The 72,089-nt window shown below is 47.8% G+C and overlaps 1 pseudogene; it reads right to left on the bottom strand.

Annotated features, from left to right (window-relative positions):
* Nucleotides 1–38,838: 38,838 nt before the first annotated feature.
* LOC114907558 lies at nucleotides 38,839–58,428 on the bottom strand (annotated as a pseudogene).
* Nucleotides 58,429–72,089: the final 13,661 nt, after the last annotated feature.

Genomic DNA, 72,089 nt, shown 5'->3' on the forward strand with positions numbered 1-72,089 from the left:
CCTGGAGCAGTGGCTTCCCCCTCTCTGACCTTTAGCTTGCGCTGATGAATTGGCAGCAACTGTGTGACATCAGGGAGACATTTTCTTCTCTGTGAGCTCAGAGCTTCCATTTAAAAATTCTTCAGTCACAAGACGGAGGCTGCAGAAGCCCAGGCACACTTGTGGGGGGCAGCAGGTGATGTGCACTTGCTCCAAATCTTCCAGAAGTCTGCGTAATCCCAGGGATTCCGGGCGGCCTTGGGGATGGCCATGTAAGGTGCAATGGCTGGCCTTATTTATCCCGTCATGCTGCCAGCTCTTAGGAGCCCTGCGGGGATGAGATTACAGGGGCTGGCCACCCCAGGCAGGCGTCCGGGAGCCACTGGCCTCCGGCGGTTTCTTCTGTGTGGCCAATCTCTTCTTGTTCTTACCCCTACTGAAAACTAGCACTGGGTTAAAATTAGGTGAGCTCAAGTGTTATCCAAACACGTTTTTTCTTGACTCTTGTGTGTGAGACAGGGTGTGCGTGCTGAGGGGGAGGGGAGTAATCTAACATCTAAACTTAGAGTGATAGAGGGAACCATTATTTTGATACAGCGAAGATTGGAGTTGAAGGGAACTCAGAAAATCGAAATACTGCAAGCCCCCCTTTTACAGAGGAGGAAACTGCAGGCTCAGAGAGAGAAAGTGACTTGCCCAGGGCTTCACAGCACATTAGTGGCAGAGGCAGGACTAGAACAGTGTCCTTGGGCAAGTTAGTCTTTCTCTCTGGGCCTCAGTTCCCTCACTGATAAAACGACACTGTGGGATTTTTTTTTTTTTTTTTGCGGTACGCGGGCCTCTCACTGTCGTGGCCTCTCCCGTTGTGGAGCACAGGATCCGGACGCGCAGGCCATGGCTCACGGGCCCACCCGCTCCGCCGCATGTGGGATCTTCCCGGACCGGGGCACGAACCCATGTCCCCTGCATCGGCAGGTGGACCCTCAACCACTGCGCCACCAGGGAAGCCCGACACTGTGGGATTTAACGACGTTCAAGATTTTCCTCCAGATCTTAAAATAAAACCGTAATTGGGTGACGCTCCCCGGCTCCCTGGGGGCTCCTAGTGGATCTAGTGGAGCAGGGCTCTGAACAAGGCAGGATCATGGCTAGGAAGGTGTGGGTGGTCAAATGCACAGATAACCTATCCTGGACTTTGGGATAGATGATTGCATCACCTCCAATAGCCACCTCTCACTTCAGTCCCTCCCCTTGCCCTTGCCTTTGGAGACCAACATTCATCCTAGAGCAGCCATCCTCCCTTTCCCTCTCCCTTCCCAACTCACAGACATACATATTCCCTAATTTCTGCTTATTTACTGGACCACTGTTATTCCAGTTTATGTATCTGTAGCTTTCCACTACTTTTTATTGAGGAATCACTCACTGCACAGAGGACTCCCTATTTTATGTTATCACATTTAATCCTCCTTCTTCCATCCTCTGATTTAGGTTATCTCATTATGTTGATGATGAAACCAAGGCTCAGAGATTTACATACTTGCATATTCCAATAGCTAGTAAGTGGTGAATTCCTACAGTGACTCAACCTGACTGGAGACCAAGCTTCATTTCTTACATTACCTCTTGCGCGTTGTCCCCCTGCATTACCCCCTTCAGCAGCCCTGAAGCTCTGGCTGTGGCCCATAAATTCACTTGGATGTAACGGGTGCTAATAAGACTAAGGTCAATTGGCTTTATTCCTGTGAGGACCCAATATCTTTGTCCTATTTCAAGACCACAGACTGTATGTACCCTTGAATTTGACCCCTTATCTCACAATGAATACTCGGGATTGGGACTCAGCGTAGGCAGAAGAACCAGGATTCTTTGTGTCTTTCATGACTACTGGACAAAAAATTCCAAGTAATCAGTTATCATTTTGTTCCTCAAAATGGAACAAAATGGAGCTAAAGAGCATGTAAGCCCACCAAGTCGTTCTTACTGATAACCTATGTTATATGGATTGATTTGCAGACATTTCCTAGAGTGGCGGCTTGGGCACTAGTCTATAACTGAATTCTGTAGTTTGGGTACTAAACTATCTTCTGGCCTCGCTGAGTCATGTTCCTTGTGGCATCTCCAGCTGGCCAGTAGGTCAAACAAGGTGGGGTGGAGGCAGCAGCTGAAAATGCAATAATACCCTGTTAGGCTCCAGGGATCTTCCAGGAGTGGTGATTCTTCTCAAACAGGTGTTGGCAAGAGTCTGAGGGTTGAGAGGCTAGGTGGGTGGGATTGGGTGTGAAGCCATGCAGGTACCCTCAGGGACAAGCCATTCCTTTGTACATTCTTTGTTCATTCCTTCCATAAACACTTACTGAGCACCCGTATGGGTGGGTTAGATCTGGGACCGCATTGGACCCTGAGAATTCCAAAGCTGATAATCAAGAAGTTAACATTCTAACTGGAGGCCAACATATACGCAAGCATTATTATACAATGTGAGAAATGTCATCGTAGAGCTGTGGTCCCTTAATGGAGGGAGGAATTAGTTCTGCTGGGCTAGGGGGTGGGGGTCGGGCCTGATGTGGGGAGGCCACACTGGGAAGGTGTCCTCTAAGGAGTCTTGAGATATGAGGAGAGGAGAGTACATTCCAGACCCAGAGAGGAGCTGGAGCAAAGGTACAAAGGCATGAGTGAGCACAGCCAGATCAGGGGGCTTGGAGCATGTTCCACAGAGAGCAAGGTCATCTGTTTATGCAAAGAACAGCTTTTGCAGGTGTCAGCCTATCTCATCACCATCATCAAAGCTAACACATATAGAACTGACTATGTGCCAGGCAGTCTGCTAAGTGCTTTCCTCACATCTCCTTTTTAAATACAAGAACCCTAAGAGATAGGTGTTATTAAATTAACACAATTTTCCTGGTGAGGAAACTGAGGTTTAGAGAGAAGTTAGGATACTAGCCCAGATTAGGAAGCATCTGTGTTCTTAATCAGGGCACTCCATTCCCAGCTTGTTCTTTTCCCTTTTTTTTTTTTTGTAAAATTTTTTTTTGCAGTAGTGCGCTTTTTTGTCAAGTGTATGTCCGTATGTGCACGTCCAGACCCCCTCCTGTCCAAGGGGGGCACTCTTGGTGTTAGCGCAAGTTTGTGTGCCCAGAGCACAGTGAGGCCAAACAAACCAAGACGTCAGCCATTTGGAGCAGAGAAAGGTTTGTCGCAGGGCCATGCAAAGAGACAGGTGGCTCATGCCCTAAAAAGCCCCGGAGCTCCCTGAAAAAATGCTTTTGGCAAAGCATTTTCAAAAGCCAGGTGAGAGGGAGGGGTGTCGCAGGGTGTGTGATCAGCTCGTGCACAATTCTCTGATTGGCTGATGGTGAGGTAACTGGGTGGTGTCACAGGGGTTAACACTATCAGTCCTTAGGCTCCAGGAGGCCTGGGGCTATGTGCTCATGGTCATCAAGTAGTTAACATGTTCCGTTTGGTGGGGGGTTTTCACATCTGTAAAACAACTCAGGAAATGTGCATCAAATACTGTTATCTAGGTACTTCAGAGAGGAGCTAAAGCAGAAGATATGAGGGAAGGCCTGTCCCTGGGAAGGCCCCATAGGGTCCTGCTCGGTTACATTGGGAGGTCACCCATTTGGCCTTGACCTTCTCTCTCTCCCCATAGTGTTCCAGCAAGTCATTTCTGCATAAACTGAAACAAGCCTGAAATTTCGTTTGCTTTTTTTCCATGAGAAATTGAAACCCAAAGAAGAACCAAAACATACCCAGAAGAGTCTATTGTGCTCCTGCTACTGCTCAAGGCATTTGTTTTGAGACCATGTTAGCAAAGTTGGGGTTATTATTGGAAAGTGGTCTTTTAAATATGTGTTGGGGGGAGGCGCAATGAGGGGGGTGTTACAGATTGAATGTTAATTAGGTTCAGATTTTGGAGAGCTTTAAATGCCATCTAGAGAGTTTGGATTTCATTTTGTGGTGATATAAAGGAAAAGGGGAGGGAGAGGGTGCCTACCTTAACCAGGCTCTGTGCTAGCACACACCTCTTCACACCCCACCTCACTGAGCAGTGAAAGGTTTTGAGTAGAGCTTGGATACATTCTGTTTAAGAAGATGAACCTGTATTGGATGCAGAAAGAAGTGGGAGGGAAAGGGTTTAGCAGTGGAGATTCCATTGCAAAGCAATGATAAAATCTGGGGGTGAGGAGTGCGGAGTTAGTGCCTGAATTATGGTGACAGTGATGCTAACGGAAAGGGGACATTTTATAAAAACGCTAACACATGAGAAACATTTCTAGAAATAAATTCTGGTTCATCAGTTTTCCATATTTGATTTTTAAGTATTAGGGTTTTTATTTATTTATTTATTTATTTATGGCTGTATTGGGTCTTCGTTGCTGCGCACCGACTTTTCTCTAGTTGTGGCCAGTGGGGGCTGGGCTACTCTTGGTTGAGGAGCACGGGCTCTAGGCACACGGGCTTCAGTAGTTGTGGCTCACGGGCTCTAGAGCACAGGCTCAGTAGGTGTGGCACACAGGCCTAGTTGCTCCGGAGCTTGTGGGATCTTCCCGGACCAGGGCTCGAACCTGTGTCCCTTGCATTGGCAGACGGATTCTCGACCTCTGCATCACCTGGGAAATCCCTAGGGGTTTTTTGTTTGTTTTTTTATTTTACTGTGGACCCCACTTGTATCACTATAATACATTCTCTTGCAAATCTTTTTTTGAGTCCACTTGTTGCCTGTACCTGAAATTCAGACTGTATCTAAACTTAGCCCCTACCGATTTGGAGAAGAATCTAAACTTGGCAAAATGCCTCCATCTCTCTTGGAGCAGCAGTCTTAAAAAGTAGTTCTCTACCTCCCTCCCCAACCCCCCAACTAATGAACTATATCTAATAGCCTCTCTTTAGAGAGTCCTTTGAGAAAGAAATGGCGTTTGTTTTTGACCTCATTATCCATTTCAGCCTGTCCTTGATGAAAATAATCGCCCCTTAGGCAGGTACATTCCTCACATGCCACTCTCCCGCTGTCGGCTGAGACGTTGTTAACCCCGGTGACCATGGGAAAATGCTGCTGTCGGCTTCAGAGAGTCTAAAGGGAGTTGGCGCAAGATAACAAGGGGTGAAGAGGTCAGAGTGGAAGCCCCTTTCATCTTTTCAGGCTGTTTCCAACCCAGACAAAGGATCCTGTCCAGGGGTGCAAGGCCCACGCGGCTTTATTTTATGGTCTGGCCCTGAAAGGGGGTTGGGAGGGCTGTGTCGTATCTGGATATTGTTTTGTAGGCGAACGCCTGGCTCCCGGGAAGTCCTCGACTCCTGGGGAACGCTAAGTGGAAGGAAGGGCAGGCAGCCCCCGCTTCAGCGGAAGAGCCCACCCAGCTCCTCAAAGGAGAGTGTGAAGGGCTTGAATGGAATGAGCTGTCCTGCAGGATTTATCATTCAGACGGTGAGATTAAGGGTGCGAGGCTGCTTAGCCGCTTCAAATCGCGGTGGCTCTAGGATTTGCAGAAGAGAAGGGAAGGGGGGGGCAGGGTGGTGTGGGGTTGGATGGAGAGGTGAGGGCAGGTTGGAAACCTGTGTGGGGAGGCGGGGATCCAGATTTCCTCCCAGCTTGCCCACTCACTTGCTTTGTGAGTTTGAACAAGTCACTTCTCCCTTTTGTAAAATGAGGCAATTGGAAAGATACCTGACTTTGGAGTAAGGGGAGCCTACGCTGTTCCACCTCCTCCCGCATACGCTTTCTCAGCTTGCTTCATTGACTGTGTTTTGTTAAGAAGAGCAACGTAGCCACATTATCAATAACTGAAAGTCAACTACTCTCTGTCTACCAAAATCCCTGGCCCAAAACCTTGATACAAGAATGATTGCCTTTTGGGTGGATTTCCCTGTGATCTTATTTCTAATATATACATATATATACACGCACACATACATCTCTGTAGTACCCCTATAATTTTGCATCATGGTTTTTTTCCCCCCAGTAAATTCGTGGTGCTGGAGATCTTCTGTTTGCCCCTGCAGATTTTCTCACCAACTGCCTTCACCTTGCTCTGTGCCCCAGGAGGCTGCTGTGTGCTCCTTTGCCCTCCTTTGGCTTCTGGTTGGGTTTGAGGGATGTTTGCTCCCTGCCTCTCTCCCTTCCAGATCCCTGCAGACTAGCTGTGTCCCTCCATCAAAGGCAGAGCTCTTGTCTGGGGACCCTCTTTATGTTCCATTGGGCGCCACTTACCCCTTCACGCCTAGCCTGGAAGTAGAAACAGCTCCCCTCTGCTTTTCCAGTGCTGCCCACAACTTTGTAAATACCCCTTTATTCAACTCTCTTCAAGTTTCCCAATTTTGGGTGTGTCATGTTTGCTGCTGGGGCTGACTGTCAGAGAATATATATCATGAGTACCTTCCAGATTCCTACACGTAGTCTATGTAGACTATAGCCGCATAGCATTGTGTTGAGTATATATATACATATACCAGAATTCACTTAACCATTCCCTTACTTAATTTGCTTCCCGTTTCTTCAGTATCAAAGCCTCAGTGAAATACTCCCCAGACGAGAAACCGTGGTTTCTTTTATCTTTTAATTTTTAAAATAAATTTATTTATTTTCTTTATTTTTGGCTGTGTTGGGTCTTCGTTGCGGTGCACGGGCTTCTCATTGCGGTGGCTTCTTTTGTTACGGAGCACAGGCTCTAGGCACGCGGGCTTCAGTAGTTGCGGCCCACGGGCTTAGCTGCTCCACGGCATGTGGGATCTTCCTGGACCAGGGATCGAACCTGTGTCCCCTGCATTGTCAGGCGGATTCTTAACCACTGCGCCACCAGGGAAGCCTCGCCTCATAATTTTTAATGAAGAGTTGAATAGAATAGGATTGGGGAATTAATCTGAAGTATATTACTAACACTGCTTTACATTTTAAAAATACCTGACAGTTTCCAAATCATTTGAATATCCACAATCCGTTTGATCCTTTCAACCACCCTGGAAGGTAGAGCAGGCATTATTATCCCTTTTTTAATCTCCATTTTCTAGATCAAACAGCCTCAGAGAGGTCAAATGACATATCCAGGTTCAACCAGCTACTCAGTGGTAAAGCTTAGGTTCAAAGCTTAGGATCTTAGTTCCCTGACCAATCCCTGGCCCAGGCAGTGAAAGCACTAAGTCCTAATCATTGGACTTCCAGGGAATTCCCCAAAGCTTTAATTTTATTTTTTAATTGAAGTATAATTGACTTACATTAGTTTCAGGTGTACAACATAGTGATTCAATATTTTTATACATTACATACATTTTATACATTACAAAATGATCACCATGATAAGTCTAGTTACCATCTGTCACCGTTCAAAGTTATTACAGTACTATTGACTATATTTCCCATGCTGTACACTACATTCCTGTGACTTATTTATTTTATAACTGGAAGTTTGTACCTCTTAATCTCTCTCACCTATTTAACTCATCCCTCTGCCCACCTCCCCTCTGGCAACCATCAGTTGGTTTTCTGTATCTATGAGTCTGGATTCAAAGCTTTTAAATGCTCAGCAGGCATTCACAACTGTTACCTGGTATACTGTCTGCCCCCATCCCTGACATGCATACCACATTTGCCACAAAATGATTAAAAATTACCCAAGGACCTGGAGCTGGGAGCAGACTTGGGACTCAGACCTGTATTTTCCTTCTTAGCCTAGGTCATTGTCTTCTTGACTTTTACCTAAAAAGAATTCCAACAGTTGCTGCTTCTCCCTCCAGGTTGCCTATGATTTGACTCTGCCCATCCTCACTGCCGCTATCCCCGCCTGGGCTTTCCTCACCATACACTTGAATTAGTGCCACAGCATCACTCTAGGTTATTCAGAATAGAACAAACACTGATGGAGCCCTACTATGTGCCAGGCCTTGTGTCAAGTTCTGAGGGTAGGAATGACTGCATCCTGGTCCTTGCCCTCAAAGACCTTCTGGGAGATGGGAGGCCTGAAACAAGTCACTGCAACAGTGCAAGGAAAGCGCAGTGATGGGGAGATGTACGGGGACCTGAGGAGGGGCTGGGGGATGGCAGGCTGTTCCTTCCCGTTGGTCTTCTGGCCGTAGGGTTCTCTTGCCTCACAGGCACTCAGTGTTCTGTGTGTTCCCGGTCAAGATCCTTTACTAACGTCACAGTGCCGGGTGTAGATGAGAAAACCAAGGTTCAGAGAGGCTAAGTAACTTGCCCAAGTCGCACAGCTACAGCATGGCTGAATGGAACTCACCCTACCACCCAGATCAAACCCAAAGTCATCCTACTCTTGCCATCTACTCTACTGAGATGAGGAATGGAACATGGTGTACATAAGGGGTTAGTAATTCTGTCTCCTCACTCTTGCTGCTCCCACACCTGAAATGCTGTCTCCTTCAGGGATCTCAGCGTTGCACTTCCCTCAGTATAGCCCAGTGACCTTCCCTCACCTTGAATTCCCGCAGTTGTTGCTTGCTTCCTTTATACCATGTGATCATAAATTACCTAATCTTCCATTGCCTTGGAACTGTACGCTAGTGATTTCACAGAGGTGCGTCTGAGCCTGACTACAAACTACTATTCCGACTTGATAGACGGCCAACATTCATAGTAACAACTAACAATTAATGTTGCTGAGAATGGAGAGAGTCAGTCAGAACACCAGCAGAGGCATCAAGAAGGCCTCACAGGGCTTCCCTGGTGGCGCAGTGGTTAAGAGTCCGCCTGCCGATGCAGGGGACACGGGTTCGTGCCCTGGCCTGGGAAGATCCCACATGCCGCAGAGCGGCTGGGCCCGTGAGCCATGGCCGCTGAGCCTGCGCGTCCGGAGCCTGTGCTCCGCAGCGGGAGAGGCCACAACAGTGAGAGGCCCGTGTACCGCAAAAAAAAAAGAAAAAAAGAAGGCCTCACAGTGTAATTAATTAGTACAGTCATAACTCTGGGCCACAGTTTCCTCATCTGAAAAGTGCTGGGGCTCGATCTAGATGCTCTTCAGTCAAGAAATATTCACTGTATTCCCCCCATGCACCAGGCATGCCTCTAGGTACCGGGGATAAAACAGACAAAATTTCTTGCTTTCACTCTAGTAGAAGGAGACAGCAGACAATGTAAATAACGTGAAGTGTATATTATGTCAGGTGGTGATAAGTATGGTGGAGAAATAAAAAGCAGGGAAGGGGGAAAGGAAATGCCAAGGAGTGACATTATCTGACTTAACATTTTAAAAGCCTCACTTTTTAAAGCTGCTGGTGGAGAACAGACCGTAATAGGATAAGTGAGTGAGCAGGAGACCAATGAGGAGCTAATTGCAGGAATCCAGGTGAGGGCGTTGGTGTGGCTTGGACGGGGAGTTGTGGTTAGAATTGTCACATTTTGGATATATTTTGAAGGTAAAACCAGCATAATTTACTGAAGGATTATATGTGTTGCCGATTCAAGGATGTCTCTAAGGTCTTTGTCTTGGGAGGAAGGAACACCTGAAGGATGGAGCGGCCATTAGCGACGAGGGGGAAGACTATGAGAGAAGCGGGTTTTGAGGAGACCATCAAGAGGAAATAAGGAAATATGGAGTAAGGAGTGGCTATGTGAGTCTGGAGCTTAAGGGGGAGGCCCAGGCTGGAGATATGAATGTGAGAGAGTCATCAGGGATAGACGATGTATCAGACACCTCTTAGGCATGCCTTTATTATTATTTTTTAAATTAAAAAATTTTTTTTTTTGCGGTACGCGGGCCTCTCACTGTTGTGGCCTCTCCCGTTGCAGAGCACAGGCTCTAGACGCACAGGCTCAGCGGCCATGGCTCACGGGCCCAGCTGCTCCGCGGCATGTGGGATCTTCCTGGACCGGGACATGAACCCGCATCCCCTGCATCGGCAGGCGGACTCTCAACCACTGCGCCACCAGGGAAGCCCTATTATTATTTTTTAAAGTGAGGTTTTTTAAAAATATATATATTATTTTATTTTTGGCTGCGTCAGGTCTTACTTGCAGCACACGGACGCTTCGTTGCGGTGCGCAGGCTTCTCTCTAGTTGCAGCGTGCGGGATCTTAGTTCCCCTATCAGGGCTCGAACCCGTGTCCCCTGCATTGGAAGGCAGATTCTCAACCACTGGGCCACCGGGGAAGTCCCAGGCATGCCTGCAAATCCTCTTGGCCTCACCTCTTTCTCCAGCTGATGTCAAGCGGCTGATGTGGGCCAGATTTCCAATGTGTAGGAACTGACAGTGCCTCACCCCTGCCTGCTTTGTGTACCTCTTGCTTCCTGCCCAAGGGTAGCTGTAGAACAGTGTGGGAACTCACTAAGCACTGCCACATGTACAACCCAGAATTATGGGAAAGGTGATGCTCCTGGGGCCACCCTTAACCAATGGTGCATGGGAGCTGGTGGATGAATGAAGAGCCCTCTTCATCCTTGATAGACAGTTCTGAATCTCCTTACATGGTTCAATGGAGTCAAGCATCAGTCTCCCACAGTGCTGCTCAGCTCAGTAATGCAACCTTGAATTGGTTTCCCCTTCTCCTCTGTTTCTCTTACCCTGTCCCTCATTTCTGCTCTCTGGAATTTAATTCCCATATAAACTACCCGCCTGCAAACCTTTTATTAAGGTTCTGCTTCTAGGACAATCTGGGCTAAGACAAGTGGCATTTAGCACCATGAGACTGAGTGAGATCACCAATGGATTCATGAAGATCGGGAACAGATTTAGGGACTGAGCTCTAGGAACCTCCAACATTTCGAGGTGAAGGAGGTAAGGAGGTCCTAACAAAGGGGACCCTGAGGAATAATCAAGAGAATGTAGTTTCATGGAAGCCAAGGGAAAAAAGTGTTTCAAGGAAGAACGAAAGATCAGCTGATTCTTGCTGAGTGGTCAAGTAAGATGAAGACGGAATGATGACCATTGGGTTTAACCACAATGGAGGGAGCTGGTGACTTTAACAAGGTACAGTTTGGGTGGAGTTGTGATCAAAACGGGTTTGAGACAGAAGCTGGAAGGGAAGTAAAGTCAAGAGAGACTTTCTTTTTCGATGGGAGAAATTATAGCGTATTTATATATATTTATATACTGATGGCAAATGATTCAGCAAAGAGGGAAAAACAGATGATGCAGGAGAGAGGAGGGAGCATTGCTCGAGGGAGGAGGGGATGGGATCAGTGGCCAGTGCAGGTGTTTGCCTTAGATAGGAGCAAACGACAGCTTATCCCCAAACTGCAGGAGGGAAAGCGGGGGCTGTGGGCAAATGCTCACAACCCATGACTCACCGAATGCTTGAATTGCAAGAGGTCATTAAGACTTTGGGTCTGTGCCTTCCACCATCCACTTGTACATTTGGGTCTGTGCCTTCCACCATCCACTTGTACAGAGGAGACCTAGAGAGTAGAGCCCGGATACACCATTGATTAGAGGTCAAGGCTCCTCTGCCCCACCCAGCACCGTAGGGTTCTCCCCTTGGATTGAATCCTGGCCATACTCAAGTCACTCACCCGACCTGTGCTCTGGGGGGTGGACATTAGTCCAGTGGACTCCAGGAAGGACATTAGTTAGGGAAATGGAGAAATGGCAAGCTTCAGAATAGGACCAACAAGCCACAGGGTGAATTAATCTGAAGGTCTATTGATGAGTTCATGGGATTTCTCTAGATGTATTTTGGAGTCAATGTAATCAATGCAAGGAAAGCTGTAAACTGGCAAACTGGGTTGAGAAAAATCTGCCAAAATGCAGGCGGATATTACCAATCCCAGTGCAAACAGAAGGACATACATCCTTCTGGAATAGAGATGACTAGTTTCAAATATTCTGTCAAGCCTTGATTCCTAATTTGGGGTTTGGAAATATGGTCCCTCTCAACTTAGAGTTAAGTGCGGCCTGAGGAGGGGGCAGTGAGGTTACAGGAGGGGGAAGCACAATAAAGAGGCACAAACATGCTGGTCCCCTGGAAGAGCCGCACCAGCCTTTGCCTTGACTTCCAGGAAACTTGTAAAACCACTGCACTCTCTTTCCCCTAATTCCATTCATTTCACAAACACTCTCTGCACTTTTGTGCTAAGTGCTACAGGTATGTGGGGTAAGGGGGGAGGGGGGATATACAGAGCGGATGCACTGAAAGAAGGCCTACCTTCAAATGTTTACAGTCTTATAAGAATAAACTCTTCACACTTTTGGCTGTGATTTGAGTCTGGTCAGTCTCCTGTTTTCCAGTTATCTCAGTCCTGGGCAGAAGGGGTATACAGTATGGGGAGCCTGTGTCCCTAGTCACTGAAAGATAGCTCCCTGACTGTGGACTCAAAAATATAAATTATGAACTACTCTTGGGTACAAATTACTCCCATGTAAGCTTGCTGAATGTGATCCACTTATCTCTAGGGCTGATCGCTAGTTAAATCCTGCCCAAGTAGCTGAAAGCCTGTTTGTTTAACAACCAACAGGAGAAAGGGGCCCTGCTGAAATTGGGGCCTAGGATAGAACCTTAAGCCAATGCGCGAATGTGTTTGTTCAGGGAATCCTTAAGCTGGCACAGTCTGATGCTTCTCTGCCCCCTTCCCACCAAAGCAATATCTGAGGACACCCACAGGCCCCGGTTCGGACTTCCATCATGCGGGTGTGGAGGGCAAGCCGAGGGGACGAGGAGCTGGAGGTCACCACGTAATAACCCGGGACTGCCTCTCCACAGAAACGATCAGGAGCTCTTCATTTCTGTCCCCCTTTGCAGCTGTTTCAAAGCACCTGCAGTATCGGTGATTTCATGGAATCCTCACGTGCTCCCCGTGAGGGAGGTGGGGCAGGTTTTTTTTTTATCACCGTGGTGCAGCCGAAGAGACTGAGGCTCCAAGAGGCGACAGGACTCAGCCCAGGTCACACGGTTAATAAGCAGCTGAGCTGGGACTCGAGTCCAGGTCTTCTGATGGTGACTCGGACACCCTGGTGACAGGGAGCCTCCTCAGCTCCTCCCCCTGCCTTGGCGGGAGGGGTGGCCTTCCCTCCCAGGACAGGATGACCTCTTTGAGCACCAGCTCTGCCCTCAGCAGCTGTATGACCTTGGGCAAGTTGTTCAAGGGTCTCTGTGCCTCCTTCCCCATGTGGCAAATGAGCAGAACAATAATACCGGAGTCCCCATATGGTGTTTCGAAGGGGGAAATGAGATGGTACAGCGAGAGCAAAACACACCGCCTGGCCTAGTGCAAGCATCAAGGAGTGTTATAGCCCCACCCCCAAAAGTCATTTTCTCTAAGGCACAATCTAAAGACCATATTTCAGAATCCTGCAGAAGGCTTCCTGCTTTCCTTCCTCCTCTCCTGCCCTCCTTCCCTCTCTCTCTCTCTCTCTCTCTCTCTCTGATAATGTTTCCTCCCATTTGTTCAGCTCTTTTTAACTTTTCAAAGTGCTTTTCCCCACCAGCACCTCTTAAGATCCTCCTGACACCCCCGTAAGATTATAGAACCCGAAATCTTCACTCGCTTCTTACAGATAAGGGGGAACCAAGGTAAGAGAGGCGAATCGGCTGCCCTGAGGCAACGCCTCTGTTAGCTCCAGAGCTGGGACTTCCCCGCTATAGTTATCACTCTGAGTTACTGGAAATCTTTAATTGTGTGGGTTTCCTTTTCTGCTTTTGGGAGTGGCGGGAGGGAACCTAACTGAATCTCTGTGAGCTCAGGATTACCTTTCAGAAGGAAAACAGTGGAGGGGAAAGTGGTTTGCAGCCTGGAACTCCCCACCCCCAAGCCACTCATCCTCTCTGAACTTCAACACCTGGGCCTGGGGGTTGGAAGGGCAACCCAGGCTAAAGAGCAATTTCCAGCTGACTCCCCACAAATGGGTGAGAGTTGAAAAGGTCAAAGGGCGCTGCTTCCGCCTGAGATTCCAGGGTTAGCTCTGCCATGGGGTTTCTGAGAACACCCTGAATGAGTCAAGGTGCGGCTCCATTTCCTCATCTATAACAGGAACACTGGGTTTAGATAATGTCTCAGCTGCCTTTCTAAGAACCTGAAAGGGACTTGCTTGAGGACAGCAGTGAGCAATTTTTTTTTTTTGAATTGTGTTTTTTTTTATACAGCAGATTCTTATTAGTTATCTATTTTATGCATATTAGTGTATATATGTCAATCCCAATCTCCCAATTCATCCCACCACCACCACCCTCACCACCACTTTCCCCCCTTGGTGTCCATATGTTTGTTCTCTACATCTGTGTCTCTATTTCTGCCCTGCAAACAGGTTCATCTGTACCATTTTTCTAGGTTCCACATATATGCGTTAATATACGGTATTTGTTTTTCTCTTTCTGACTTACTTCACTCTGTATGACAGTCTCTAGATCCGTCCACGTCTCTACAAATGACCCAATTTCGTTCCTTTTTATGGCTGAGTAATACTCCATTGTATATATGTACCCCATCTTCCTTATCCATTCATCTGTTGATGGGCATTTAGGTTGCTTCCATGACCTGGCTATTGTAAATAGTGCTGCAATAAACGTTGGGGTACATGTGTCTTTTTGAATTATGGGTATATGCCCAGTAGTGGGATTGCTGGATCATATGGTAATTCTATTTTTAGTTTTGTAAGGAACCTCCACCGTGGCTGTATCAATTTACATTCCCACCAACAGTGCAAGAGGGTTCCCTTTTCTCCACACCCTCTCCAGCATTTGTTATTTGTAGATTTTCTGATGATGCCCATTCTAACTGGTGTGAGGTGATACCTCATTGTAGTTTTGATTTGCATTTCTCTAATAATTAGTGATGTTGAGCAGCTTTTCATGTGCTTCTTGGCCATCTGTAGGTCTTCTTTGGAGAGATGTTATTTAGGTCTTCTGCCCATTTTTGGATTGGGTTGTTTGTTTTTTTAATATTGAGCTGCATGAGCTGTTTATATATTTTGGAGATTAGTCCTTTGTCCGTTGATTCGTTTGCAAATATTTTCTCCCATTCTGAGGGTTGTCTTTTCGTCTTGTTTGTAGTTTCCTTTGCTCTGCAAAAGCTTTTAAGTTTCATTAGGTTCCATTAGTGAGCAATTTCTTAAAAACTTTTTTTATATATAAAAAAAATAAAACAAAAAACTTTTTTATTAGGAGAGTTTTAAAACAAATTCATCATCAAAACCTTATTGTGAACCCCCAGGTATCCTCTGCCAAGCTTCCACAATCATCAGTGTTCTGTCTTTCTTGTTGCCTCTCTACCTTCCACTCTTGCCCACTTGATGGTTACTTTGTAGAGTTCTTTTTTTCAGGTGAAACTTACAAACATGGAAATGCAGAAATCTTAACTGTGTAACATTGACAAATAGATCTGCCCACGTAAGCTATACCTAGAAAGTTCTCTCATGTCCATGCTGGGCAAGCGTCACATAAACATGAGTTTAGCACAGAGCGTTAGCAAACGCTCCCTTTTTGGGGGCTGGCTAGGTCAGAACCAGATCTGCTGTCTTAAACTGTTATTCTGCTTTCTGCTTCTGTCCACTCCTGTCAGCTTTGTGTCCCTGGAGGTCACGGGTTTCTTCTGCGCGCACTCTGTATCCAGTTCTCCTGTTACGAGGACTTTACCACCCTGGCTACAAATTCTTAGAAGCTCTCTTTTCTTTTTCCTACGTACTTATTCTTCTCTGGGTTTTTTTCTTTTGTTCTCTTCCATTTTTCATTCCTATAACTGCTTTCTCATACCAGCTGCTGTTTCTCTCCTTTAGAACATTCTCACTTTTTTGTGTTCAGTCCATCTTCTCTGAGCTCACTGTCCTTTGTCCTTTTGGTCTGTTCGTACCCTGGACACTTGATACTCAGCCATAATTTCAGGGTCCAGCACAAGGCACTTAGTCAACAGTGAGTGAGTCAGTGAATATGCAAAGGGCCACGTGCTCCAGAAACACCTGAGTCTGGTAACTGTAACGTGGTCCACTAAGGAACCCAACCTGTCAGCCTTACCATCTCTGGATCACATCTATCTCTCTGCATTGAGCACAACGCTATTTATCCGCCCTTTATCTGCCCCTTGGGAAGCCCCAGCATTTGAAAGGAAGGAGGCTGATTTCCTGGCAAAATGTGACCCAAAGGACCATCCTCCTCCCACCCCCCATCATTTAAAAAAAACCAACAACAACAACAAAAAAAAAAACAGAGCAAGCTGGGCTATCAGGGATACTTCCTGTTTTCCTCTGTTGAAAGCATCCTGGATAGATGAAACTGAGGGATCAAAGGGACTGTCTGCCTCTGGGGTTTGGGGACTGGCAGAACGGCTTTTAACCCTCTGCTGTCTCCTACTGTGAGTGGCATAGGCAGTTTATGTCTTCTATTTCCTGGGAAGATTCAATTTCTTGAGGGCAAGGACCTTGTTAGTCATTCATTCATCAAACATTACTCTACCCTACCAAATGTCAAGTTTTGTTTGAGGATCTGGAAATACAGGGATGAATATGACACAGTCCCTGGCCACTTTCATCTAACAGCAAGGACCACAAGTGCTAACATGATTAAGCACTTTCTCCATGTCAGGCACTCACTACATGCTTTCCATACATTAGTCCTCACAAGCTTATGGGCTATTATTATGACCATTTTACAGATAAGGAAAGCAAGGCTTTCGGAGGTTAAATAACCTGTCATGGGCACACGACTAGCAGATGTCAGGGCTGGGGTGAGAGTCCAGTGGTCTGACAGTTGAACCTACTTTCTTAGCCGCTACACTATGTCTCCCCGTGGAGAGCCTACCTCCCTCTCTGAAACATGGTACTCATCGCTAGTAATTTCTGCTAATGCAGTTTATCTCTGGGCTTGGTCAGGTGGCTTCTGATGACCAGGTTTCTTTGCATCCGACTTACTGTACTGTACTAGAGCGGAGGTGAGTCGGCCTGCAGCCCCTGAAGCCTGGAAACAAGGCTGAGAAACCAGAGGCCACGTTTGACCCTGTTTGGGGGACAAAGAGCATGTCAGGCTCTTGTTTGCTCCCCCTCTCCCATTTCTGGAACAGATCAGTTCCCCCAGGTCTCTTTTGGCAGGGGGCGGAGGGAGGGTGCATTTTCTCCAAAGCCTTTAAAGAAACCCGAGATGATTTTGACAGGTAATAATAGTGACCAAGTGAACGTTTACAGAGCAATTATTCTAGGTCTTTGCTTATATCATCTGTTGCATCCTTGCAACAATAGATAGTACTATTTTATTTATTTAGTTTTTCTATTTCTGGGGAGGATCAGAGGCTCAGAGTGATTAGTTAACACATCCCAAACCACGCAGCTAGATAGAGCCAGGATTTGATCCTAGGTTTGACTAACTCCAAAACCTACACTTCAATCATTCTGTTTCCCTGATGCTGAAACTTGGCAGAGGGAGGAAGGAACTGCCTTCCTGCTGAGATCCCTGACAAACCATAAGAGGCAGGTGAGGATACCAAGTAACCTTGAGATCTATTGGTTTGGGATGCCTGGCACAAAAGGATCTTAAAGTGCTTCCGACTCTGCAATTCTATCTCTTTAAGACCCAGAGCTCCCCTGCCAAGCCTACACCATGATCCTCAGAGATTTCAGGGGTGGGGAAACTGGATTGAACGTGCTGACATACAACAAGCAAAGAAAGACCTCAGCATTTTTGCCTCGCCTGGGTGGCTCCGGCCTTTTTTTCCCTCTTGCTCTCATTTATTTATTACTGTGCTATTCCCTGGCCCTGCTGCTGTGTCAATACTGATAAAAGCAAATCGCCCCACAAACAGGTGCAGCCGGAGCTGCCCCTTGGACAGCTGCCAGGGAATGTGATCGCTCAGCTGGGGTGACCTACCCCTGCCCAACCCCCTTCTCGGGTTCCAGCCCAGGGCATGTGTCCTTGGGCAGTTAATGCCGGTTCAGAGCCTGGTATCTCAGCTGGCATCATGGACTCACGCTGGCAGGTGTGGTGGGGTGGGCGTGTGCAGGACAGAGGGAGCCTCCAAGAGTTATCAATCTATTTCCTCTTTCGGTTTCTTCTAACAAATTCATCCTATGTCACCAAGTCCCTCCTGCAACTATTTGAAAATATTTTCCTGAGAATATAACTGCCTGGTTTTTCTAGGTAAGACTTTTTTTTTTCCCCAGACCTACCCGTTTCCAAATTCACACATCAACTTGCAAAAAGACATTTTCTCAGTACCTCCTAGGGCTGAGCTGAGAGTTCACCTAAATAAACATTTTGTGAGCCAACCGTGTCATCCAGAATACATTTTGATGCTACCCAGCCATGTGACTTTGACTTGTTTGAAAAAGATTATATTTCATTCCCCCCTCCCCCATTCCCGTGTTTTGTCCTTAAGCATCCTTTCCCCACTTCCCTAGGGCACCCGCCTTTTCCGGAAATGCCCTAGCCCGGCGGGCAGCCTCCACATCCCGGGGAGGTAGCACTGGGACAATAAGGCAGTGGCAGCGCAGGCGGGCCTGGGGCGGGGGTTGGCGCTGCTGGAGGGCAGGAGCTGGAGCCGCCAGGCCGCCGGGCCGCCGCAGAGCAGCGCAGCTCTGGGAGGGGAGGAGGTTGCCATGCAAATGAGGCGGCGTCGTGCGGGCACCGCCCCCTTACCCAGGGGCCCTCTGGTTGCCAAAACAGACCATTCCCCAGAACGGTCGCCTAGAAACGGGCGCTGTCCTAGCAGCCTCTCTAGCGGCGAGACGGCCTCGCTGCCAGGAGGAGCTGGGTCAGGGTGTTCAGATCTCCTCAGCACCCCCTCCCCACCGAATCTCTACCTCAGGGAAGGGAGCTGTGGCTTGGGCCTCTCCTTGGAGCAGGGGAGGGCGCTAATTGGATTGGAACCCTCCAGAAACACCTCAGCTGCTCCTCCCTGGAGGAAGGGGGTGGGGTTGGGGGGGAGGCTGCAGACTGTCTTTGTGACGACGGGTCTCAGCCTCAGCCTCCCTGTAGCCATGCCCTGACCTGGTCCTCACCAGCCTCTGCCCACCCAGAGCCTTCCTAGGGCACAATGGCAAGCTCTTTGTGGAGTGGAGGAGGTAGATATGGATCAGATAATTGCCAAAATGAAATTCAGCCATGATAAGGAGGGGTACATGATGCTATAGGAATTCAAGATACGGGATCTGACCTGCTTTGGAGAAGTCAGCGAGAATGCAGGTTTGCTGCTGCTCCCAAGCCGGTACCTTAGCTACTTTTTTCCTCGACACACCCTTTCTCAGTGGGCTTCCCTCATCCGGCCCAGCCTATGCTGACCTGGCTGTTCTGAACCCTGGGAGCAGTGACTTTTTCCTACCTCATTTGGCACCAAGAGACCTACCTCCTTGTCATTTAAGTGTTTCTTGCCTCTTATCAATTAAACTACAGTATAAGCTTCTAAAAGGCAGAACCCATGTAATTCTGTGATGCCACACCTTGACGGTGAAGAACAAGACAGATTTCAACAGATCTCTTTGAATTTAAGTGCCAGTGATCTTTATCATCCTGAGAGGCCTCTAAGGTTGCCTTTGCAGTAACTGCTTTAGATTGCTTTCAGACAATACTAAACCCTCACAGAACTCTGAGATTACAGGGGGGAGTAGATCCAGTGACAGCCTGAGTAACAGTAAAGCCAACAGGTGGGCTCTACAGAAGGTGGGTGACTGCTGAGGACACAGCATTCCACATGGGCCAGATGCTCGCAAGCCAGGGAGAGAGGTGTTATGTGAGCACATGTCTCTGATGGGGGTGGGAGGAAGTCCCCTCCCTTCATAATCCACAAGAGGCCTTGGGAGTCTTACGGACTAAACATCAAGCCTTCATTCAGCCTGGCTTAGGAAGGCAGCATGTAATGTGTAATCTCTCCCTCCTTCTTTTTTCTCCCTTTCCTTCCTCAGGTATTGAGTGCCTACTGTGTGCCAGGCACCAGAGATTCAGAGAATGATTAAATTGGTATCATTCTATATTTGTAAGGAGAAAAAAAATGCAGTGTCGGAGACATTTGCATGTCTTATGGTCACTAGTAGCTTTTGATCCTCTTTCCTATGTTTGTGGGTTTTCCCCACATCATAAATCCCACTTCTCAACATAAAGGCCAGGAATGTGCTTTCTTAGACTTCTTTGCAGCTAAGATATAGGTGTGTGACCTAGGTTCCACCAATCAGATGCAACAACATGAGACTGATTTGGAAGAGAGGCAACTGAGGAAGTGGGCATCCCAGAAAAGGGGGCTGGCGAGGTACCTGGCCTTTAGAGCAACAGAGGAGATGTTTGGGGATCCAGTTTTCACTACTGTTGAAGGAGATGAGGTGAGGCAAGTTGTAGAATTTGTGCTGATTGATAGCTGCCAGTGGCTTTGCTGGAAAAGTATCAATACCTCTGGATGGTTTGGGTGTCATCCCTGCATACTGGACCTTTGTAACGATCATCCCTTCTGGATTCTGTGAGCCTCTTAATATTTTTAAATAAGTTCTTTTTCTGTTAAAGTGGATTCTGTTGTTTGCAGCTAAGAACTCTGATACAGATGGATGGACGGATGGATGAGTAGGTGGGTAGGAGTGTGGGTGAAGGGTGGGTGGATGCGTGGGTAGGCACCAAAATATTGAGTGATTTTTTTGGGAGATGGGATTATAGGCTATTTTTTCTCTCTGGTTCTCTTATTTTCTTCTTTTTCTTTCTTTTCTCTTCTTCTGCTTTTTTTTTTTTTAATGAAAGAATGTTACTTGTACAATAATAAAAAAGCTATCAGAAACCCAGATCTAGAATCACAGTCCAGAGGCAGATCAGTACAGGGAAGGTAGAAGCCAACTCTGAACACTGGGGGTTCCAAGCCAGTATCAGCTCTGGAGAGGCCATGACTCCAGACTCAGATCCCGCTGTCTCAGACAACCTGCCCTGACCACCAGCAAAAAGCCTGTCTTCTCTTTCTCTCCTTCCTCTGAACCTACACCCAAGGCTGTGCCCACCACTCCGAGGCATGCACTTGGCTCATCCCGCCTTGTGACATCGTTCCTATTGTTACCCAACGAGACTATTTTACCGTGAGCGAGGATGACACGCACATTTGTGACTCATCCCATATTGTTCTGCCCTCTCCCAGCTTTGAAATTCCAGTGGCACTATATGTCCTTTGGCTGGCAAGTACCACAACCTTGCTCTGCAGCTCTTTTCCACCTGGGCATGTCCCATCACCCAGCGTGGCCTCAGCTCCCTGGAGGCTGAGATTGCGATTTATGTGATTTTTGCAATCCCCATCCCCCATGGGTTTGCAGGATGTAGGATTTTATGATATGTCTATAGACGATGAGGATCATATGGTTTCTTTTCACTTTGATGACTTCACCATAGCAAAATTATAAGCGTTTGCGGACAGAGGCCTTTTCCTTCCTTCCTTCCTTCCTTTGTTCATTCATTCGGCACATAATGAATAACTATAATGTGCCAGGCACTGTGCTGAGTGCTGGAAATAAGGCATAAACCCTCTTCTTAAGGTCTCACAGTTTAATAGCAAGAAACATATTGGCAAATAAACGGGAAAAAAGTGGTAGAAGAGCTCGGACAGGCAAGTGTACAAAGTAGAGAAGAGAGTGGCTGCTTGGGGGCAGAAAGGGCTTTTCCATAGGAATAATATCAAGTGCTCATTCTAGGACAGCTCCATCCTCAGTACTTGACATACGCTCATTCACTTAATCCTTGCAACAGCAACAAGGCAAGTGCTATTATTACCCCCATTTTACAGGTGAGGAAACTGAAGCTCTAAGAGGTTTAATGTCATAGAAGTTTGCATGCTGGTAAGCTGTAGGGCTGGGACGTGCACCCAGGCCTTTCTAACATCAGTAAGTGTAACTGTTGTGTCGTACTGCCCTGAGTGGATTCTGGAAAGGTGAGTAAGTGATTGCCAAGCATGGAGGCCTTCTACACAGGCCAGGGCACGGAGCGGCTCATGCCTCTTCTGCTCAGCTGGGACATACGTGCATAGGAGAACGATGTGATGCGGGGGTGACCACTCAATGACAGGTGAGAAATCACTACCACAGCCTTGGACTTCAGCTGTTCCCTTTGTCCCTTGGTGCGTAATTGCAGTGCTGAAGAGTGGTGACCTAAACAAAATGGTGAGATTGGCAGAATGGGCTTCTCCTCCCTGGAAGGGGGTCAGGGGGACCCCTGGCTTTGGAGTCACAGGGACTTGGGATCCAGTCCCAGCCCTGCTGCAGACTGGCTGAGTGACCTTGGGCAAGTCACTCAACATCTCTGAACCTCACTATTCTTAACTGTTAATTGAGGATAATAACTTCAGTGTTGACATAAGGTTAAATGAGATAACGCATGTAGATCAGTTTAGAACTACTGCCTGGCATGTAGCAAGCTGGCCAAAAATGGCATCTATTCAAGTTCCGGTCCCTAATCTCCAGGTCCAAAACCTAAAAGCTCTGAAAAGAAAACACATTTGGCAGAAAAACCTGTCCTGAACGAATGCAAAGTCATTTAAGTCTTTCTTTAGTCGCACCTGGTATGACGATCCATGATCCATACACTTCACTGCAGAAATATCAACATATTTGAATATAGTATGCTGCCCACATCCTGCTAGAGGCATTACAAAATATACAGTACAGGGGACTTCCCTGGCGGTCCAGTGATTAAGACTCCATGCTTCCACTGCAGGGGGTGCGGGTTTGATCTCTGGCTGGTGAACTAAGATCCCGTGTGTCTTGTAGCGTGGCAAAAAAAAAAAAAGTACAAAATGTATTGTATAGGCACTGCGTTGCTTTTCTAAAATTAAAAAACAAAAAAAACCAAACCCTGAATTACAAAGCACATCTGATGCCAAAGGCATCAGATAAGGCGTTTTGACTTGCATTAGTTCCCCTCTAGACCACTCTCTCTACTTCTGATCTACTTCTTAATCCCAACTGCTCAAATGGCCCTCGGCATCTAGAATCAACCTTTCCCTCCAACAGAAATACATACCCATCCACACACCCTTTGGGCTTCCCACAGACTTGCCTCCTGTGACCAAGTTCCTTTGCTCCCAACGATTCCTCCCTTCTACTTTCTGCCAATCCAATAGAATTTAGGTGCTCTTTTCTCCTGTAAGGGTACAGGAGAGAAGAGAAGATGGACTTTGGAAATGTGTCCTTCTCTGAACTGCTCTGGCAGTATGGTCTCAGCAAGTTGTTACCTGCCCATGAGCTGCAGTTATTGCAAGAAGTCCCTATTTGTACTCCAAATATTGTCTGCCGACTGTATAAGTGACATCTGGGATATAACTGTGCTGCTCCTTTTGAACTGTGCTGAAGCTTTGGTTGTTTTTCCACTATGAATTTCCCCAGTTGACTAAAGCCCCAAATAACAACTCCCCTCATTTGCAGGATTGCAACAATTTCTGAAGGGAAAAAGGAGTCCTCGTGTTGGAGCAGGTTGGAAACCACTGAGCTGGGTTGTCAAGGCAGCGTGTCATTTCCCCTTTAGCAGAGTGGGAGTCATGAGACCTGAGGTCAGGTTCCAGCCCCTCCCTTGGGTGGCTGGATGATCTTGGGGGCAGCCCCGTGTGACTTGGAAGCTTCGGTTTCCGCCTCCTGAGCAGAGATCATGGAAATTATTTGGCAGGAGTGTCAAGAAGATTAAATGAGGTAATGAAGGGGCTCCGAAAGCTGATGTGCTGCACAGGTGTAAGGATTGTTGTCGTCATCTCACACATACTGTCAGCTTCTTAAGAGCAGGGACAGTGTCTTCTATTTTTTACCTTCGGTTCCCTCAGTGACAACCCGCCCCCCCACCTCCTGCACTCAATGCAGGACTGTGGAGATGACCTCGTAAAAGCACTGTGAAGTGACTAACACGGTGGATTAGCACCCAGAAGTTGCTTAACACACACGGTAGCTGATCCCTATGCATGTGCTGTTGTACAGACAGGCGGTATGGTGCAGAGGTTCAGAGCGTGGACCCTGGTTCGAATCCTCTCTCTGACGTGTGCTGAGTTTGGGCAAGATTAGCACTAACCTGCCCTAGTGTCCCTGTCTATCACACAGGGCTGATGAGAATAGTAGCCAGCTCATGAGGTGGTCGTGAGAGCTGAAGGAGTTTAGTCTAGGTAGAGCCAGGCACAAATCAAGCCCTCGGCAGGCATCAGCTGGTGTTACTATTTTACTAATTATATCCTGAGGTGGTGTGAGAAGATCATGAGACAGGAAAGTAAGAAACCTAGCTCCTGGATTTTGTTCAGAGTCGAAAAGGCATTCAAAGATGGTCAGATGCTCAGGCCAGGCTCTCAGGGTCAGCACACATAACAGAGCAGTGAATATGGTTGAGCATCATTTTCCCCAGGTGTGGGTAAAAAGTGTGTGTATTTAACATTTGGGCAAATATCACAACTGTCCAACATGCAGATGTTTTTGTTTGTGTTCTGTCCCGTCAGAACAAGAGAGCCTGTTTCCTCGTACCCCCAACCCACCCAAAATTTTTAAATAAATTTATTTTATTTATTTTTGGCTGTGTTGGGTCTTCGTTACTGTGCGTGGGCTTTCTCTAGTGGCGGCGAGTGGGGGCTACTCTTCGTTTTGGTGTGTGGCCTTCTCATTGCGGTGGCTTCTCTTGTTGTGGAGCTCGGGCTCTAGGCGCATGGGCTTCAGTAGTTGGCAGCATGCAGGCTCAGTAGTTGTGGTTTGTGGGCTCAGTAGTTGTGGCTTGCAGGCTCTAGAGCGCAGGCTCAGTAGTTGTGGTGCACAGGTTTACTTGCTCCGCGGCACATGGGATCCTCCCAGACCAGGGCTCGAACCCGTGTCCCCTGCATTGGCAGGTTGATTCTTAACCACTGTGCCACCAGGGAAGCCCCCACCCACATTTTTACGTGTAAGTTTTATTAATTTTTGACTAGATAATATTGCAGATGGCACAAAATTCAAAGAGGTAGAAAGGAGCATACAGGGGAATTCCCTGGCGGTCCAGTGGTTAGGACTTGGTGCGTTCACTGCCGAAGGCATGGGTTCGATCCCTGGTCGGAGAACTAAGATCCCGCAAGCCATGGGGCAAGGCCAAAAAAAAGGCGGGGAGGGGCATACAGTGCAAAGCCTCTTTACCTCTGTCCCAACCACCTGAGTCCCCTCCCCAGAAACACAAACTTTGATCACAGCCTATCTGGTAAGTGGAAAATGGTGTCTCACTAAATAAATCTCACTATTGTTTTTATGTGAAAACAAACCAGAATATATTTTGGAGTAGAATGTTGCATTTGAATGAACTTTAAAACAGGAGACTTCGGGCTTCCCTGGTGAGGCAGTGGTTAAGAATCTGCCTGCCAATGCAGGGGACATGGGCTTGAGCCCTGATCCAGGAAGATCCCACATGCCGCAGAGCAACTAAGCCCGCAAGCCACAACTACTGAGCCCGCGTGCCACAACTACTGAGCCCGCGTGCCACAACTACTGAAGCCCGCACGCCTAGAGCCCGTGCTCCGCAACAAGACAAGCCACCACAATGAGAAGCCCGTGCACCGCAAAGAAGAGTAGCCCCCGCTCACCGCAACTAGAGAAAGCCTGCGCGCAGCAACGAAGACCCAACGCAGCCAAAAATAAAATAAATAAATAAATTTAAAAATAAAACCAAACAAACAAACAATAAAACCAGGAGACTTAAAAGACATTTTATGCTCAAGGGTGGGGCGGGGTGGGGAGCTGCTTCTAGCTGTGCCTCCCACCTGTTCTTGAGGGAAAAACGGTACAACTCTGAGTTAGTCTATAAACTGCAAGCTTGAGGATGCCCCCTGCCCCCCTTGACTGTATTGGGGTTTTCCGCATCGCCCCAGTCACCTGTTTACAATCCATCCCTTATGCCTCTTCCTGCCACTTGGCCACCACCTTGTTGCCTAACCTTGAGCCAGTTGCCTCTGCTCTGGGCTTCCATTTTCCTCACTTGTAAAAAGAAGGGTTGGACTAGGCCCATTCCAGGTGTAACATTCCAGGGCTCTTCAACTAATTCACATTAAAGTGTAGATGACTGATAACAGCTTAATGTATTGCCTCTCCTGTGGGTGGGAGCATTTTAAGAGATGCAATTTCTCAGGGCTTCCCTGGTGGCCCAGTGGTTGAGAGTCTGCCTGCTGATGCAGGGGACACGGGTTCGTGCCCCAGTCCGGGAAGATCCCACATGCCGCGGAGCGGCTGGGCCCGTGAGCCATGGCCGCTGAGCCTGCGCGTCCAGAGCCTGTGCTCCGCAGCGGGAGAGGCCACAACAGTGAGAGGCCCGCGTACCGCAAAAAAAAAAAAAAAAAAAAGAGATGCAATTTCTCAGCCCCGAAGAATGAAGGTGCCTGGTGCAGTTTCAGGCATGGTCACAGGTGAGCAGGGATACTGTGGGGGAGGGCGCCTTTCCTGGCACTCCTCCAGTGGTCACTGGTGGTGTTGGCGGGGGGGCGCAGCTGCTCCAGCCAGGGCTGGTGTCAGCCTTGAGGGGATGTGCCCGTTGATCTCCTTCCAGAACTCACACCACACTTGCTTCTTTCTGACACTGGCCAAGAGCAGGGTTTTGTCAGGACAGAAAATGCTTCATCAGGGAAACCCACGTGTGTGGCCTGGAAAACTACTCTGTCCCCCGGGGTAAGGGGTGCGGTAAGGGCATTTAGCAGCTTGACTTCCAGGTTCACAGGTCAGTTCCCATCCCGGGTGAGTGAGGAGACCTCCACTGGGTGGCCGTCAGCATTCTGCCAGAGCAGGTGGTCCCACCACACCTGGATCCAAGACATCTGCTTTTCACCCAGGGAGGAAGATGGTGCCAAACGCTGTCTGGTTTCATTTTCTGTAGGAGGTTTGGTTTGGCTTCTGAATTTTCAGGGAGGGCGTGAGAGAGGGGGTGGCCCGTAGCCACCATAAGCCCATCAGAAATAAGAGGAGCGTTTCTCTGGCTGGTGGAGTCTAGGCCAGCTGGCCTCCTACAGTGCACAGTGCTGTAATCCAGCCTGTCTGCCTTCCAGCTCCCTCTGGGGTACCACTTTGTCCCACCCGCTGTCTGGGTCTCCATTCAGTGGAGGCAGCTGGGGTAGTCAGTCTGTGCTCCAGCCAAAGCTGTGGGAGGTGGGAATGGAAACCAGGGACACTGGTCAGTGGCCCCGCTCTGTTGGTGTTAGGGAACTCTTGACCACAACTGCACGCCTTAACCAGGCCCCCTTGCCTGAGCTGTCTCACCACAGGAGATCCTGATAAGAAACATGGTACTGCCACCAAAACTAACCTGGAGAATTCGGGAGGGGCCGAAAGAGGGAGGGGACAACCAGACTCCCAGAGTCCTTCTAACTGGAATCCATCTTGGCTGAGGGATGCGTGCACCACCCCAAGCAAGATGATTGGCCAGAGACAACCCGGAAACTAACCCTATATCCATAAAACCTGAGACTGTGAGCTACGTGGCAGAGCAGTCCTCCTGGGTTCCTTTACCCTGCTGTTCTCCGCCCGGGCGCCCAGTCCCAATAAAGTCTTTTGCTTTGTCAGTACGTTTGTCTCCTTGGACAATTCATTTCCGAGTGTTAGACAAGAGCTCACTCTCGGGCCCTGAAAGGGGTCCCCCTTCCTGCAACATTGGCAGTGCTGAGAGGCTCAGACCAGGACCGGGTTGGACGTGCCTTGCTCTCTGTCAGAATCTCCACCATAGCATCCCCTCCTCTTCTCTGGAGCAGGGCAGTTTCTCAAGACCTGTAGATGCTTAACCCATGAGCCACATTGTGGAAACAGAGGTCCAGACCCTCCCTACTCAACATGTGGTCTGTGACTAGCAGCACTGGCCTCATTTGGGAACTGGTTGGAAATGCAGCATCTCAGGACTCACCCTAGGCTACTGAAACAGAATCTGAATTTTTACAAGATACCAAGTTGGCCAGTACGCATGTAAATGTTTGGGAAGCATTGGTCTAGATGCTGCGTGCCTTGAGGAGGTAGGAAGGAAAGAAGGAAGTAGAAGCTCCCTTGGGAGGCCTCCTCTGAGGTGAAGACACCCCCATAGACCTGTTCAATGGAGGCAGGTAGACACAGAGGAAAAGGCTAAGGAAGGCACTCTTGGAAATTATGCTGAAATAGGTAGGGTGCCTTTAATGATTCTGGTTTTATGTTAACTTCATTTTTAATAGGCAATTCACTTACACAGTTAAAATTCTAAGGTACAGAAGGGTATGTCAGACACAGTTTCTTTCCCACACCTATGTCCCAGCCACTTCCCCTCAAATGCAACCTCTGTTACGAGGCTAGAGGTATGACATAACATGCAATAAAAGCGCATGAGTGCGTTTGTGCACTTGTGTGTGTCCTTAATAACCAGATCCTTTTTTAAAAAATTCAAACAGTAGACCACCATACACAGTGCCTAGACCTTGCTTTTTCTTTTTAATATATATTTTTAAATTAAAAACTTTTTTTTATTTTGGCCACACCACGCAGCTTGCGCGATCTCAGATCCCTGACCAGGGATTGAATCCAGGCCACGGCAGTGAAAGAACTGAATCCTAACCACTAGACCACCAGGGAATTCCCATACTTAATATATCTTGGAGATCCTTCTATATCAATGTTTAAGAACATCCTAGATTATATTTCAGCTGAATATTTTTCTACTCTAAGGATGGACCTTGGACTTCCCTGGTGGTGCAGTGGTTGAGAATCTGCCTGCCAGTGCAGGGGCCACAGGTTCAAGCGCTGGCCCCGGAAGATCCCACATGCCTCGGAGCAACTAAGCCCGGGCACCATAACTACTGAGCCTGCGCTCTAGAGCCCACGAGCCACAACTACTGAGCCTGCGTGCCACAACTACTGAAGCCCACGCACCTAGAGCCCATGCTCCTCAACAAGAAGCCAACACAATGAGAAGCCCGTGCACCGCAACAAAGAGTAGCCCCCACTCACCACAACTAGAGAAAGCCTGTGCGCAGCAATGAAGACCCAATGTAGCCAAAAATAAATAAATAATATTTAACAACAACAACAACAACAAAAAAAAAAGGATGGACTTTAATTTATACTGCCAGGCTCCACTGATGGACTTTGAGCGTTGTTGTTGTTTTTTTTTTGTTTTTTTTTTTTAATGTAGCTTAATCTTAGAATCTTAGAACCTGGAAGGTCATTTAGTCCTAGCTTAGAAATTCTTTCAGAGAATCCTACTGCACTTCTGAGACCCAGGTCAATGTCACCTCCTCTGGGAACCCTAATCACATGTTATTATTAAGGGAGAGGCATGATAACATTTGCTTTTGTATCCTCTCGCCTGGTGTTCCATCACAGTACAGAGTAGGTGATGTGAGTGAAATTGAACTGACCATCCCTGATAGGGAAATCCTCCATGTTCTGCTCCTTGGACACCTCTAATAACAGTGATCTCACTTCCTCGAAAGCCCATTCTGCCTTTGAGAGACTGTATCAGAAGCAAAGTCTGTTTCTCACTGGCTTTTCCCTCTGGCTCTAGTGCATTTTCTAATACAACACAGAAATTGAATTCCTCTCCGAGATATATTTAAGATCTTTCTCCAAACCAAATACCTCCCAGTTCTCTGTGGGTCCTGGTTCCACACACTTCCCCTACCAGCGATTTCTTCCATACGGTTTTTAGCTTATGACCCTTTAAAAAAGTAATGTTTGGGGACTTCCCTGGTGGTACAGTGGTTAAGAATCCACCTGCCAATGCAGGGGACACGGGTTCGATCCCTGGTCCGGGAAGATCCCACATGCTGCAGAGCAACTAAGCCTGTGCACCACAACTACTGAGCCTGCGCTCTAGAGCCCGCGAGCCACAACTACTGAGCCCACGTGCTACAACTACTGAAGCCCGCACGCCTAGAGCCCATGGTCTGCAACAAGAGAAGCCACCACAATGAGAGAAGCCTGCACACCTCAACGAAGAGTAGCCCCGCTCACCACAACTAGAGAAAGCCTGCGCGCAGCAACAAAGACTCAACGCAGCCAAAAATAAATTTTAAAAATAAATAAATAAATAAATTAGTAAAAAAAAAAAAAAAAGCCTAGGGAATTCCCTGGTGGTTCAGTGGTTGGGACTCCAAGCTTTCATTGCCGTGGTCCGGGGTTCAATCCCTGGTCGGGGAAACTAAGATCCCACAAGCCTCGTGGTGTGGCAAAAAAAAAAAAAAAAAAAAAAAAAAAGCCTAATGTCTGGAATTGGCCACATCCTCTCGTTGACATTGACTGGTGTGGTGCACAGTAGGAAGGCTAGCCCCTTTGATTTTGTCACTATATCCTACTGATGAAGCCTAAGTTTATGTGAGCTATTTTCGGAGCGATATCACTGTCCTTTAAGTTCAGCAAAACTTATAAGATGTTGATGTCATCAATGCTGACAAGCCAGCTCTCCTCCGATTTTAAAGTGAATTATGTCATTTACCCCTTCGGTGTTCATTTTTTATAACAGAGCAAGTGATGGCGTGGCATGGTGGAAAGTATGAAATTTGGGGTCAGATTCCTTCAGCTAGAAGCTCAGGCTGGATAAGTTACTGAGCTTCTCTGAGACTCAGTGTCCTTATCTGTAAAGTGAAGTGATCTCATAGAGGTCTGACAATCAAATGATATCTAAAGGAAATGAATTTAGTGCTTGGTCCATCAAGGTACTCAGTGAAGAGAAGCTAGTTTTATAGCTTTGAGATAGGAGGGAAGGGGGCAGGGTACAACTTTTAAAAGAATGACATGGCCATTGAGGATAGGACAAAAACTGGTTAGAACCAACTAGGTCCAAGATGGTGGAAGATTTGACTTCCTTGAGCCTCATTATACGCTCATTGTAATACATTAGCTAAATAACACACCCACAGGTGCCATGACAGTTCCAAAGCCAATTATAAAAGGCCCCAAAGGGCTTCCCTGGTGGCGCAGTGGTTGAGATTCCGCCTGCCGATGCAGGGGGCGCGGGTTCATGCCTTGGTCCGGGAAGATCCCACGTGCCGCGGAGCAGCTGGGCCCGTGAGCCATGGCCGCTGATCCTGCGCGTCCGGAGCCTGTGCTCCCCAGCAGGAGAGGCCGCAACAGTGAGAGGCCCGTGTACCGCAAAAAAAAAAAAAAAAAAAAAACTAAAAGGCTCCAAAGTGGGCAGTGGTGCAATTCCTGGAAATCCCTGCCCCTTCCCCGAAATATTTGGAATAATCCTCCCACTCATTAGCCTATGAAATTACCCAGCCCATAAAAACTAACCATCCCATATTTTGGGGTCTCTCACCTTCTGAGATGGCCCACACTCTGTCTGTGGACTGTGTATCTCCTAGGGCCACTCTCGCTGCGTTCTGCCTATGTAATGTGTATCTCTCTAAACAAATCTACTGAATTCCTTCGGCACTGAATTTTTTTTTTTTTTTGCCCACACCTCATGGCATGTGGGATCCTAATTCCCTGATTGGGAACTGGACCCGCGCCCCCTGCATTGGAAGCATGGAGTCTTAACCACTGGACCTCTTTCTGCACTGAGACATAAAGAACCTGAGCTTCATTAAGTCCTGAGACCATGTGTGCAGTTTCAGCTGGGTTTGAGTCTCAAATGAGGTGTGAGGTTTCAGCTCCATCACGCTGCCTGTCACAATATGGTAAAACCTTCATTCTAGGGACTTCCCTGGTGGTCCAGTGGGTAAGACTCCGCACTCCCAATGCAGGGGGCCTGGGTTCGATCCCTGGTCGGGGAACTAGATCCCGCATGCATGCTGCAACTAGGAGTCCGCATGCCGCAACTAAAAAAAAGATCCCACAGGCCACAACAAAGACCTGGCGCAGCCTAAATAAATAAATATTTTTTTAAAAGAACAAACTTCGTTCTATGTATGTCAGACTTCTCATCTTTTAACATCTCTATGTCAGTCGGACTTACACACCTTTACTGGAATTTCTAACATGAACCTTGAAATGGGCCAGATCAAAACCAGCCTCATGACATACCACCAATGAGTTTCTCCAGACTGATCTGCACTCTTTGGGTTGGAAGTGATGAGTGTAGCCCTACATTTTTAAACATGATGGATAATATGCTGGCTGATGTAGAAGATGTCAGAGGAGTATGGCATGAGAGTAAAAGTAGAGCAGTAGCTGTGGAAAATAGAATGGCAGCTCCTCAAAGATTAGATGTAGAATTATCATAAGGTCTAATAATCCCACTTCTGCACATATACCTAAAAGAATTCAAAGTAGGGAATCAAACAGATGTGTGTACGTACAAGTTCATAGCAATATTATTCACAGTAGCCAAAAGGTGGGAGCAACCCAAGTATCTATTGACAGATGAATGGATAAGGAAAATATTTTATATATACACATACATATATATATATATACTGGACTATTATTCAGTCATGAAAAGAATGAAGTTCTGACACATGCTGCAACATGGATGAACCTTGAAGACATGCTAAGCCAGACACAAAAGGACAGATATTGGATGATTCTACTTATATGGAATAATAGAGCAGTCAAATTCATAGAGATAGAAAGGAAAATGGTTGGATTTTAGGGGCTGGGAAGAGAGGAGTCAGGAGTTAATTGTTTAATGGGTACAGTTTCAGTTGAGAAGATGAGAGGGTTCCGGAGATGGATGGTGGTAACAGTCGCACAACAGTGTGAACGTACTCAATGCGGCAGAACTGTACACCTGGAAGTGGTTAAAATGGTAAATTTTATATTATGTATATTTTACCACAATTTTTTAAAAAAAGTGGAGCAGCAGGCTGTTCAGCAGTGGGGAAGGCCTGGCCCGTGGGCTGGATGGACAGCGGAGTCATGATGAGCTGGAGTGCAGGTTGGCCTTGTCAGAACTAGGACGAGACTGGAGAGGAGGTCAGCATGCCCTAGCCAGCCCCGAAGTCCAGCTGAGAAACTGAGACTTGAGATCCTGAGTCACTCCTTGGAGTCAAGCCTGTGTCTCCTGGTTAAAATGAGCAATTTCCTGGGGGTGGGATAACCTAGGGACTCTACAGCTAGCATATTAAGTTAATGCAGATGGGTTTGCTAGTCAGCCACTAGTGGTGGGTTTATGGTCAGAGGAGGGACAGATGGTGCAGCCCTCTGGATGTGTAAGTCTTGAGCAGAAAGGCCCCCTCATCATCTAGGACTCTCACAACTCTGGGTTGGTATTGCAATTCCTCCATTCAGGGTCAGCGTGCCCTTAACTGTTCTGTGTCTCACTTTCCACATCTGTAAACTCTGTAAACTGGGGACAATGTAACCTTGTGTATCAGGGATAAAAGAAAAAATGTCCATGGACTTCCCTGGCGGTCCAGTGGTTAGGACTCTGTGCTTCCACTGCAGGGGGCACGGGTTTGATCCTTGGTCAGGGAACTAAGATCCTGCATGCCACACACACACACACACACAAAAGTCCATGCGAAGTGTTTGCCACTTTTGTCTTCTCCTGCCAAGAAAGAAGCCTGGCCTGTTGGGATGCTGTTTCAGAGGAGTGAGACAGGGCAAAGCCCAGAGTGGATCAAATTTCTTTAAATAAGTAAGAACGAAGGTGGAGGGAGGAAGAAGAGACCCGCAGAACCATTCGTTGTTTGGGGCTGTGGAGGAGACAGGCAGAGCTGCTGGGCAAAGGAGTGGGACTTGGGGAGAAAAGAAGTCCCCGTGTTTTGTTGACATACATTCCCCCTGGTGCTTCCTCAGGAGGTTTTCAGAAAAGACCTATTGTGTTACTTTTCAGGCTGTCTTAGAATTCTGAGCTTCTTTTGAATGTTGTCCTAGGACTTGAGGTGACCCAGTATATCTGGTTTACATTTGTGAAACATCCAGCACAGTGTAGGGGTTCAACAAATGCTCCCAGTGATTCTGGAAGAAGACAGATCTGGGAGCTAGGGAGACAAGGGCTGGGTATCTTCAAAGAGCAGGCAGAGATTCCAGGCCAGATTCCAGGCCACTGGGCGAGGTTAAAGGAATGTTAGGCCCCCAACCCTCCCTCTCTCTAGAGATGCACTGACCAATATGGTAGCTACCAGCCACATAGAGTATTTAAATTTTTAAAAAGTTAAGACTTAGTTCCTAAGTCAAACTTACCACACATGAGGCATTCAATAGCCACGTGCAGCTAGTGGCTACCACATTGGACAACACAGCAGAGAATACTTCCATCAGCATGGACTCTTCTATTGGACAGTGTGCTCTAGAAAGATGAGGAAAAAGCCCAAGTAGGTTGGTTTGTTTGTTTATACCCTGACTGGCTCCTAAAAGGATTTGAAGCAGCTGAGGACAGCCCGAGGCCATGAGTTCAGTGCCCTCTGGCTGAAGATGGGAAGGTTGGCATGTGGGCTGAACTGGGTCACAGAGTAGAGTGGCAGAGAAGCAGCAGCCCCAGTGGGCTGAGCTCCGGAGCCCAGATAGGAAGTGGGAGGGAAGGCGGAGGTGGGGATGCTGGGGGGGGAGTGAGTGTCAAAGGACAAGGCCGTGAGCAGTCAGATGCTGAGCAGTGAGAGAGCTATGGGAAAGAAGATCTCTGTTCCTCTTAGCAATATATGGTTATCTGACTTGTTTAATCAAGGAGTCCCCTATGCCCTTCTGTTCACAAATACAAGTTCCAAATTCCAGCTAATCAGATGCAATTAAAGGATACTGTTGGCTGTGTGCAAGTTCTGACTTGCAGCCCCATGGGTAGGGACGCCTGGATCTGTGCTCACCGCCCAGGCTGGTGTGTTTTGAGCAGCAGTCCCAGGGGCAGCGTCCTTCTCAGAGGTTGATGTGAGTGGAAGGCTTTTGCTGAAGGGAGCCAGGCCCCGAGTGCTTTCCTGCAGTACTTTCAAAGCGAAGATAGCCTTTAAGGGGATGGATTTTTTTTTTAATTTATTTTTGGCTGCATTGGGTCTCCGTTGCTGCGAGCAGGCTTTCTCTAGTTGTGGCGAGCGGGGGCTACTCTTCGTTGCAGTGCAAGGGCTTCTCATTGTGCGGGCTCCTCTTGTTGTGGAGCACGGGCTCTAGGCGTGTGAGCTTCAGTTGTAGCATGCAGGCTCAGTAGTTGTGGCTCGCGGGCTCTAGAGCGCAGGCTCAGTAGTTGTGGCACACGGGCTTAGCTGCTCCGCGGCACGTGGGATCTTCCCGGACCAGGCTCGAACCCGTGTCCCCTGCATTGGCAGGCGGATTCTTAACCACAGCATCACCAGGGAAGCCCGGGGATGGATTTTTTTTGAGGGCAAATCAGAGTTTAAAAAAAATGTTCACTCAATTTGACTTTTGTGTTAAACTCATTTCTTGGGATTAAGACAAGCCAAACATATATTAAGATGATTTTAATTTAAGCTTTGTTGGAAAGTTCAAAGACATCACAGGGTGGGATGGGGTGCCAAGGCAAGCAGCTTCTTATGGCTTAATTTGAGAGAATATATTCCGTACATTTTATTTTTACTTTTATTTTGAGGTTTAACAGGCTTACAGCAAACTGCACTAATCTTTAATGTATAGCTTGGTGAATTTCTTTCTTTCTTTTTTTTTTTGGCCACGCCGCGCAGCAGGATCTTAGCTCCCCGACCAGGGATCGAACCCACGCTCCCTGCAGTGGAAGTGCGGAGTCTTAACCACTGGACCACCAGGGAAGTCCCAGCTTGGTGAATTTCTATGTATGTATGTACCTGTGTAACCTCCACCCAGATCAGGATTCAGAACATTTCCAGTGCCCTAGAAGGTTCCCTCATGCTCCCTCTTGGTCAATTCCCCTCCCCAGAGGTAACTGCTATTCTGATTTCTACGGCTGTCAGCTAGTTTAGCCTGTTCTTGAACTTCATATAAATGGGATCATACAGTACATGTGCTCTGTGTCTGGCTCCTTTCACTCATAAGTCCATGGACTTCTTTAGGAAATTTTTATAAATACAGGTCCACAATCCTTTGCCTAAGACCATTGGGGCCAGAGAGGTTTCAGAACCCAGGATTTTTCCTAGTTTAGAAAGGTGACATGATGAGTTCACTTACACTGTATATATTATAAAATACCCCCAGCAGGGTCCGGGACAGCACCTGGTAAACATATAAACATTTCTGAGCAAAGTCTATGAATATTCACACACTAAGTGGTGTAAATAAAGGCTGTAAATAGCCCCACTTAGTTGAGGTTGGTTTTGCAGCCAAATAGTTCACATCAGGTCAGGCTTTGCAGTCAAATGCCTAATGACAAAAAGTTTTCAGAAGTTTGGGGTTTTTGAAACAGAAAAAGGGATAGCGGACCTGTTAGTTGCCGACAAGCCATCGGCTCTGTGGGAGGCAAGCATACTGGGTAGCATCTGGTCCCAGGGCTGATAGAAGGTTACAGAAAGCAGCCCCCCCACCCCCCGCCCAGCCCATGGAAGTGTGCGCCAAGCTGGGTTCACCAGGAACAGGTTTTCTTGGCTAGGGCTGTCCGAGGGTCCATGCATGAGCTCCTGACACTGAAGGTGTATGTGCATTGGGCATTTTTCTGGGATCCCTGTCTTTGCTTAGATTTTCAAAAGAAGTCTACACAAATAAGGCTAAGAGCTCAGTTAGAAGGTGCCCTTGAGGATCAAAGCAGTGCTTAGTTAGAGCTCCTCAGCTGTGGACCTGGGTGTCTAAGGGACTGAGTCTCTGATGACAAACTCAGTGAGTATCAGGGGAGGGGGCGAGAGGGGGCAAACACACAGAGAGGTTAAGGCGCGGAGAAGGAGGGGGAAGGAGGAGAAGTTAAGGTTGGAATTAGGGTAAGTGTGAGGGGAACCAAGAAGACAATACACACAGGACCCCCTGACCCCCGTATGTATTGTGTGGGGCTGAGCCCAGGACAGTTTCTCCCCAGGGCTGGGGGTTGTCTTGAATTTAGGAGCCTGTGTGCAATACTCACTTTGTGTCCAGCACTGAGGATGCAAAGATGAGTAAGACCTTCTCCCTGCTTGTGGGGCCTGTGGGAGCCATACTGCACCTCTCTGACCGGTTCCCCCCTCCCTCCCCACCATCAAAGGAAACACACACACACACACACACACACACACACACCTGCCCCCAGGAGTGGCCTCGTAGCGCAGTCCTTAGGCTCTAGAAATTCTGGGTGTTTTCCCCCACCCTCCCATCAGAACGCCCAGGTCCTTGGCCCCATGTTGATAAAGCCCAGTGTAAAGGAAGGAAGGCTTCCTTTGCTGACAACGGCATGCAACTACTAAGGTGATGCGTTGCTCAGAGGCGTGGAGTGGTATCGCTGGGGTTTAGCTCCTCTCCACCACTTAGTTGTGCAACCTTGGGCCAGTGCCCTGCCCCGAGTCTCAGTTTCCTCATTTGTAGAATGACTTAGTAAGTCCACTACTCCCTATTTCACAGGGTGTTGTGAGGATCAAAGGGAATAATATGGAGGAAGACGTCAGTGGCAAGGCTTACACAGGTCTGGACTATGCTTACGATGTGCCTATCGTGTTCCCAGTCTCACAGGCAGCCATCACGCGGCACCTAAAGTAGCAGCACGTTAGGGGTTATACAGTGTCATTCTACCCGGTGGGCACCCAGGGGCGCTATGGGGTTGTATGGCTTCATAGGTGCCCCTTCATAGTAAAGGGTTCTCTGCACCCCAGGTGCGGTTTTACTCTCTGGTTGCAACAGTTCTTTGGAAAATAGTTGTTAACAGATGTTTGTTACAGTGTTGCTGATAATAGCCCAAGAAAAGTTATTTTTCACTACAGTCCCCAAGGCTCAATGCCTATGAGTGCTGGAGAAATGCTTAAGCTAAAGACTTGCAGACCCCACCTGCATCCTCAGGTGCCCGCTGTTGTGGGAGTGGGGTAAACCCCTTTTCCGCCGTATAAGGGCTGGATGAGGAGTTGGGGCAAGACTCACCAGGCCCCCCGAACCTGAGAGTTAAAAGTGGTCTTTCACACGGACAACAGTCCTACTCCTGGGAACGTTTCTATACAACAAAGGGGGAAGTACGAGGATGGTCATCGCAGAGTTATTTGTAATAGCAATAAGTTGACAGCAACCATGATGTCCACCCAGTGATGGATACTGGAATAAATGATGGTGTCCACATACAGTTGGTTTCTATGCAGCCATGACGAAGGATGTCACAGAACAGCATTTCGTACCTGATGCTCCACAGACCCAAGCCCCAAGAGGATCCCTCAAGGGATTTCATAGTGAAATATGTTTAGGAAATGCCAGTCTCCCCCGATGATTCAGAACACACACTAGTAAATTAAAGACTCTGAGACGTTCTCTAGGACAGAAGCCCATTTAAGCTGGCGTGAGCCAGTGCTCACAGTGCTCAGTCCCAAACAGCTGGGGGAAGAGACCCCTATGAACAGCAAGCAAAATGGCCCTGGTGCTCTGTGGGATCATTTTGGGAAACACTGGTTATAGCAGACTCATGTGGGAAGAGCTGAGTGGAAAATGCAGGTTCCGGACTTCCCTGGTGGCACAGTGGTTAAGAATCCGTCTGCTAATGCAGGGGACACGGGTTCCAACCCTGGTCCGGGACAATCCCACATGCCACGGAGCAACTAAGCCCGTGCGCCACAACTACTGAGCCTGCACTCTAGAGCCTGCGAGCCACAACTACCGATCCCACGAGCCACAACTACTGAGCCCACGCGCCTAGAGCCTGTGCTCCACAAGAGAAGCCACCGCAATGAGAAGCCCGCGCACCGCAATGAAGAGTATCCCTTGCTTGTCGCAACTAGAGAAAGCCCGCATGTAGCAACGCAGACAAAAAAATAAATTAACTTTTTAAAAAATGCAGGTTCTGAGAGTCTCTGTGGGACGATTCAAACTCACAAACCAACCTATGCGTATACCTGTATTTGGAAAAATTCTAGCAAGACGCATCCCAGAACTTTAGCAGTGGCTGGGTGGTGAGATTATAGGTGATTTTTCTTTTCTTTTCTTTGTTTTCATCTGTTAGCTCATTTGGGTTTTCTAAACTGCCTTTCATTGCTATGTATAGTTTTTAATAACTGTAAAAAAGAAAAAAATTGTTAAGACGACGGAGGGATGGCTGAAGGCACATGCAGGCGCTGCTGCACCTGGAGGAGCTGGGTCTCCGGCTCGGCTCGCAGAGAGGCCAGGCCCTTATTTAGGCAGAGTCACCCCATCTCGCATTCCAGCAGGAATCCTTCCTAGTGCATTCCTCCTCCAGCACCGGGCGTCCAGCTGCAGCCCGGCTCCTCCCTCCCAGGGCCTCCCTCTCCTTTGGTAGCCGCCGCCACCGGCCCAGGCCAGGCTGCACATCTGGACCTCATTAGGGCCCGACAGCACCAAAGCCGGCACATCTGGCCGCCGCGCGGCGGAGTGCGCGGCAGGGCAGCGGAGGGGAAGGGGCACGTCAGGACAGGGGCCCCCGGCGCACAGCTGGACGTGGGAAGGTGGCGGGCGGCTGGCCGCAGACAGTGCACTGCCGGCTGGGCTGGCCCTGTCCGCTCCGGAGCGCAGCAGAGTAGCACCCTCGCTGGTAGGAGAGCCAGGGCCCCCTGTGGCCTCCCAGACTGAGGGGGGCAGGCCCGAAGGAGAAGCAGGAGCTCTGGACTCTAGGCATGGTGCTCTTTCCCTCGAGAGGCCTGAGGCTGGGTCTGGGGGGGCCTGCCAGGATGTGGAGCAGAGGGCAGCTTCAGGCCCCCTTGCAAGGCAGAAAGGAACAGGAAAGGGAATTGCCTAGGCTCGCGGTGGCTGAGCCTTGGGCCTGCAGGTCAGGAGGCGGGGTCTTCTACATCATAACAAGCATACTTCCTTTGAGATGAGAAAGGAGGGAGGTGCAAAGAGACGAGATGGAAACAGCATCCCCACTGCATTTTCCTTACACCAGGACACGCCCAGGTACCCGGCTCTACCCCCGTGTGCCATGATTTGTCCCCTTTGGGGCCTGTTCATCCAAGTCATTAGCAGCCTTGCCAGTTTTCCTTGAGACAGCAGCAGATGCTCCTGACATCCTTTTCAAAGCAAGGCAGAGATCAAAGAAAACAGCCCGTCAGCAAAACGGAAAGCCTAGCTGCGCAGCCGTCGCCCCGCCCCTTTGTCCTAGGGTTTCAAGACCTTGCCTGGCTCTCACCTGGACAGTCCTCTCATCCCAGGAACCCCCACACTCCCCTGCTTCTGCTCTTCATCTCCCCGCCTCTTCCCACCCACCAGCTCCTGCCCACCACAGCGAGTGGCTTATCCGTGGGCCCACATGCCCACACTAGTACCCTCGGAGGAATTCTCACAAGGCTCCAGTGGGCGCCAGTTGTTGGAGGAGAAGCCAAGGAGTACAGCAGAAAGTTCAAGGGCTTCGAACCCAACACACAGCGTCCCAAATCCTGCTGATTAGCCCCTCTGAGCACCGTTTGTTTCCACCCGTGAGATGACGATAATACCTCTTAGAGAACCGTTTTAAGCTCTGTGCTAGGAATATAATTCTATTATATGTTTCTCCAATAGAAATATAGTGTGATCACACATGTAATAGGAGGGGGTATTTTTACACTTTTCATTTTGGAAACATTTTAGATTTTTTTAAAAAATAAATTTATTTATATTTATTTTTGGCTCCATTGGGTCTTCATTGCTGTACACGGGCTTTCTCTAGCTGTGGCTCGTGGGGGCTACTCTTCCTTATGGTGCGCAGGCTTCTCATTGCGGTGGCTTCTCTTGTTGCGCAGCACAGGCTCTAGGCGCGCAGGCTTCAGTAGTTGCAGCACGCAGGCTCAGTAGTTGTGACTCGGGGGCTCTAGAGCGCAGGCTCAGTAGTTGTGGCGCACAGGCTTAGCTGCTCCGCGGCATGTGGGATCTTCCCAGACCAGGGCTCAAACCCGTGTCCCCTGCATTGGCAGGCAGATTCTTAACCACTGTGCCACCAGCGAAGTCCGGAAACATTTTAGATTTATAGGAGAGTTGCAAAGATTGTACAGAGAGTTCCAGTAAACTCTTCACCCAGCTTCCCCTAAGGTTAACATCTTGCATAACTATGGTATATTTGCCCCCTAAATAAGAAATTAACAATGGCACAACACTATCAACTTTATTCAAATTTCAGCAGTCTTCCCAAAACAAATGTAACTTTAAATTTCCTACTAGCTACATTAAAAAAGAACAGGTAAGGGAATTCCCTGGTGGTCCAGTGGTTAGGGCTCGGCACCTCCACTGCTGGGGCAGGGCACATTTGGCCTACCCTTACTTCTCAAAATTCACCCAATGCTAATTTGTAAATAAGTAAATAGATAAGAGAGAGAAAGAGGACTTATTTTTTGATTCACAGTGGGGGTGGGGACCGACCACGTAGTTTGTAATATTTGTGTCCACAGGTTGGGACACCCTCTCCCAGTCTTAAGGTGCTTAGGAAACCTAATTAATTATGGAGCACCACTTGTGCTAATATAGAATCAGGGCCGAGGGAGTTAAGTGTCTCGGGATATTTATAACAAGCCGTGGTAGTCTGGTGAGTCACTGCTCTCCTCTACAAGAGGACACACCTGCCTCCCAGGAGGAGAAGCTGCTGCTTACCGGTCAGCCCCCCTTCTTCGCCCAGATTAGAGACACACACACTGTTGGGGGGCCCTCCTCCCTTCCCTGATTAGCCCCTCTGGGACGCTGATCAATGCTACCCACCTCCCTCCCCCATTTTAGCAGAATTTCCCAACAGCCTCCCACTTCCCAGACTAAGGCTGTGCTGTCCACTGATGATGCTGCAGACTGGCTGCACCCTCGGAACATCTTATTCCAAAGGGATTCCTTCTGGGAAGGTTTTCTACGGTAAAGCCCAGCTATGCAACCAGGCTCTTGAGCAGCCTCCATCTGGGGCCAATTCTTCCAGGATGCAGAGAGGCAAAGACCAGAGAGGAGAGAGGAACATTGAGCCCTTTCTCTGTGCCAAGCCCCGGGCAGGGCACTCGGCACCCCTCAGCTCACTAAAGTAACACAATAAGCTGGGTGATGAGTTCCATCAACCCGTCTTTTACAAACTGAGACTTAGAGGAAAGCAGCTGGAAAGGAGCACACAGCTAAAAAGTTCTAAAGCCAGGGTTCCAAGCCAGGCCTGTCAAACTCCAAAGCTCTTGTTTGTGTAAGATCATCTCAAGCTATTGGACTAGTGGTACAAAACATACATATATCACATAACCCTTGAAATATTGAGAGCAGGGCCAAACAGAGAAAGAGGAATAACCTCCAAATTAATAGAGGGAAGCATTCAATGGCAAAAAAAAAAAAAAAAAAAAGATTAAATCCAAAAGAGGGAAAAAAGAGGAGAAAAAAAAGAATACAGGACAGATGGAACCAATAGAAAGCAGAGAGTAGATTTAATCCTAAATATATTCACAATTACATTAAATATAAATGGATGAAATGTTCCTGTTAAAAGATAAAGGTTGTCAGAGTGGATAGAGGACAAATCCCGACTCTGGGGTTTGTAAGAGATACATCCAAGACATAAATAAGGATTCAGAAAGGTGGAGGGCAGAACCCAAGTCTGAATCAAAATTCTCCGAGGCTGCAGGACTTGCTCTCTCTCCCAATCTCAGCCCCCCAGCTTGTCCCTTTCTTGCCTTGGCCTCAGTCATCCCCTGAGCATGTGGTTTATTGGAAGGCTCTCAGGCACTGGCATTAGATGAACCAGTGTGACCCTGGACTTTCTTAGGCCACCTGGGCCTCAGTGTCCTCCTCTGTAAAAGGAAAAATAATTAATACCTTAGAGCGGTGCTGTAAGAGCTGGAGACAACAGGTTCATGGCAAGCGGCACACGGTGGAACTCGTATTATGTTTATTTTTTGTTCATATTGTGATCATTTTACTTGTGCCTATGTAATCGATAAGACCCCGTGGGCTGCCCTGACAGCGTGATAGAATATGAAAACCTTTCCTCTGCATGTTTTTGGGTAGTTGGGGGAGCGGGGTGGGTGGGGAGTAGGGGTGAGCCCACTCTTGATTCTGTGCTGGGAAATTCGAGTGGGTCCAGGATGCCCTGTTCCTGTTTGTTTGCAAGCCTGACCAACCTGTCGTCCTGTCTTTGATTAGGTCACACTCCTGCTCAGGCCCTAACCGTGGCAACTTCTTACAGTCTATGTGTCAGGATCCCTCCTGTCTACAAGGCCTCCAAGTCTTGCTTTCTGCCCTCTCCTTCTGCCTGTGGACTCACCCCTGCAGGCAAGCTATCAGCCCTTCCCTTGCACACCCCTCCAAGCCTGGTCGGCTCTCCCCCCAGGGCTGCCCCTCCTCCTCTGTCATTCAGGCTCACACTCCCTTGTCTACAATTCTGAAAGCCAAAAGCTCTAAAGATCAGACTTTTTAAAAAAATAGGTTTGATATAAACTGATTTGGCCACAAATCTGGTCTGCCGTGATGTGAGACTATTTAAAGTCTTTAATATGTCTCTTACTGTTCATATATTTCACTGCAAAAGCTTTGCTGTGTTTAATTAAGGGTGCTGCCCAGACCCTGCTGGGTGTTCTGTAGTGTCAGCACCGCATCATGTGAGCTTTCTGAAATCTGAAAGCCCTGAAAACCCACAGGCGTCTGACCCCAGGGCTTCGGGTGAGGGGTTGTGAGCCTGCAGTAATGACAGCCTGAGGGCCCGCCCCTTGCAGGCACTTTATGTATTTATTTCTCATCCTGGTTACAGCCCTGTAAGGTGGGCATTCCTCCATCTCACACATGAGGGTACTGAGGCCCAAGGTCATACAGCTGGGAAAGTGGCTGAACCAAGTCCCTCTGAGTTCCCAGCTGCCCACACTTTCTCCTTTGCACCCACTTCCTTAGTTTCCTCAGGAGCTAGCCCCCCTGCTCCCTGTTTCTGTCTTTCTGATGCTCCTGGGACTTCCATATACAATAATGCCTAATTTCATTCATCTGACAGTATTCATTGAGGGCTTCTACATTCTGATGTGCACACAAAATCTTAAGATGCTGAATCTGATTTAATAGGTCTGGATGTATTATTCTGCATTCTTAACCAGCTCTCAGTTGCTGGTGGATCCCACTTTGAGGAGTAAGGGGCTAAGGGAGAGGTGGGGACAGAGCTGAATTAAATTCAATCCCTGCTGTTATCACTCTCATGTATAAGAGCTCTCTATGTACCTGATCCGGATGTGGGTGCTATTATTATCCTCATTTGATAGATGAGGAAACAAGCACAGAGAGATTAGGTAACTTGCCTAAGGTCACACAGCTCAGAAGTGGCAGAGCCAGGATTTGAACCTGGTGAGCCTGTCTCCAGAGTTCACACAGTTAGCTACTACACAACACACAAGTTGGAGAGCTGGACACTGTCAGTGCAGTGTGATGAGACAATCATTGCAGGCAGGACTGGCAATGCCAGAGAGGAGGCCTGGGCTCCTTTTTAGCACATGGTCAGTTTTCAGGGTAACTGAAACCCTGCCCTTTAAACACCTAAACCAATTTTCTTTAGAAGATCTTTCTAAAATGGATTGTACATCTTCCTGCTGTATTTGACCTTTTCTTGATAACTCAAGACCACTGTTACGATTACCAATGTTTGTAACAGCTTTCAGTTTCTCATATCTATTTCTATGCATCCTTCCGATAAACCGTGGGCTGAGAAACCAAGTGACCAACCTCATTAGAATAATGTGTAAAGTAAGGGTATGGAGGTGCAGAGTGAGGCTAGAGCAGTTTGTTGTTTTGTTGTATTTTTAATTTATTTTTTTATTATTTATTCATTTATTTTTGGCTGCGTTGGGTCTTTGTTGCTGTGCGTGGGCTTTCTCTAGTAGTGGTGAACTGGGGGCTACTCCTTGTTGTGGTGCGCGGGCTCATTAGTTGTGGCTTGCGGGCTCTAGAGCGCAGGCTCAGTAGTTGTGGCGCACGGGCTTAGTTGCTCCGCCACATATGGGATCTTCCCGGACCAGGGCTCGAACCTGTGTCCCCTGCCCTGGCAGGCGGATTCTTAACCATTTTGCCACAAGGGAAGTCCGAGCAGTTTGTTTTAAGACAAGCATGTTTCATCTTTTGTGCATAAAATTTATGAGATTCAGTTTGGTTGCTCATTTACATATTTTTGCTTATTTCCTGGGTCATGGCTGTTTTTTTTGAGAGTTGAAGGGGCTGATTAAGCATTCTCTATATCTGATTTTCAACCTGGAATGTGATCAGACTCCTAGGGAAATTTTCAGAACTGCCTAGAGTCCTGTTTTGTACTCCGAGGTGGGATGTGGGCCTCTGCATTTTGAAAAACTGCATTTGGAACCATCAGAACTTATTGAACCCCAACTGCATCCTCACAAGTACTGAGCACTATGAACAAGAAAACCTGCAAACCCAGTCCTCAGGCATTACGCAAGTTGAGTAGACAAGTTGAAACACACAAAATCAACTAAGGCTAGTTCACCTTCAGAGAGGGCTAGTGACAGCAGTACTGCAGCGTAGTGATAACATCTGTGGGGACGGGACAGGAGGCCACTTGGTGTGGTGAGATCAGCTTGGATGTGGGGTCAGCAAACGTGGCTCTGAGTTTCTGCTCCCTGACCTGCCAGCAGACTCAGATCCTCTCTGAACATCAGTTTCCTCACCTGTAAAATGGGGATAAACTACTCTCCCTCCCACAGTTGTTATGATAAGAGAAGTCCTAGGAATGCATCACATAAGCTGTAGAGTACTGTCCACATGTGTGGGGTAAGACTCCTACAGGCTGCAGGGGACACAGACCAACTCTGGTTACTTCCAGGGCTAAGCCTTTATTGTAAGGCTGTTTAGGAAGCCCAGGAGGGATCTCACCAGACAAAGAGCAGCCCTCTGGAACAGCTGGGTCCTCATTCTGGAGTCACTGGATGCTTGCAACAAACCCAATTATGGACTCTCTTCACCTAATGTCTTCTGCTGCCTCCTGGCTTCTACATCCTGACTCCTGCCCACTACCTTCTCCCCATATAAACCTCACTTTTTTTTTTTTTTAATAAATTACTTCAGTGACTGTAAAAAGAACAATTAGAAAGTGGTTGTAGTGGCACCTGTGGTTGTATCTATATATATTTTTTAATTAATTTATTTATTTATTTGGTTGCACTGGGTCTTAGTTGCGGCAGGCAGGCTCCTTAGTTGTGGCATGTAAACTCTTAGTTGCGGCATGAATATGGGATCTAGTTCCCTGACCAGGGATTGAACCTGGGCCCCCTGCATTGGGAACTCAGAGTCTTGTCCACTGTGTCACCAGGGAAGTCCCCAACCCTCACTTTGTGACCACTTAATGGTCCTCTGGTTTTCAAGCATCCTGGTGAGAGACAGCTGGCTTGGTGAGCCACTGTCCAATAGAGAAGGTCCCCACTGGGCAGAGTTTTAATGCTGGGCTGCCCCTCCTGCACATCTAGCCTATAAATGGCTGCCTTTGTGTCAGGCTGAACCTTGGCCCGGGCAGTTGTGGCCAGGGTGTGGGCTCCTATGACCCAGCAGTGCCAGATTGTGCCTGTGGGTGCGGCTTGCCCTAAGAGAGAGTAGCGCGGACTGTCCATTGTAGAATGTGAGCTATTTTTATAGAGGGAGGACAGCACTAAGGCTGCTAATCTGGCCAGCAAGCAGCACCTTCCTGCCATGTCTCACGGGCCACTCAGGGTGGGCTAGCCGCAGGCCACGCCATGAGTCCATGAAGGCTGTGGTGCCCTCAGTCTCCACGTTCCACAGGTTTTTGGTAGACAACACTCTTTTCAATGGCCTCCTGCCCCCAGACACTGGCATGTAAGTGTGTGCTCCCTAATCCCGTGATTAAAACTTGCTTGCAGCATTTCTACACAAGAATGTTCATTGCAGCATTGGATATCGTGGAGAAAAATTAGCACCAGCTTATTGTCCAGCAGTGGGGGTACTAGTTCCCTATTTGGGTATATTTATATGACAGTGTACATGTATGTGTTAAGAGTTATGATATCAAAGAATATTTAGTGACATGGTATAATAATAAAAGAAAGTGCCAATTTGGCATTATTTATACGTGTGTATGCGAATGCGTTTGTGTACGTTTATCTACACATATATAATTCACATAGAAAAAAGACCAGAAGGGAATTCCCTGGCGGTCCAGTGGTTGGGGCTCTATGCTTCCACTGCAGAGGGAACAGGTTCAATCCTTGGGTTGGGGAACTAAGATCCCACAAGCCGCGTGGTGCAGCCAAAAATAAAATAAAATTGAAAAGACCAGAAGATTTTTACATAAAAATGTTAGTTTTGTTATCTCTGGGTAATATTCTGTGAGCAAATTTGGTTTTATTTTCTCATTTATGTTTTTCTCTTTTTCTACATTTTTCACAACAAATGTGTTACTTTTATAATGAGGAGAAAAAAAAAAGAAACATTAATATCTTTAAAAATAAAAAAAGCAAACCTTGTCCTCAGGAAAGAAATTTAAAACTCATTTTGTATTCCATACTCGTAAAGGATTCACAGTTCCCATGAGGGAGTTGTATTTTCAGGGAAAATGAAGTTTTCTGTTAAAGGTATGACATCTCAACAGTGGAATTTCTGGCATCAGTGACATAATAGAGAAGTGTTTGGACTTCCCTGGTGGCACAGTGGTTAAGAATCCACCTGCCAATGCAGGGGACACGATCCCTGGTCCAGGAAGATCCCACATGCTGCAGAGCAACTAAGCCCGTGCGCCACAACTACTGAGCCTGTGTGCCACAACTACCGAAGCCCGTGCACTCTAGGGCCTGCGTGCCGCAACTACTGAGACCGCATGCTGCAACTACTGAAGCCTGTGGGCCTAGAGCCCATGCTCCGCAACAAGAGAAGCCACCGCAATGAGAAGCCTGCGTGTTGCAATGAAGAGTAGCCTCCACTCGCCACAACTAGAGGAAGCCTGTGCGCAGCAACGAAGACCCAACGCAGCCAAAAATAAATAAATAAATAAAGTGTGTCTTGAAAAAAAGAGAAGTGTTTGGAAGCAGAAAGCCTCCTAATTGCCTTGAAATCAACCCCCAGAGGCCTCCTTCCCTGGTCTTCCTCACAGGGAGGTGATATGGGCAGCCAGAGGTGGGGGAGGTACAAGTGTCCAAAGTAGATGGAGCCAGGACACTTCTCAAACAGAGCACTTTGTCACCAACGTATTTAAAAGGAATTAAAATCAAATGTTTACGTTGTCAGTCAAAACAGTGACTGAGTTTTTGTTTCACTTCTTGGGAAATCACTGCCCTCTTTCCTCCAACAGGAAGAGAGAAGAAGAGAGGAGCCTAACAAACATTATCAAACTGCCATCAGTGATGACCCCTGGGTGTGTGGGGGAGGGGAGAGTGAGGAGTGGGGAGATGAGGGTGTTTACTTTTTACCTTTTGTCCTTTATACAGTTAAAAAAGAGAGAGCATTATGGGTGCTTTTTATTTTGTGCTTTTGTAGGTTTTTTGGTAGCCCTCAATTTTTTTTTATTGTGAACACAAGATACTTTTGTAATCAGAGGAAAAAATGTCATAATGAAAGGACCAAACAGATGTGGTTGGCCACTGGGTGGCCATCCTGCTGCCCCCACCTGCAGGCCACGACCACCCTCACTCTAGGGCCAGCATCCTCGGGCTTGCAGCTGTCCGCACTTGGCAGGGGGTGGTGGGATGGGGGTGCGGGAGATAGGGCAGAGAGCAAGAAACCTCCGTCCTCTCCTCTGCCCCCTCTGGCCCCTCTGGGCAAAGCTCCAACCCCTGGGCAGCAGACCAGGTTGGCTCATATTGACTCCACGGCCTTAGCTATGTGCCCAAGCTTGACCCCATCTGTGCCTCCCTGCCCTGTACCAGTTGCCAGGCCTCCCTGCTTAGCTGGACTCCAGCCCAACCCCTTTTGACCAACCCTTTCCTGGGCCTGGGAATGCCCCAGCATTTCACTCACTGGCACATGGTAGTTGGCTGGGTATTCGATGCTAAAACTGCCATCTCAAGAAAAGCGTCTCCAGCTTTCATGAGGACTGTCCAGAATTTATTTGGCCTTGGAGATCAAGGCTCACCCTCTTGGTCAGCAGGTGAGCATAGCACAAGATCAACAGAGAAGGCTGAGTGAGAGAGAGAGCCTGGCCATAATTTATGAGGCCACCTGTGAAAGCATCACAGACTTCGGGGTCCTGAGACACCTGTCCAGTCACGCCTCCAGTGGTTGTAATCCCAGCTGGGGGACCTTGAACACGTCCCGCTGGGCTGTGCTTCCCTCATCTGTAAAGTGCAGATGATGGTGATCTCTTTTATCCAGGGACACCATCAGGAGCAAATAGGTTGACGTACGTGAAAATGCTTTGTGAGCCGAAAGTACTTAAATGGTATTTTCCATGAAGATGTTACCTCACCACACTCCCTGCTGCAAGGACCACTGTGAGGTTGGCTGTTGATGGAGTGGGACTTCTAACCACCTTGCTGATGGTCGAGAACTATGGGTCTTGCACTAACGGTCCAATGTTAACAGCTGCACGCCCACCCTGCCCCTATTACAATTCCCCCCTTTTCTTTGATATTCCTCAATCTTGAGGAGGACACATGAGTAGAATGGTTTGGATAGAGAGGTTAATCATAAACTCAGCAGAGGAACTCAGTTTTAGGGGGACTCAGTTTCAGCCTCCAACCCTGTTTTAGCCTTCCCCAAGTCTTTCAAGGAATGGGGCAATGACCACTCTGGCTACTTCCTGCTAAAATGGGCTGTAGTCCTACCTTTATTTGGGAAATGGATACCGAGCTGGAAATAGTCCTGAGTTCCAAGTCCTGGATCCAAGTCTTGTATAATAGTTTTATTTAAGTAGGTTTTAACCTCTAATGTGGTATTAACATATACATAGCTGGAGTTATTGGCCACTACATGTCTGCTTTTTCTGCTAATAGTTACAGAGGAGACCTTGAGGTTATAAGGTTGAAGCTGCCATCTGCCAGCAGACACTGCTTTGAGAATGGCTGGGGGAATCCTGAGTATGACACAGCTCAGAAAATTCAAGTCCTCAACAATACAGGAATGTGTCTGAAATCACATCCACAATGGCCACCTAGTTTTACCTTGAATATCTGAAGCACAGCTCTTCCATTTTTGACTTTCAAATGTATCCCCCTCCTGAATGCCCAAGACTGATGTACAATGCGTGTTCAAAAGACCACAAAACAGACTGCTCTTGTCAGTAAAGTTTAAGTTAAATCATGTATCAGCCAGAACTTCCCCATACCTCAAAATATGTGCATCATCTCCTTTTTTATTTATTTATTTTTTCTTTGGTGGCACCACACGGCTTGTGGGATCTTAGTTTCCCAACCAGGGACTGAACCTTTCCCGCAGTGAAAGCACCAAGTCCTAACCACTGGACCACCAGGGAATCCCTTGTCATCTCCCTTTTCAATTGCAAATCCTTCAACGAACCAAAACATGTCCCTTGATGCTGGAGTTATTTAGCTGCTTGCCCTGGGTCTAGATCGTGCCCCTCAGTGCTAGGCCTTCTTTATATTTGCCTAGATATTCACATTGGGGAAAAGTGATCAGATATTGTGAACAGGCTCTGAAGTACGTTAATGGAGAAACACTTTATAGGCCATACATTTTGTCACTTATACCCAGTTGTCACACAAGCATTGTACATGTGCTTTCAGCAACAGACTTAAAGCAAGCAGTGTTTTTCACAAACATGCCAAATCAAGACTAATTTGTTTGTAAAATAAATCTGGTCAATTGACTACTAGGCTCCTCCAAATTGGCTTTGGTGGAACTCCTCAGGAGTCTTAGAATGAATTCCCAAAAGGCCTCTCAAGGCCAGGAAATGCTAAAAGCCTGCCATCAGATTTTGCCTTAGTGGAATTCTCGGTCCCCAAAATATCAAGATTCCTGTACATGCTAGGAGACAGTCTTTCCCTTTCACCTGATAAGGCTGCCCAGAACCCAAGAATCTCTAGTTTCTGGAGGGACCAGCCAGGGAGAAAAGAAAAATATTTCAATTTTACTCAAAGAGGTAAAATTTACCAAATTGTTGTTAAGTCAGGAGTAACGTGAGGGGAAGGGCATCCCTGTATCTGGAGAACACAGATCAAAATCAGTAATACTCCAGACAAAACCCATAAACATTGTAACCATATTCACCAGTTTACAAGGTACCCAATCCTTTTGTTAACTTTTTATGAAGCCATCACGTTTTCCATTAGGATTTTAAATTTCTTACCCAGTTCAGCAGTATAATCTGAGATTTATTAGAGACCTGTACTTGTCAGAAAACCCTTCCTATGAATCTTCTTGAAGATGAAGCACTTTTGCAAAGTATCAGATTAACTGTCTATTAAAGACTTAAAAAGGCAAGGTTAAAGATCTGATCACAATGTGTTGACAAAAAAGCTTAATCAAGTTGTTCTGATATAACCAGAATTATGGCTGATAGATTATTCCAGGACATATCTATATTTCATAAACTTTATATAATTTCTAGAATATCTATAGTAGTAACATTTATCCATACCGTATAATCTGAGAAGATTTATCACTCATTTGACAATGCTTCCCATGTAATTCAATATACCAAATAATACTAGTTAAATATTCCTCTCTGAGATGCCTCAGGGGCCCTCTTAAGCATCCCGAAGTTAGCTGGAGGTCAAAAGAACTTTAATTAAAATTTGATATTTGGGAAGTTTTTCAAAAAGTTTCAAAACATTTCATTAAATAAGATCATAGGTCACTATAAGACATTACTTATTTCTTATCCAAAGTGAGAAGAGATCTCAAAAGCCAATACAGATCACTTAAAGGCAAGGAAGTTCATATAATCTGCTATCAAAATCAGCATTCTAAGTAAACTTGTTCTCTTAGCAGAGAGGAACCAAATCTAGTCTTGCACTACCCTACTTTTAATAACAAATTCCACTTACCTAACTAAGTTTAATCTAATCTCAGCCTGACCATGCATAAAACTCCTTTTTTGCTCAAAACATATAATAACTGTTTGTCATACCAGCATTTTTTTAAACATCTTTATTGGAGTATACTTGCTTTACCACGGTGTGTTAGTTTCTGCTTTATAACAAAGTGAATCAGCTATACATATACATATATCCCCACATCTCCTCCCTCTTGCGTCTCCCCCCACCTCATCCCACCCCTCTAGGTGGACACAAAGCACCGAGCTGATCTCCCTGTGCTATGCGGCTGCTTCCCACTAGCTATCTATTTTACATTTGGTAGTATATATAAGTCCATGCCACTCTCTCACTTTGTCCCAGCTTACCCTTCCCCCTCTCCGTGTCCTCAAGTCCATTCTCTATGTCTGTGTCTTTATTCCTGTCCTGCCCCTAGGTTCTTCATAACCTTTTTTTTTTTTTTTAGATTCCATATATATGTGTTAGCATACGGTATTTGTTTTTCTCTTTCTGACTTACTTCACTCTGTATGACAGACTCTAGGTCCATCTACCTCACTACAAATAACTTGATTTCGTTTCTTTTTATGGCTGAGCAATATTCCATTGTATATATGCACCATATTTTCCTATCCATTCATCTGTCGATGGACACCCAGGTTGCTTCCATGTCCTGGCTATCGCAAATAGAGCTGCAATGAGCATTGTGGTACATGACTCTTTTTGAATTATGGTTTTCTCAGGGTGTATGCCCAGTAGTGGGATTGCTGGGTCATAGGGTAGTTCTAGTTTTAGTTTTTTAAGGAACCTCCATACTGTTCTCCATAGTGGCTGTATCAATTTACATTCCCACCAACAGAGCAAGAGGACTCCCCTTTCTCCACACCCTCTCCAGCATTTATTGTTTGTAGATTTTTTTTTTTTTTTTTTTTGCAGTACGCGGGCCTCTCACTGTTGTGGCCTCTCCCGTTGTGCAGCACAGGCTCCGGACGCGCAGGCTCAGCGGTCATGGCTCACGGGCCCAGCCGCTCCACGGCATGTGGGATCCTCCCGGACCGGGGCACGAACCCGTGTGCCCTGCATCGGCAGGCGGACTCTCAACCACTGCGCGACCAGGGAAGCCCGTTTGTAGATTTTTTGATGATGGCCATTCTGACTGGTGTGAGGTGATACCTCATTGTATTTTTGATCTGCATTTCTCTAATGATTAGTGATGTTGAGCATTCTTTCATGTGTTTGTTGGCAATCTCATACCAGCATTTTCTGATTGGAAACTTATGCTTTAGTTTTCCTCTCCTCAGAATGCAAAGGCAGGTAAACTTGGATTTGCCCAGCAACCAATGTTCCAATATTTTATCCTATTTGATTTTTGTTTTTTGGGTGTTTTTTTTTGGCCGCACCGCGCACCATGCGGGATCTTATTTCCCCGACCAAGGATTGACCCCGTGCTCCCTGCAGTGGAAGCTCGGAGTCCTAATCACTGGACTGCCAGGGAATTCCCTTATTCTATTTGAAATGACCCAGATAGTCAATAAATTCTTGCCATTTAACTTAGATCAGTTGCAAGTTACCAAAATCTGGAAAGGTTATTTTATTTTATTTTTTATTTATTTATTTATTTTTTTGGAAAGGCTATTTTAGATAGACTTAAAGTTTCGTCATATCAAGTTATTTTCCTTGCTGACAAATTTGCAACAGATATAAGGTCTTATTTGATCTCTAGTATACCTAGATACAACAGAAATATTACACTTAACAAACCAATAAGCTTAAGCTCGCTTCAGTACCGGATATCAATTCAGTACTGCATATTTCCAAAATCATGAGGACCTGAAATTCATTTTGGCCAATTTTCTTTCTTTCTTTCTTTCTTTTAAAATTAATTTTTATTGGCGTGTAGTTGCTTTACAATGTTGTGTTAGTTTCTGCTGTACAGCAAAGTAAATCAGCTACATGTATACATATATCCCCTCTTTTTTGGATTTCCTTCCCATTTAGGTCACCACAGAGCACTGAGTAGAGTTCCCTGTGCTGTACAGTACGTTCTCATTAGTTACCTATTTTATACATAGATATAATCTGTGAATCTCAATCTCCAAATTCACCCCACCCTTGGACAATTTTCTAAATATTAGGAAGTATTTAATTTGTAAGTGCTTACTTTTAAGTCTATGAAATATAGCTCATTTACAAGTTAATTCAGCAATATTATAACTGAAAGCGGTCCAATTCTGGAGAATGCACCTCAAGGGGCTGCATTTGGGAAACAAATTTGAGTTTCCCATAGCCGGCACACTTAACGCACAAGACAAATGCAAACATACACACAAAGAACAAAATCTAATTCCTGCAGGACAGAAACAAAAGGGTGAAGTCCAACAATTTCCTTAACTTTTTCAAACAAGGATCCCTCTTTTTAACAACAAACAACATGCAAATGGAAAGACAGGGAATCATGACTCTGTGTGTCACGGCAATTCACCTGGCAAATGCAGAACCAAAAATAAGTTGAAATAAGTTAAATTTACTTAGTTAACTTCAAGATTTCTCCTAAAAATATTTTTATTTTCTCAGGGTCAGGATTCTGAAAAAAGTATTCCATCAAGCCAGCTTTCTCTAACTGCATATGCAAAAAGAACCAGTTTTGGAATTTCAAAGGAGTTTCATCATAACCAATTTTCCTCTTAAGTCTAAAGAATATAGTGGCCACGCAGTGTTAAAACAAACAAACGAACTACTTTCTCTCTCTTTCTAGGAGCATACTAAAAATCTCCCAGTTTTGCAAAATACACTCTAGGGGGCCTATAAAATGGAAAGAGCTCTGATTATCACAGCAGGCATTATCAAATATCAACCAAACAAATGCAATGCCAAACGGTCTTGCAGGATCACAGTTCCCTAGCACCAAAAAGGGAGCTTCCCAATCACTGCAAAGGGAAAATCGCTTCACCACAGGCGAATCCCAACACAATAGGGAAGGATACCTGGTGTCATCACACTCAGCTCCATTATTCACCAAAGACGTCTCAACTAGCCAGTGCAAGTACTGATTCACACACATAAACATAACAAACACGGTCCCACAAACAAAAGTCCCACAGAAAAAAGCAAACCAGGGCTTCCCTGGTGGCGCAGTGGTTAGGAGTCCGCCTGCCAATGCAGCGGACACAGGTTCGTGCCCCGGTCCAGGAAGATTCCACATGCCGCGGAGCGGCTGGGCCCGTGAGCCATGGCCGCTGAGCCTGTGCGTCCGGAGCCTGTGCTCCGCAACGGGAGAGGCCACAACAGTGAGAGGCCCGCGTACCACAAAAAAAAAAAAAAAAAAAAAAAAAAAAAAAAAGCAAACCAGAGTGGCTCACCCCAAAATGATACACACAAAAACATAACAGATAAATTACCATCACACGGACAGAAAATCAGAGGAGTTGTAGTCTAAATTCCACTTCCATAAGTCAGAAAGAGAAAGACAAATACTGTATGATATCATTTATATGTGGAATTTAAAATATGGCACAAATGAATCTACATAACAGAAACTGACGCATAGACATGGAGAACAGACTTGTGGTTGCCAAGGGGGAGGAGGGAGGGAGAGGGATGGACTGAGAGTTTGGGGTTGGTAGATGCAAACTATTACATTTAGAATGGATAGGGACTTCCCTGGTGGCGCAGTGGCTAAGAATCTGCCTGCCAATGCAGGGGACACGCATTTTATCCTTGGTCCAACTAGAGAAAGCCCGTGCACAGCAATGAAGACCCAACCAAAAATAAATAAATAATTAAATAAATAAAATAAAATTAAAAATTATAAAAAAAAATAACGGATAAACAACAAGGTCTTAATGTATAGCACAGGGAACTAAATTCAATACCTTGTGACAAACCATAATGGATGGAACAGAATATTGAAAAAGAATGTCTATATGTGTGTAACTGAGTCACTTTTCTGTACCACAGAGATTGACACAACATTGTAAATCAACTTTACTTCAATTAAAAAAAAAAAAAATTCCACTTCCACTCCCAGACAGAGGCCTCCAAACAGAGTTGACCAAGGGACTTCCCTCGTGGTCCAAGAGTCCGCCTTCCAATGCAGGGGACGCGGGTTCGATCCCTGGTCCAGGAACTAAGATCCCACATGCAGCAGAGCAACTAAGCCCACACGCCCTGGAGCCTGCGCACCACAACTAGAGAGAAGCCCACACAACGAAGAGCCCGCGGGCCGCAGCTAAGACCTGATGCAACCAAATAAAATACCTGAATATTGAAAACAAAACAAAAAAACCAGAGTGGCCCAGCTCTCAAAAGCGAATGGGCCCAAAGTGGCTCACTTCCCGCAAGGGGAGCAGTGCAAATGGGGTGGAGAGAATTCCCAGCCTGTGCAAGCTGGAGCGACTTACCCCCAAGTGACACTGAATGTGGACCACAGCTCTCTGGAACTGTTCCAAACAGCCTCGAGCGGGGAATGGGGGAAAGGTTCACTGCTGCCTCAAGGCCTGGGCCCCGGCCAGTGGGCGGCTGTGGCGAGGGCCCTGGAGCTCTGGAGAACACATCCCCCAGCCTGTCCCCAGCCTCGCAGCTCACCCATCAGCCAGGGGCCTGAAAGGCCCCGCGTAGAACGCCGCCATTCACCTCTCACCGCACTCTCCGCCTCGAGGACCACCTTGAGGCTGACAGTCAGCGAAGCCGGACCTCTAACTGCCGCGATAAAGGTCACGTGATAACGGTCTTGCGCTAATGGATCGCATGCGCGCACGCCCCAAGGGCTGCGCATGCACCCTGCCCCTAGTACAAAAACGCTTCCTGGAGTTTTTGAGAACTTTAACAATATCAACTTGGAGAAGTTTTCAAGTGTTTTTTACCCAGTAACTACGTGTGCCCAGTACTCGGCTTAATTCCCCTGGCAAGTCGAGGAATAGAAGATGTATTGGTCCTCACCCAGGACCTTGGGCTCCATTTGGGGAAATGGAGCACTCATATTAAAAGTTTGTTTTCTTTCCGTCAGTGATTGGGAGCTTGAATCAGGAGACACTCAGCCAGCAGTGGGATGAGGGCAGGGACAAGACTCCTAATTTGGAGGAAGACAAATCTGAGTACAAATTGGGGCTCTTCCCCTCACTGAGTTCCATGAAACTGTGGGTGAGTCAGTTTCTGTCACTGGGGCTCAATTTCCCAGGCTGTAAACAAGGAATAGCAACGTCTACCACAGTAAGTCATGGTGGGAATGAAAGAAGATAACATGTATAAAGTGCCTAGCTTGGTCAGTATTATAAATCCCTCCAAAGTGAGGAAATCAACAGGTTCCCCCTCCCTTTTATTCATTTATTTATTTGACTGCACCACGCGGCTTGCAGGGATCTCAGTTCCCCGACCAGGGAATGAATCCAGCCCCAAAGCGATAAGTCCTAACCCCTGGACTGCCGGGGAATTCCTCCCTCCCTTTTAAAATGTTATTTTTAAATTTTTTTTAATTTAAATTTTTATAACTAAGAACACAAACAGAATTATACATAAAAAAATACTGATTTTGATAACAATAACAACAACAAAAAAAGACAAGTTAAACAACAAAAAGATTTTCCTTTCTTACAGGTGGACATTGAAGTGGACCTAATTCGTTTTTCTTTTTAAAAGCCTCCAAAGACAAAAGCAGCAAAATCTAATTAAAACGAATAAAAAATGTTTACTAAATTACTGGTCTCTGGCACCATTTTTTGTTGTTTTGATGCAGGTTCTTCTTTGTCTGTTTCTTCTTTTGCTCTTTTTACTGGTCTAGATGCACCATTTTCATCGTGTTCATCCTCACTGTCAAATTTAGATTTCTTGCCCTGAAACTGTACTTTTCCTTTAGCAGACGCAATCTGGGCAGCTTTATTTCTCTTTCCTTTTCCTTTAAATCTGACACCTTTTGACTTCCATTTGTTTAGGGATTCTTGTTGATCTTCTATTATTTTTTTCAATGCTTCTTTTTCCACATCTCCTTCTAGTACTTCTCAGGTGACCTCTTTGTTCCTTAATTGTAGGTTACCATTATTTGCGTCTTTTGCTTTATCCAGTGCTTCCTTAGCTTTTTCTTTAAACAGAATTATTCCCTCTTTGGCTCCTCTGACAAAGTCTATCCATTTTATTTCACCATGATTTGAGAAAAGGATATGCAAATCTTCTCTACACGTCTGATCATCTAAGTCCCCCGAGAATTTCAGCAAGCAGCCAATCTTTTCTTCTAGAGATTTCATTTCAGCATTTTCTGCTAACTTTTGTTTTTCTTCTTGCTCTTGTTTAGCTCGTAATTTAGCTTCGATTTTATTTTGCTTTCTTTCTTCATTTTTTTTTGCAAAGTAATCTTCCTTGAAAAGTATTAGCAGGTCTGTGTCTTTGTACTTCTGGCCAGGGGTCTCAACAAACTTCTTAGCAGATTCAATGGTATCAAATACAGCAAATATTGATCCCTTAAATGCTTTGTGCAATGTTCTTCTCATCTGAATATTTAGTACCTGACCTTTATCTTCCAACCATTATTTTATGTCATCGAGGGGTGCATCAATTGGGAAGCCTTTAATATAAACAGATCAGTTTTTTACATCATTTTTATACTCATCAGTTACTTCAGGGAGGGGTTTGCTTGGAGATCTTCTAATTTTAGTTTTATCTTCACTTTTTTCCATAAGTTCCGCCTTTGATTTGCTCAATGCTTCTACTATTACATTAAAGTCTGTTGTTAGACGGTTTAACCTATTAAATTTTATTATTATCTCCAAAGATACCCAGACTTCATCCAGTTTGATCTATTCCTTTAAAAATTTGTCACGTGGCAAATTGAAGTCACCAAAATAATACTCCATTTGATGACAGATTTTGGCCTCCAGAGCAGCCATTTTTTCATTATCACCATTTTCTGCCATCCTGGCTATCTTTAAGTTCCCAGTCCCACAGAGACACGCCACAGGGTCACTAACAGCGACAGCAACGTCTCCAATCCCTAGCCTAAAATGTTATTTTAATTATGGTAAAAAAACACATAAAATTTACCATCTTAATCATTTTAAATCATATAGTTCAGTAGTGATAAGTATATCCACATGTTGTGCAATCTCTAGAACATTTTAATCTTGCAAAACTGAAACTATATCCATTAAACAAAAATTCCCCATTTTCTCCTCCCCCTTGTGCCTGGTAAGCACCATTCTACTTTCTGTTTCTATGAACTTGACCACTTTAAATACCTCCCATAAGTAGAATTATGCACTTTTTGTCCTTTTGTGTCTGGCTTATTTTACTTTGCAAAATGTACTCAAGGGTCATCCATGTTGTAGCATGTGACAGGAGTTCCTTCTTTTTTAAAGTTGAGTAATATTCCATGGTATGAATATACCACATTTTGTTTATCCATTTTTCCTCAGTGGACATTGGATTGCTTCCACCTCTTTGTGGAATTGTGGATAACACTGCAATGAACAAAGGTGCACAAGTATCTCTTTGAGACCCTGCATTCAATTCTTTTGGATGTGTATACATCCAGAAGTAGGACTGCTGGATCATATGGCTAGTTCTATTTTATTTTTTGAGGAAGCTCCATACTGTTTTGCATAGCAGATGCATCATTTCAAAATCCCACTGATGGTGCACACTGCTTCCAATTTCTCCACATCCTTGTCAACACCTGTTATCTTCTTTTTTTGTTTTTTTTAAGTAGCCATCTTAATGTGTGAAGTAAACAGGATCTTTTTTTGCAGAACTATTATCATTTCTTCTCACCACTCCAGAAATGCTGCAAATGAGTCCGATTGCAGGATTGACCCAGCATTTGGTCAAAGGAGTGTGTTTTGTCTGTGATCCTTGGAGAATCAAGCCAAGTTGGACAGGGATGCCAGGGCTTTCAACCTGCTGAGAGCTGTCCACTGTGGCCTGCAAATGGAGAGGCACACACACGAGCTGCTAAGGTTGGCCAAGTCTGCTACTATATTTGCTTTGGCTCCAAAGATCCCACAAAGGAAACAAGGGACCTGCTGCTGGGGGAGGGGGGCGGGGGGGGTGCGGGGGGGCAGATTCCCCCCTGCCCCCCGCCCCATGCAGCCCTTCTCATCCTTCTCAGTGACCTCTCCCCACTGTTATCTTGCTCCTGACATGTCTCCTGAGATTACCTTTGGTGAAGAAATTCTTGTTGAGAAGTTCAAAGCCAGGGCTTTGGGGCTCTGTTGAAGGACTCTGGGGGTGGGGCCTTGAGGCACTATGGAGACCAAGTAAAGAGGTGGCTTGCATGGGGTGCTGCACAGCTGGTGGAGGTCCCTGCAGTTGGGAAGCTGCATCAAAAGCTCATGTGCTGCCCAGGAGAGAGAGATGAGCAAGAGAAAATTCCAGATATGGGGCCCTGCAGAGAGAGAATCTCAATCTATGAGGGGTGCAGCTGTGCAGGGCCAGTGGTGCTTCCCCAAAGAGACAGTGAGTGCAGTGGTTAGACCATGGCTTGTGAAGTCAGAAGAGACTGGGGTTCAAATCTGACCCGGCTCCACCACTTACTGTGTGGTCTTGGGCAAGTTATGAAGCCTCTCTGAGCCTCAGCTGCATCTTTTTTTTTTTTTTTTTTTTTTTTTTTGTGGTACGTGGGCCTCTCACCGTTGTGGCCTCTCCCGTTGCGGAGCACAGGCTCCGGACGCGCAGGCTCAGCGGCCATGGCTCACGGGCCCAGCTGCTCCGCGGCATGTGGGATCTTCCCGGACCGGGGCACGAACCCGTGTCCCCTGCGTCGGCAGGCGGACTCTCAACCACTGCGCCACCAGGGAAGCCCTGCCTTTAAAATGCGAACAAAAATGCAACCTCTGTGAGTTATTATGAGATCAGTGTCAGTATTGTTTATCACAGTAGCTACTGTTTTTTGTTTGTTTGGTTGTTTTCTGTTTTTTTGGCTGCACCATGAGGCATGCGGGATCTTAGTTTTCCGATCAGGGATCGCCCGTGCCCCCTGCATTGGGAGCACAGAGTCTTAACCACTGGACCTCCAGGGAAGTCCTAGCTACTGTTTATTAAGCACTCCTCCCCCCACCACCGGGTGTGCCAGGGGCTTTGTCAAGCACCTGCTAAGCATGCAGTGTGATAACAGAGGTCAAGCGTGAAGGCTCTTGGTGACTGACAGACATTGGTGAAAAGCCCAAACCTGCTACTTGTTAACTGTAGGACCCCAGACAGGGCTGTTAACCTCCCAGCGCCTCAGCCTGCTCGTCTTTAAAATGGGGATGATAAATGGGAATGATAATACCTGTCTCCCCAGGTATCACGCAGTGCTTTCCTTCAAGCGTTCATAACACGTCTTTGTCACTTCCATCTTCCCCGTGCAAATGGGAGGGGTGGGATGGGGTGTCCCGAGGCTTTGAAACCATCCTGGTGTTTACCGCAGCCCAGAGAAGAGACTCAGTGGAACTCGTGATTGGAAAGATCTGCAGGAGATTGCATGTTCTGGAATGAAGATGCCATCAGACTGGGGCACTGGAAGAATGCTGGCCTGACGTCTGGGGGCCAGGAGAGAGGGCAGTTGTCCTGTTCAAAGGGTGGGTCTCCCAAGAGACCCAGTGCTGACTGCTCAGTCCCTCATTCTCCCCGGGAGAGCGTCCGGGGCACACTTGTTCTGCCTCCGTCCTTGCTGAGAGCTGGCCCTGGCTGCCGGCTACAGAGCTCCCTCCATCCACCCCCTTGCCATCCAGCATGTGCATGCTGCCTGTACGTGGTCGGATTCCTGAGTTTTCAGCCTCACTGCCCTCCAATCCCAGGCGCAAACCGGTCCCTGTCACCAGAGACTTTTCTGTGAGGCTGACACAGCAAAGGGAGCCGAGATGGTCTCTCGTCAACACAGACAGAGCAGGAGAGAATAAGAGCTGGGGTGGGTGGGAGCCCTGGCTGAGCCTGAAGGGACTCAGGACCGGCCCCTGGGAGCGGCGCTGACCTGAGCAGCTGGGCCTAAGAGCGCCTGCCTGGGCCAGCTCTTCTCCCCCTCATCCAGGGGAAGGCTCCGAGAACCAGCCGACTAGTTCCTCCTCCTCCAGGCCTGTCACCATTTCCACACACAGCAGGGTCTGGGGGTGGAGGCTTTTTCCAGACATGTATTTAAGTAAGGAGAGAAAACAAGGCGAGTCGCCCAGGATTTGCCAAGTCAGTAGGCAGGAACACAACCCGAGAGGCCAAAAATAAGACAGCGGCGAGGGTCACCCTGCTCTCCTGAGCTGGAGACAGTTTACAACCCGTGCTGAACACTCCATAATCACACTTTTGTTTGAGGATGCCCCTTGATCCCAGGGCATCGGTCTCCTGGTTGGAAGGTAGCTGAGCCCTGATTGTGGGCAGTGAGTAATGGTGACTCAGGGAAATTCGAAAGGACACAGGGAACACCATCGAAGTCATCTGGGGACATGCCCTGGTTCCCCCTGCCGGTCAGGGAGCCAGGAGCTCTGGTCTCCATTGTAAAGGAGGAATTTCTGAAGTTTTCTCTGGAACTTTGGCAGAATTCTATGGGCTCTTTCACAGGAAGCATTACACTATGGGTGTTTTTTTTGGGGGGGGGGAATTACTAAGATTTCTTTCACCTTTATAGCTATTTATGAATTAGCTCCTTTTCTCTTTTAGCTCCGGATTATACTCGTCTCTTCATTCTGATGGGGCATCTGTTACCTTGTATGACAAACAGCACTCCAGAAAGCAAATAATGACAGTAATAATGGCTAACATTTATTCAGCCCTTATGGCATGCCAGGTACTGGTCTCTCCATATATTTTTGTGTTTTGTCAAATCTTAGGCTCCATCAATATTCAGATATTCCACATATGATGTATCACTAAAGAATGCTGCCAATTAATCCATGACATGCCATTGATTTTAAGACTCACTCAGATTTCAGAAATGTTAAAACAGGAATGTTAGAATCAATGAAATCCAGTAACCGATTCTCAGTTGTCATCCTTGCCTTACAGATGGGTAAACTGAAGAACAGAGAGGCTGAGTAAAGCTGCCTGAAGTCACACAGCGAATATGTGGTGGAAATGGAACTCGAACCTAGAGTCAGGTTTCAAAGCCTGGGCTTGTAACCACTGTGCTGTATTGTGTCTGAGAAGTGGTTTCTGTCTATCCATGGGGAGGACAGAGGGAAGGAGGCAAAACACAAGAGGAAAAGTTGGACCCCACCCTCTGCTCCCTCTTCCTCATCGTCCCCAGGGCCAGTGTGGATGTCCCTTCTAAAAACTGCTCCCAGATCTTGCTGCTCCTCTCACTCCCAGCAGCTGGCACCCTGGTCCTGTTCTTCCTTGACACTCTCTTGCCCCTGCTTGGATTATTGCAGTAGCCTCTTAGCTGTCACCCTCCTCCAATTCCCTCCCCCTCCATCTCCATGCATAACGACCCAGAGTCATCTTCTTAAAATGTGAATCTGGTCTTGTTACTGTTCTGAAACCTCTGAGGGATCCAAATCCTAGCAAGCGACTCCTCATTCATTCAGCTGTTTCAGCACCTACTCTGCGTCAGGCCCAGAGCATGGAAAGGTGAGCAAATCCCCATGTGGTCCACAGCCACCATCCCACGGAGAAGCGAGACCCCTCAGGGGGCAGATATGACCCAGTGTGAAAATGCTTCAAAGGTGGGGTGCGGTAGAGTGCTGAGCTGGTGGGAGAAGCACCTGCTCTGGGGACTCAGGGACCCCTTTGTGGAGGTTGAATGGAGTTCACCAGGCAAAGAACAGCGAGGATTCCCAGGCAGAGGGAACAGCATGTGCAAAGGCCCAGAGTTGAGAGAGAGGCTGGAGCAAAGGGTGGATGTGTCCCCGCTGAGTCTAGAAGGACAGGCTTGGGGTGGCTGGGCTCTTTCCTTTTCAGCCTCTGCTCTCTTCTCTTCCTCTCCCCACAACATCCCTCTCTAGTAGGTACTTGTTTCTCAAACTGACATCTTCTTCTGCACCCATCCTCCACGGGTAGCAACCCCTCTGCTCATCAAACTCATCCTTCCAGACCCTCCTCTGTGAAGCCATCCCTGACCCTTGACTTCGCTCTCTGGCTTCTGAGCCAGGCAGAAGCCTGGGAAACTTGTCTTGGGTTCAGTGTGGGGGATTTTGGAGAATTTTGACAGAATTCAGCTGAGTAAAAGCCAAAGTTCTTACAAAGGCTCATAAGACCCTGCACAGTCTGGACAACCCGCCCCCAGCCTTGGACCCTGTTTTCCACTGCTCTCCTCTTCGCCTGCTCTGCTTCAGCTACACTGGTCTCCTTGACGGTCCTTGGTCCTTAAATATGGCCCCCACTCTGCATTCTTACCCCAGGTCCTTTGCACCTGCTGCTTCTAGTGCACCTTTTCCCTCCCTTATTTTACACCTTCATCTTCATCAGATTTTCCTCAAATATCACCTCTCAGAGAGGTACACCCTAATACTCTACTTAAAACTGCAACCCCTATCTCACGCTCTTCCCTGCTTTTTCCCCACAGCACTCACCATCTTCAAGAGCTCGTATGATTCACATACTTATTTGTTTACTGTCTGTCTTTCCCCGTGAAAAGTGAGTTCCAGGAGGGCAGGGATTTGGGTCTGCCTGGTTCACTCTGTATCCTTAGCACCTAGCAACACTGCCTGGCGTACAGTAGGTGTGCAATAAATATTTGTCGGTTGAATGAATGAATTCTGAGGTCTGACTGTGTGCCAGGCAGTCTCTGCCCTAGATGCCACGGAAGCTGGAAAGCAGGAGGAACAGGGTCTCTGCCTCTCCAAGGGTGCCAGCCAAGCTGGTTCTGGCGGGCAGTGGGACAGGTCCCTGACAGCCAGGTGAGTCCTGGGTGAATCACTGCTAATGAGATGGTGAGGGCCACGCCAAGCTGCTTGCCACACGGGCGGCCGACAGGTAACTGCCTGTCGCCAGGAAACTCCTCAGTAAGGATTGAACAGGACCCTGGGCTGGGGCGGGAGGAACTGCCCGCCTCCCCTCGAGACCTCACCCATTCCTGAGGACTGAGTCGGCTCACCTGGGCTCCCCCACCCCCAGGCCTTGGCGAGACACTGGTTTCTCAACCTTGGCTTTGAGATGATTTCCTTCCTAAAAGGAGTTTCGCTCGCTGCATCCCACAACCCTCCTGGGCAGGGCCTGCTTGTCAGCTAGCCCTGTCTGGGTCACCGAGTCTGCAGAGGGAAGGCAGCTGGGCCTGGAAAACCCCAGGACCCCTCTGGGAAGCCCTAAGGAGAGTCAGTCGACCAGTTGACCAGAGTTTATTAAGTGGGAGTATAGGATCAATGGGGTTTCTAAAGCCTGACTGAACAGTGTAAAGGGGTCTCCCTGACCACATTCCACCTGCCCATTGGAGCCTTGGGCCCCCAGGGTGCCTGCCCAAGCCCAGGCAAGATGACCACCCAAGTCGGGGCATTGACTTCTGTGAGCCTCCATTTCCTCATCTGCAGAGTGGGGCAAAGCCTCCTGTCCCGTGGGCGGCTGCAGGGCCAGCATGAGATCATGGGTACACAGAGCAAGGAATGCAGGTGGGCAGCCAGGCCTCCGCCCCACGGCCCAGAAGATGTGGCCAATGTGGCAGGTGTCTGGGGAGGAAGCTGGCCAGGCCCTGTCCCAGAGTCAACGAGACCGGTCCATCAGTACCTCTCTCCCTTCCTCTCAGTTGGGGCACTTGGAGTCCCAGCAGGCCCTCCTACCCAGAACCCAAAAAGCCCCCAGCTGGGTTGCCTCACTGCAGCCCTCTGTCTGGGTCTGAAATCCCCATCCTTATTTATTTGTATCACAGTAACACGTCTATCGCTTTCAGTGAATGTTTTTGTTGGCCAGTTATCAGATGTCCAAGGGGCACTGCCCAGCTGCCAGGCACAGTGCCCGGTGATGGATGCAGAGATGGTGAGGCCTGGCCCCGTCTCAAGGGTGCACAGTCTTGTAAATACACCGCATGTGAAAACACCAGCAGGGCTCCTTGGGTACTCAGAGCGGGAGTGGTCGGTGGGGTGAGGCGGGTGTTGGGCAGAGCCTCATAGAGGAGCTGCAGCTTGGACAGGGCTGTCCTTGTGCTTTGCTGACCTACCTTTGCCATTTAATCCTCACCACAGCCTTGTGATGCTGCCAGCACAGGTATCATCATACCCATTTTATGGATGACAAAACCAAGGTTCAAAGAGGTGAGGGGACTTGCCCGAGGCATCCGTGATAGTGAGTGGCAGGGGCTCATCTGGAATCCCAGTTTCCCAATCTCCATGCAGCAGTCTCCCATGCCCTGCCTCAAGTTCCTTCTTCCCCTCACGTGTTTGTTTTTACGGCAAACACTACACGGGTGCTTGGCATGTGCTGGGCGCTGTCCATAAGCTGGCGACTTAGAGGTGGCAAGGTAGGGTCTAGAGGAGAAACCACACATATACCCAGATGCTGAAATCTTTCATTCAGTTTTCCATTCAACAGGTTCACTGAACACCTACTGTGCATCAGGTGCTGGGGATACATCAGTGAACGAAATAGGCAAAGAGGACTGCCCTTGTGGAGGTTTTCTTCCAACAGGAAAACAGACAATCAAGTAAGTGGGCAGTGCCCTGAAGGAGCATCACACAGAGTAAAGGAAAGAACACAGTGGTCAGGGAGGGCTTTTCCAGAATAAGTCATATTAGCTTGTGGTTGTTTCTGAGAAGACATTTGAGTGGAGGACGCCTGTGGATAGCCGAGGAAGTGTGCCAGGCAGAGGAAACAGCAGTGCAAAGGCCTTGAGGCAGGAGTGTGCTTGGGTGTTTTGAGGAGCATCAGGGAGCTGAGTAGGTAAGTGGGGGAGTGGTAGGAAGTGAGGTCAGGGAGGTAATGGGAGTGGGGGAGGTACAGATCCTAAAGGCTTGTAGGTCATACTGAGGTCTTTGCTTTTAACCCTGAGTGAGGTGGGAGCCATTGGAGGGTTTTGAGCTGAAGAGTGACCTGGCTAGACTTAGGTTTCAAAAGGATCTTTCTGGATGCTGTGGAGACAGACTCTAATGGGGCAAGGGATGGAAGAGGACAGGGAGATAACGGGGGGCTGCTGAGGCCATCCAGGTAGAGATGGGCTAGGTTGGTGATGGTGGAGTGGGAAGAAGTGGTCACCTCGGGATGTTCTGAAACTAGTCCCAACAGCATTTGCAGGCTGGACAGGAGGTATGCAAGAAAGTGACAAGGTCAAGAGCGACCCTGGCTCCAGGAGCAGGAGGGCAGCTCTGCCCAGGCCAGGTCCAACCAAAGATGACACATCCTTCACCTGGAGCATGGCATGGGGCATGGCACTGCCCGGGAGGATGTTGAGGCTGGACAGTGCTGGGCCCTTCGTCCCTGCTACCTTGCGGCTGCATGGCCTCCTCATTTCATTTCAAACGCTGTGAACTGGGCCCAGCAGCTGCCACTCCCCTCCTACCCTGGATGGGACCATCAACCTGCACAATGTTTCTGGAAAGCATTTTGTCCATATGTATCAAGAGTCTTAAAACTTGTCATGGGGCTTCCCTGGTGGCGCAGTGGTTGAGAGTCCGCCTGCCGATGCAGGGGACCCGGGTTCGTGCCCCAGTCCGGGAGGATCCCACATGCCGCGGAGCGGCTGGGCCCGTGAGCCATGGCCACTGAGCCTGTGCTTCCGGAGCCTGTGCTCCGCAACGGGAGAGGCCACAACAGTGAGAGGCCCGTGTACTGCATAAAAAAACAAACAAACAAAAACCCAACTTGTTATGCCCTTGGACCCAGTGAGTCCCTTTCTAGGAGGTTCCCCTGGAGAAGTCACCTGAAACGCTGACAGCAGTTAACGCATCAAGAGCTTCACTTAGGCTCTCATGCTGCCCTTAAATTCGTGTTTCCTAAGGGTTTTAATGTCAAAGGATAACATTTATGCTACAATGTCAAGTGGATACAATATTGTGCATGAGACACATATACAAGGAAGGAAATAGACAGTGATTACCACTGAGTGGAACTTCGATCGCTATTTTCATTTTCTTCTTTGCACTTTTCTGCTTTGTACTGATGTTCTAAAATGGACATGCTTTGCCTTCATGATAATTTGATTAAAAAGCACTATTCAAAATAGAAAGAGAAAGGAAATGTGAGTTCCCAGAAGCTGAGGAAGCACAGCAGAGGCCAAGCCAGGAGCAGAAAACCAACTGACCCATCCCTTTCAGGGAAAGGCAGCAGCCACGTGGAGAAAGGCAGGCCTGGTGCCCCGCCAGCCGGACAGCCGGCCCCTGGGCTCACTTCCTCCAGCATAACTGCCCAGAGGCTGAGCTGAGAATAGTGGCGGGAGAGAGCAGAGCCAGGTCCAGAGGCCACTCTTCCTCCCCTTCCTACTGCTCAGGCCGCAGGGTTATGTCCCTTTTCCTTGGGCCCCTATAGCCCTTGGAGTTTGCCCCTCCATCTCCTCTGCTTCCATTATATCTCACCAGAAACCTGCTGCTTTTGTGCTGTGTTTATAACCTTGTGTCTCGACTGACGATGAGTATCCTGTACCCAGGGGTTCTCAAAATGTGGTCCTCAGACTAGCAGCGTCAGCACCACCCAGGAACTCGTTAGACGTGCAAATTCACAGCTCCCACCCCAGACCCACTGAATCTGAAACTCTGGTGGTAGAGTCCAGCAATCTGTGTTTTAACAAGCCCTTTAGGGCTACAGTTTGAGAGCCACTGCCTTATGATACAGCCCCACTGTGGTCCTTGTTTTACATCGATGATTTGATTTTACATATTGCCATGATTTCCACTTAACAAAAAAAACAAGCTCAGAGAGGTTAAAGGACTTGGCCAAGGTCACACAGCCAGTCAGAGGCAGAGCTGGGACTCTGAGCCCATACTTTTATTTTAACCTTTGTGCTCTGCAGCTGCCTGGACTTCAGGCTCCCTTGTGGGGCTTGGCTCTGGGCATACACAGTGCTACGGACATGGGTTGAACGGGAGTTTGCACACTGCGGCATCAGAGCCCCGGCTGCTCAGTCGGAAGACCAAAGTGATTCCGCATGAGACCCAGTCAGCCCGGCCTCCTGTGCGCTGAGGGAGGCAGGCTCTGTGTGCCTGCTGAGGCCTCTCCAGTGAGGACAGCCAGCGGCAGTCAGGATGGACAAACACCTCAGTAGAGGGGCGCAGTGCCACCTGCTGGCCCGCAGCACATCATCAGCGATGCTGGCTGATAAACACAGGGACCCACACACACTCAGGGACACCGTGACAAGCAAGCACGTGTCTCCTCCCACTGCACTTGGATGGACACATCCACACATGGATGTCTGGACCTGTGGGCACGTGGGGCTCTCAGCCACACGGCCTGGCAGATAGCATTAAATCCACTCATTTGTTCATTTCTTCCCTCACCAAATGTTTGTTGAGATACGCCAAGCCCACAGCTCTGGCTGGTTGATGATCAAGAGACTGGGCACTCACTAGGCAATGTGGATAAAAGTCTTGGGAGGAATGTGCCCGGTGAGGTCACAGAGGCAGCCCCTAACCCATCTAGACTGGAGTTAGGGGCAGGGACAACTTCCCCAGGAAATCCATGCCCTGCTAGGTCTGAGCACGTGAGCAGGAGATGGCTGGGTGGGGGAAGAAAACAGAGGCTAAACAGAGCAAAGCCCAGGGGAGGAGCTGGAGAGGAGAGTTGGGAGCCTCAGCAAAGGGCCTTACACATGGGCCACAGAGTCTGGACTCTGTCCCCACAGGCAGTGGGGAGCCATGGAAAGTTTTCAGCAGGGGAATGGCATGGCCAGGTTCTGGTGCCAAACCTACTGACACATTGGGACTAACACTTAGGCCCTGAGGGTCTCTTCGCCCCTTTTGTGGCTGGGCCTTGCATGTGATTTGTCCCTGTGTACTGTCTCCTCCTGCTGCAGCAGCTGCCCTTGGATGAGTCTGGGAAGGGGAGAGGCACCCCCCAGCCCCCAGAGGGAAGCTTGTGTCCTGTCTAGAAATGAACGAAGCAAACAGCAGCCACCGTTAAGGCAGGCGTCCCTGTGTGCCCAGTATATGCCCTTTTTTCAACTCACCAGGCCATCCGAGACAGCTCAGAGGGTGTGACCTATTCCAAAACGTAGCTCCCTGTGCCCACTAGGTCCCCCAGTTCCCCCTACTAGAGGGTCGGTGCCTGTCTGCGGGATGGATGAGTCACGATGGGTGGTGAATACAGTAGGGGAGGTTGGAGCACTGACACGAGCACAGTCTGGGTTAGAGCCCTGCAGGACGGCGGGGAGGGTACCCTGGGTGGCTGAGAGACAGGGGAGCAGCATGAGGACCCCCCAAAGAGGAGGTGGCAGGTGGAGCTGAAGAGAAAACCTTGGCAGCTTCCCAATTCAACTTGGCCGTGACTTTGTCAATGGCCAGCTCTCCACCAGCCTGGCCCCTGGCCTGGCCCGCGGCCTGTGGTTTTCCTCAGTAGAGCAGCGGTGGCAGCTTCCGAGAAGCCCCACCAAGACTTTCCTGTCAGAGCAACTCCAAGTTCCTCTTAAGGAAGGGGAAGTGGTGGAGTTTCTCCTAAGGGCTTTCAGTTTCTTTCTAAGAAGCCGGAGTGTCCCAACCCCAGGGCCCTGTGCAGAGCCAGGTGTTAAAAGGAGAGAGGTTCCACGTCGGGGGCTTTCCCACCTCAGTTCCACACGCAGCTCATTTGTTGGGGCCCCGGGGTGGACATTGCAGAAGAGGAAACAAGACCTGTGTTTTGCAGGTCCTTTCCCATGCCCCCTCCTCTCTTCCTCCTCCAGGGACACACCCCCTGCACTCCCTCCCAGCCCCCACCAACAGGGCACGTGCACAGAATGCTGCCTGCCCTCCCTCAGGGACATCCCAGGTGGAAACTTGTTTCCTCAATCCTCAAAGCCAACTTCTTCTGAGCCCTGCTTCCTCCGGGCTCTGCTGGGCAACTGAACATCTAACCTAAACCAAGAGCCAACAGGTGACATCAGCTTCTCGCTGACTCTGGGCCAGGAAATGTGCCCATTTTGGAGACCCAAAGCTTCTTGAGGACACAGTGTGGGAACCCCAAGAACCCACCTTTTTAAGAAGACCTGGCTTGGCGGTAAAGCAAAAGTCCTGATGTGATGATAACAATAGCCGTCATTGAGGTTAAGCACTTACCGTGTGCCAGCATTTTACATTAATTTCCTCCTATAACCCAATCCCCCCGGCGATCGCATGACGAGGACACAATCATTATCCCTGAAGTCAAGCAACCTGTCCAACTCACACAGCCCACAAGCCCATTCTTCCCAGTAGACCTCTTCTCAGAAAGGCGGGGAAGAACGACTATCAGGCCTTCAAAGTAGCTGGCTGGGAAGGTGTGATCTCCAGTATCACCAAGAGTCTCAAAGTAAGCTCTGAGAGGTGAAGAGCAAGCGATCTAGTTAAAGCCTGCTTGCAGCACTGCCACGGCTGGGGTTCTCCCCAGTGCCTTACACACTCCTGTTGACTCTTCTATTTTCCTCCCACGGGCACTGTTTTAGGGTTTCTGCATTATGTCCACATGCGTTATGGGACAATGGGGGGATTCCCCCCAAAACCGTGATGCTGTTCCGTTCAAAAACATTTGCCTAGAGGTCCACAGCTGTGTGACTCATGCTGCTGAGGTGGCAAGAAAACTCACAGCTGCAGGGTGGAGGGTGGGCAGTTTAGTAAATAAAAATACAGGACACCCAGTTAAATCTGAATTTCAGATCAACAGCAACATTTGGGATGCCCTGATACTAAAAAAAAAAAACAACAAAAAACAGTGTTGTTTATCTGAAATTCAAATTTAACTGGGCATCCTGTTTTGTACTTGGCAACCCAAGACACTCAGCACCTGGGGCAAAGCTCCAGCCTTCCCCAAGTTTCGGCGGGGAGCTGTCAAGAGTAAGAGGCAAGCAAAACTGGGAGAAAACCACTCACCTGGGATGAAAACAAACCTAGGAGTTTGGTCAGAGAAAGATGGAAACACTGCTTCAAGGGTTCCTCCTGAGCAATCTCAAAATCTCACTCTCAACCCAGGGCAGAGTTCCGAGTGCAAATTCTAAAAAAATGCATGGTGTTCCTGAAGAAGACCTTCCTGCTCCTGGGTCTCAGTTTTCTCATCTCTGTCATGGGTAGGAGGTTTGGACTCTATGATGGCTAAGGACCTCCTAGCCCTTGGCTTTTCTGGCCTCATTGAAAATCTGCTAGAAGTAAGAGAAGGTAGGAGGTAGCCAAGGAGGAGAGAAGGAAGAGACAGCTCTGCTTGAAAAAGTGCCATCCCTCCTACCCTACAGCACCCAAAGGGGATTGGGGCATTGCAACTGGACCCTGGTTACTTGGAGGGCTCCTCTGGGGTCAGGCCATCCAGCTTTTCAAACACCCATGGAAACACCTGAGCCACAGCTAGGATCATTGCTAGCTTCAAAATTAGAAAAATATATTGTAAGGATGAAATGGCTAAATGGCTTCAAAATGTTAACTAGACGATTGTAACTCAGCTCCCATAGTTTATGTAACTTATATGTGCTGTGGCATGTGGGTCCATTTGAGTACATTTGAGGGATGTGGCCTCTGAGAGTAAGATGCCCAGGGCTTTGAAGCCCCACAAAGAGCGGTCCCGTAGATGTGCAGACAGTGAATTCCTCCACCAACCATAT

The sequence above is a fragment of the Monodon monoceros genome, unplaced genomic scaffold, assembly GCF_005190385.1.
Source record: "Monodon monoceros isolate NGI ecotype Baffin Bay Population unplaced genomic scaffold, NGI_Narwhal_1 Super_Scaffold_3, whole genome shotgun sequence".
Lineage (NCBI taxonomy): Eukaryota > Metazoa > Chordata > Mammalia > Artiodactyla > Monodontidae > Monodon > Monodon monoceros.